The 72089-nt window shown below is 48.4% G+C and overlaps 3 protein-coding genes across 3 annotated transcripts; 2 read left to right on the top strand and 1 right to left on the bottom strand.

The window, feature by feature from the left end:
* Positions 1-26154: 26154 nt before the first annotated feature.
* AMT (aminomethyltransferase) lies at positions 26155-46758 on the bottom strand. Its single transcript, XM_082265758.1, has 9 exons — positions 46666-46758; positions 43713-43883; positions 43109-43189; positions 40510-40641; positions 40361-40439; positions 38144-38289; positions 32788-32968; positions 28519-28674; positions 26155-26825 (listed from the first exon to the last, which is right to left on the bottom strand). The coding sequence occupies exons 1-9, from the start codon at positions 46738-46740 to the stop codon at positions 26647-26649; spliced, it is 1200 nt and encodes a 399-aa protein (XP_082121884.1). The 5' UTR covers positions 46741-46758; the 3' UTR covers positions 26155-26646.
* Positions 46759-63034: 16276 nt separating this feature from the next.
* Positions 63035-64306, top strand: LOC309562124 (uncharacterized protein; the record flags this gene model as incomplete). Its single annotated transcript, XM_082266254.1, has 1 exon — positions 63035-64306. The coding sequence occupies one exon, from the start codon at positions 63035-63037 to the stop codon at positions 64304-64306; it is 1272 nt and encodes a 423-aa protein (XP_082122380.1).
* Positions 64307-65503: 1197 nt separating this feature from the next.
* LOC309562123 (uncharacterized protein) lies at positions 65504-67418 on the top strand (the record flags this gene model as incomplete). The annotated part of the gene is made up of 2 exons (XM_082266253.1): positions 65504-65867; positions 66826-67418. The coding sequence occupies 2 exons, from the start codon at positions 65504-65506 to the stop codon at positions 67416-67418; spliced, it is 957 nt and encodes a 318-aa protein (XP_082122379.1).
* Between the last annotated feature and the right edge of the window lie 4671 nt (positions 67419-72089).

Raw genomic sequence — 72089 nt, 5'->3', positions numbered from 1 at the left:
TCCTCCTCTGTGTAGTTGGTTTTGCACAGAGCAGCCCGGATCCTCCTCTTCTCGGGTCCCTCTTCAGTGCTCCTGGCCCCGCCCTCCTGTTGAGTGCTCCCACAGCAAGCAGCTTGCTATGGGGGCACCAGAGCCGAGCTGCAGCTCCGTGTGTCCATTCAGACATGGAGCTGCTGTTCGGCCCCGCCCCCTCTCTCTCCCGATTGGCTAACTGACTTTGACAGCCATGGGAGCCAATGGTATCACGGCTGTGTCCCAGCCAATCAGGAGGGAGAGTCCTGGATGGCTGAGGGACTCCTGGCCATCGCTGGAGAGAGATGGGGCTCAGGTAAGTTTTTTTTTTTTTTTTTTTTTTGGGGGGGGGGGCTTGTAGAAAAGGGGCGTTGCTGTCCAGGAATGCCTTGGCAGTGTGCAGATGTGACCATGTATACCTCCCGTACCCCAAAATACCATAATCTACCTTCCTGTACCAAAATTAACCTAATGTATATCCCTGTACCCTGATATACCCTCTGTACCCCAAAATATATCTTCTACATAGGTGTCTAGGCAGTGTGCAAACACCAATATAACCCCCCGTACCCCGATATACACTCACTGTACCCCGATATATATCTTCTACATAAGTGTCTAGGCAGTGTGTTGTGAAGACACCAATATAACCCCCTGTACCCCGATATACGGTCCCTATACTCCAGGTGACCCTACACACAATAAGGCTGTACAGCTCAGGACGTTTAGAGGCGGAGCTTGTAGAAAAGGGGCGTCCCTGTGAAAGGGGTGCCTAGGCAGCATTATTTGTAGACTGGACCCGAGTTATACCCAGCCATCCCCACCACAATGGGGCAGGTAGGCCAAAAAAAACCACTCCCCCCCCCCCCCCCCCCCGAAATCCAAAACTTCACTCCAGGAGCTGCCCCATTTCAGTAAGGTACCTTGATAGCCTAGAAGACTGACCCCCCCCCCCCCCCCCACACACACCATCATCAATCTATCGCTGCACCAGATAGGCCAGGAGACCCCCCCTCATAATCCAACACTGCACCCTAATAGGCTGGGAAACAACCCCACACCACTGCACCCAGATAGGCCAGAAGACCCTCAAAGTCTCCCCATACCCCCCCCCCAATCTAATAATGCACCCCAGTAGAACAAGGGGACCCTGCACCCTGATAGGTTGAGTTAGTCACCTCCCCAATCCAACACCACGCCTCCATCTAGAGGACCCCCTCACAATCTAACACTGCACCCCATCTGGAAGGCTCCCCCACAATCCAACAGTGCACCCCCACTATCCAACACTGCACCCTGATAGGCCAGGAGACCCGCCCCCCTTTCACAATCTAACACTGCACCCTAATAGGCTGGGAAAGGGCCTCACACCACTGCACCCAGATAGGCCAGAAGAACCTCAAAGTCTCCCCATACCCCCCCCCCCCCCAATCTAACAATGCACCCCAGTAGAACAAGGGGACCCTGCACCCTGATAGGTTGAGTTAGTCACCTCCCCAATCCAACACCACGCCTCCATCTAGATGACCCCCTCACAATCCAACAGTGCACCCCCACAATCCAACACTGCACCCTGATATGTTGGGATACCCACCTTCCCAATCCAACACCCCCCCCCCCCCCAATCCAACACTGCACCCTGATAGGTTGGGATACCCACCTTCCCAATCCAACACCGCACCCCGTCTGAAAGGCTTCCACCCCCCCCCAATCCTACAGTGCACCCTGATAGGTTGAGTTAGTCACCTCCCCAATCCAACACCGCACCTCCATCTAGAGGACCCTCTCACAATCCAGCACTGCACCCCCACAATCCAACACTGCACCCTGATAGGTTGAGATATCCAACCCCGCACCTCATCTGGAGCACCCCCCCCCCCCCCCCCAATCCATCAGTGCATCCTAATAGGTTGGGATACCCACCTTCCCAATCCAACACCGCACCCCGTCTGAAAGGCTCCCCCACAATCCAACACTGCACCCTGATAGGCCAGGAGACCCCCCCCACAATCTAACACTGCACCCTAATAGGCTGGGAAAGGGCCTCACACCACTGCACCCAGATAGACCAGAAGACCCTCAAAGTCTCCCTCGCACCGCCCCCCAATCTAATAATGCACCCCAGTAGAACAAGGGGACCCTGCACCCTGATAGGTTGAGTTAGTCACCTCCCCAATCCAACACCGCACCTCCATCTAGAGGACCCCCTCACAATCCAACAGTGCACCCCATCTGGAAGGCTCCCCCACAATCCAACACTGCACCCTGATAGGTTGGGATACCCACTTTCCCAATCCAACACCGCACCCCGTCTGAAAGGCTTCCACCCCCCATCCAACAGTGCACCCTGATAGGTTGAGTTAGTCACCTCCTTAATCCAACACCCCGCACCTCCATCTAGAGGACCCCCTCACAATCCAGCACTGCACCCCCACAATCCAACACTGCACCCTGATAGGTTGGGATATCCACCTTACCAATCCAACCCCGCACCCTGTCTGAAAGGCTCCCCCCACAATCCACACTGCACCCTGATAGGCCAGGAGACCCCCCCCCTACCCCTCACAATCAAACACTGCACCCTAAAAGGCTGGGAAAGGGTCTCGCACCACTGCACCCAGATAGACCAAAAGACCCTCAAAGTCTTCCTCGCACCCCAGTAGAACAAGGGGACCCTGCACCCTGATAGGTTGTTAGTCAACTTCCCAATCCAACACCGCACCTCCATCTAGAGGACCCCCTCACAATCCAACAGTGCACCTCCACAATCCAACACTGCACTCTGATAGGTTGGTATATCCACCTTCCCAATCCAACACCGCACCCCGTCTGAAAGGCCCCCCCCCCCCCAATCCAACAGTGCCCCCTGATAGGTGTTAATACCCACCTTCCCCAATCCAAAACCCCACCCTGTCTGGGAGACCCCCCCCCCCCCCCCCCCCCACCACCACCACCATACAACACTGCACTACCCCGGAGACCTCCCCAAGCCTCCTATCTAATACTGCTCCCTGCTAGGCCAGGAGACCCCCCAACACCCCTCCCCAGTTATCAGACATATTATCTACTCTTCTCTGGTTTCAGGTCCGGGTGGGCAAAATGGCGGCACTCCGGAATACCCCTCCCACGTCAATATCTGGTGAGTAGATTTACATGATAGGAAAGCTCCCGACACAACCTCCTGCCCACAGCTCTTCTCATTCATGGGGGAGGGGTTATAGGAGTGGCTTTGAGGGTGGGGGTCATGAACACCTGGGATGGAGGGGGTCCGGCCCTGGCAGAAAGACCCCTCACACTCTTCCATGGCAGCCTGTGCCCATTTGGGGCTATTACTGGGGGTACAGCTCTCTACCTGCCTTCCAGACCGTCAGCGTGTTGAGGAGGTTCCTCTGGGGATGGGATATCCAGACTGAAGCTGGGCTCCTCCCATCGTGGAGCCCAGCAGAGAAGACCCCAGAGGGGTATCCCCCCTGCCCCACTCCACCCTGGACTAGTCCAATATGGATGGAGTGGGCCATAAGGTTGCCCTTGGCATGAAAACTTTACCAACATCTGTGGTTTCTTGAGCATGTGCTCACAGCAGCCAATCAGCTTCATGTGAATAGAAGAGGGGAGGGGCTTGCTAAAAATTGGACATGCGCGTTGGTTTTCAAGTGCCAACCAATCACAAAATAACAGCAAGTTTTTTTTCTTCCGCAGGGAAAGCTCCAGTACAGAATCCCTGAAGAGCCACCAGGAGTGACATGAGGCCGAGTGTTGGGTACTCCCTGTGCTGGGTGTGACCCGCAGCAATGGATACGACTTCCCCGACTCTCTTCCATGATCCCTGCACGGGAAGACTGGACTGAACACGGCACCATAATGGCTTCCAGGCTGCGTCCTGTGAGACATACCGCCTTACCTAAAGATGGGGCTCAATACTGACATTGCTTTATGGACCGCCATCTTCATCCTGCAGAATGTATACCATGATAGGAGGAACTCTTAGGTGGGGGTGTGACCACGTGCATTCCCCCATAGATGGTGGCCCTGGTGTGATTAGTCTGAGATCTGTGTGTTGGCTGCTTATACCGTGGTTGGTGTGTGTGCTTCAAGGGGGCAATATGACTAACGAAGTTGCGGGGGGCCACCAGGACTCCTGCTTCAAGAGGGCGGGTGGTCACCACGGCTCCTGCCTTTAAGGGGTGAAGGGAGGCCTTCCAGGGCTCTCGCCTTCAAGGGGGTGAAGGGAGGACCACCAGGGCTTCGGCCTTCGAGGGGTGGAGGGAGGACCACCAGGGCTTTCCGCCTCCAGGGGGTGAAGGGAGGACCACCAGGGCTTTCCGCCTCCAGGGGGTGAAGGGAGGACCACCAGGGCTTTCCGCCTCCAGGGGGTGAAGGGAGGACCACCAGGGCTCTCGCCTTCAGGGGGGGTGAAGGGAGGACCACCAGGGCTCTCGCCTTCAGGGGGGTGAAGGGAGGACCACCAGGGCTCTCGCCTTCAAGGGGGTGAAGGGAGGACTACCAGGGCTCCCGCCTCCAAGGGGTGAAGGGAGGACCACCACGCCTTCCGGGGGTGAAGGGAGGACCACCAGGGCTCTCGCCTTCAAGGGGGTGAAGGGAGGTCCACCACGGCTTCCCGCCTTCAAGGGGGTGAAGGGAGGACCACCACGGCTTCCCGCCATTTAAGATGATGGTGCCACCATAACTCCTTACTGATGCTACACTGGGAGAAGCTCAGCCTCATTTCTCATCTCTCGATGGACTCTGCCGCAGCAGAATGATTGCTACACAGACATGGAATGTATATCACCGACTGACCACATTTGACCGTCATCTCCTCTTTGCCTTATTAGCACCTGGCTCCTCCAGGTACCCAATGGCCTGTATGAGGTCGGTGACCACACCAAGCTCTGCAAACGGTCTGTGACCACAGCCTAGAAGAAGAGAACCTGTCCGAGTAAAGATATAGGAGCTGCATACTTGGTGCATATTTTAAGGTTGTCATCTTCATCCTTTAGTATTAGGCTGATAGTAATCATCCTGGGATCAATATAGACCCATAGGGTGTCTAAGTAGAAAAGCAGGATCATACAGGTTAACCCTTTCCTGCTGAAAAAAAAAAAAAATATCCCCTGCACGGTACAGGAAGATTGGTCTCCTATTGGACGGATAGCAGCCAATGCTGTGCACAGCCGCTGTCAGACCAGGCCCATTGCTGAGGTTCAGGAACCAATTACTGTGTCAGCTGTGATATATTGGTCACATTCAGGCTGAAGCTTCATTCTCTAAAATAAGCCAATGATAAAATCTATAACCTCTTTCCTATACAAGGGCTTTGGTTTACTGAAGGTAAATAGATTTATTTTCCTTAGTAAATGCAGTAAAGCTTCACCCAGTCAGGCGCAAGGGGGTAATAAAAAAAAAAAAAAGCATTTTTGCTTGCGCATGATTGGATGATGGAAATCAGCAGAGCTTTACCATATTTACCAATGAGTGCAACTGCATTTGCAAAATGCACAATCTATTTGCCTTTAGAAAATCAACGCCAAGGTATACAGGGCAGGGTGTCTACAGGCTTGAAGCAGGTAATAAGTCTATTATTTTTATATATATATATATATATTACAACAATATATAACTGCGCTAATACACAGACTGGATCAATAAGCTGCAGCTTATAGTGAGATAACACAAATAAAGAAGCTGTGCTAAAAAATTGAAAAACAATAAATTAATATCAAACATAATCATCAATTCTAATTAATTGTGCGCAGAAAAAAAACCTCAAGTGATAGAAAAAATAAAGGCGAAAAACTCAATATTAAATGATAAATTAATAAAGTGCGCACAATCTCAGAACCATATTATGAAAGAAAAAAAAAAAAAAAAATATATATATATATATATATATATATATATTAGTATTTAGAAGCCTGAAGGAGGTGATGAGGTTGTAACATCATACACAAATATATATATATAATTTCCCTGGGTGTCTACAGGCCTGAAGCAGGTAATAGACACCCAGGGAAATATATATATATATATATATATATATGTGTATGATGTTACAACCTCATCACCTGCTTCAGGTTTCTAAATACTAATAAAGAAATAAAATAAAAAAATTATATATATATATATATATATATTTACAGACTTATTACCTGCTTCAGACCTGCAAAAAGTCTGTATTATCCTTTTTTTTTTTTTTTATATATATATATATATATATATATAATTTAGAACCCTGAAGTAGGTGATGAGGTTGATACAGCCTATATAATATAAATAAAAATATATATATATAAAATATAGTTCCCTGGGTGTCTACAGGCCTGAAGCAGGTAATAAGTCTGTATCATCCTTCCTATAATTTTACAAGGTATCTCCAGGCTTGAAGCAGGTGATATTCTTTGTGGTCCTACCTATACATTGCTCTGACCTGGAGGAGATTGTAGGATTTTGCTGACATGATGTGATTTACTGCTGAAAAATAAAAGAATGTACAAGATGGAGTTTGTTTCATTTGTAAATAATATGTACTTTATGAAAGGGAAACATGGAAATGCCAGTGCCCTGGCTCTCACGCCCCTATTATAGTCCCTGAGCCAGAACAAGAATGCAGATGGGAACATACTCGTTTCCTGGCGCCTCCATGGCAGCACACAGGTGGTAGTACACTTCCATGGATTGGTGCCTGGAATGCAAATCTAATAAGTATTTGATACAATTTTCCATTTTTGGGTGAGTGATTGAAGTAAGAGGATGAGCATGAGAGCCGGGAATCTCCCCCGCTGTCAGCTGAAAGTAAACAAAGGGGCGGGGATTCTGGTGATATCATTGTGTGAGTTTGGCTATTACCATATTTGGACAATGATGTCAGCCAGCGACCCCCACTGCTGTCAGTCACAAGGAAGACGGACGGGAAGACGGACAGATCGTCTGGGAAGACGGACAGATCTTCTGTTTGGCAGGAGGCTGACAACCAATGAAGTCAATTCAAAACAAAGTTAACCCCTTCCTGCCCTCTGCAGCCCTTTTGACAGGGCCTTAAATCCAGGTCAGGATGGAAATCATGATCATGTGATTGGCGGGTAGCACTCATCTGTCAAGGCCAACCCTCCGTGCCAATTCTAGACTCTGAAGCAGTTATGCATAGCAACCAATCAACCTCTGCCTTTCATTTTCAAAGCTTAACTGAACCAAGCTGGAAGCTGATTGGAGCAGGTGTGTATGGCAACCAGTTTTGCTCAATTCTTGTTGTGCCAATTGCTTTTCTGAATTTGGTGCAGGATACTTTAAAGGGACCATACCAATAGAACATGCATGTACGTTCGCTCTGTACAAATGGGGCAAAAGAAAAAACTGGATTGGTGTCTTACTGTAAAATTATTTTCTTTATCGTTCATTGACAGACGCAGCTCCATATAATTCTGGACCATTGGGTTATGCTGCCCCCTACAGGAGTAGAACACTAGGCAGGAAAAAGCTTTACCACGGCTATGGGGCCATCCCTGCAGGCATAAACCCCACACACTCTGCTATAGGCTTAAATTTGTTTCTGCCTAGTTTAGGAGTAGGACTTAGACCTCGGTCTTAGCGGTTTGTTTTTTTTTTGGGGGGAACTTTTTTGTAAGACTTTTACTTTTTTTGTTGTTCCTGAGCTCTATATTCTCTGGTTGGCTAAAGTTTTAGCCTTGTTGGGAATTACGTTCTTTCTCTGCATTGTCCTCGCACCCCTCATGCAAATACTGCTTTGGGACATCCCAATGGTCTAAGAAGAATATGGAGCTGCGTCTGTCAATGAACGATAGAGAAAACCGGATTTTTGTCTTACCGTAAAATCCTTTTCTCTAAAGTTCATTGACAGACGCAGCACCCACCCCTCTAATTATGAGTGGGTTGGGGGTTTTTCCTCTAAAACACTGCTTGCAATGAAACTGAATCCTATAGCAGTGTGTGCGGGGTTACGCCTGCAGGGACGGCCCCATAGGCATGGTAAAGATTTTTCCTGCCTAGTTTTCTACTCCTGTAGGGGGCAGCATAACCCAATTGTCAACAATTATGTGGAGCTGCGTCTGTCAATGAACGATACTGCAAAATCCTTTTCTCTAAGACAAAAAATTATTATTTCTCTTACGTCCTCCGACAGTCGCCGCCTCTTCATATTCGTCACATATGGGGTATTAGACTTTGCTCCGAAGGAGTAGCTAGGCAACAGAATATGTTAACAATAAAGCTTTAACATATCCCACCCTCAAGGGGTGGTCCCCTCAGTCAATACCCTCCTACTTCCTGCAACCATATCTCAGTTTTAATGTCTAGCTTGTCAGGAGTGGCGGCTCTCTCTGTGCTGGGACTTTCTGTCCCAGACTCTTTCTTCTTTTTAATATTTTGTTTGAGTTTTTCTCTCTACCTTTATTTAGCTGTTATTTTGTCAGCGTTAGTTAGTTCTTCGGACGAAGAGGATCATGCGGACTGGGTCTCGGGCTGATCCCCCTGGTCGCAGGTCGTGGGTCAGTGGCTTCCCAGTCTGCCATCGAGCGTTCAGCCAGGTAACGCTCCTGGCACAGTGAACGACCCATCCCTGTTCGGTGCAGGGATGATTGGTGAGGTGGCTACCTCACTGGACGCCGTGCGGTTTCTTAACCCCCATTTTGTGCGTCTTGAATTGCGACTCTCCCTGCCTCATGTGCAGCGGCTTGTTCGCCTGTGCGGGTCCCCCACGCCATGTGAGGTAAGTGTATCTATGTGGGGACCTGTCTGTCTGGGGGGGTGTCAGTCTGGGACTGTGTAACCTGCCTCTATTCACACTGCTTGTCTCCCTATCTCTCGGCTGCATGCTGTGGGCTGCAAGGGGGGGGGAGCTGTATGACACTGTGTGTGTCAGACTGGTCAGTGTGTGAAGCTGTGTGCTGTGGGGCATGTTTTTTTGGCATGTTTGGGCACTATACGGCGATCGCTGCGGCGATCTGACATGTATTCTGATATTGGAATGTAATGTGTGTTTTAATGCACTGTGGAGCGGCGGTTTCGGCGCCAAACGACGCCATTTTGCCTACACCCGCTCCGGCCGCATGGTTTACATGCATGGCGGCCATTTTCTTGTAGCCTCCATAGGCTTACATAGAAGCGCCCTGGCAGCATCACTTCCTCTTTCCTGGAACACCGATCGAGGCAGCAGCAGCGGCGAGGGTCTCCTCAGGTTCTATCCTTCTGTTCTTGCTATCCATTGCCTGTGTTCAGTTTGCATATTCCCTGTGGGGGTCTCATTGTGCTTGAGTGTGGTGCGGTGGGCTGCGCTTGCCGCGCTTGCTTGAAAGGGGCAGTTAACCCTTGGTTGTCTGGCATTACAGGGGCAATGGATTCTCAGGAGGGCAAATTTCCTACAGTATTGGTGGAAAGCCAGGGGACCGCTGTTTCCCCCCCAGGGGGGGATTTAGCCACTATTGTGGCTGGCCTTGCTGCTCAGGTGCAAATGCTGGTGGCTGCTCAATCTACTAAAAGGCCCAGAGTTGCTCTTTCCTCTGATTCTGAGGGTGAAGGTGATGGGGCTGTTCTGGCAGGGGCCTCCTTATCGGGGTCCCGCTCCTCTCTTGATCTAGTGGGGTCTGAGGTGGAGGCTGAAGTTGAGGGGGTTGATAATTCTCCCCCTGGCTCGCCTGAAGAGCTTGCAATCATGGATGAGTTGATTGCTTCCATTAAGCAAACGCTGCGTTTGCAGGACGAAGTGTGTCCCCCCGCTGCCTTGGTGGCTTATGGGACGCAGAGGAAACGCAGGACGCCGCAGGTTTTTCCCTGCAATGCTGATTTTCAGCGCGCTGTTAAGGATCAATGGCGCGATCTGCGCAAGCCTTTTGCGGTACCGAGTAAATTCAAGCTGCGTTATCCTTTTTCGCCTGCCACTGATGAAAGGTGGTGTGTGCCTCCACCAGTGGATCATGCAATTGCGGTTTTGAACAAAGCCACTGCGATTCCTGCAGAGGGTTCACCTGTTTTCCGTGATGCCACGGATAGGAGATTGGAGTCTCTTGCCCGTCATACTTATTCTGTTACGGGTTCTATGCTTAAGGCTCTGTTTGCTTCTCTCATGGCGGCCCAGGCGATCGCAAGTTGGACGCAGATGCTTAGGCGCGTCCTTGTGGCCGACTCGGCCTCGCCGGCGACCCTGGATATGGTGGATCAGATCCACCAGGGTGTCATGTATCTGTGTGATGCGGACCTGGACCTGATTCCGTTGGCTGCACGTGTGCACAGCGTGGCGGTGTTGTCTCGCCGCCTGGTTTGGTTGAAATGTTGGTCGGTGGACCAATCTTCACGTAAGACCTTAGCCAATCTGCCTTATGATGGGTCTCGCCTTTTTGGGGAGTCCTTGGATGTGTTGATTAAGGGGATCACCGGGGGTAAGAGCACTCTCTTGCCCCATTTCCCCAAGGCTAAGGGGGCTTCTGGGAAGAAGCATGCTAATTTTCGGCCCCCTCAGGGGTCCTTTCGTGCCTTTCGGCCGCACTACAAGGGCAAACCGTTCAAAGGTCAAGGCTCTCAGAAGAAGCCCTGGTCTGGTAAACAGAAGTCCGGCCAATCCGGACCTGCAGCCCATAACAGTTCGGCCTGAAGGGGCGCCCTCACCCAGTTTTGGGGTGGGGGGACGCTTGCTCGGTTTTCTTCAGCCCTGGTTGGCCCGTGTGCGGGACAGATGGGTTCTGGAAATCGTTCGATCTGGTTACAAGATCGAGTTTCTCTCTCGGCCGGAGAGCAGATTTTTTCCCTCAAGTCTTCAACTGGCTCCAGAGCGCTTGCGGGACCTGCACCTGGCGGTGCGGGACCTGAGGGCTCAGGGAGTGGTGGTTCCGGTGCCTCATCGGGACAGGTTTCGGGGGTTTTATTCCAATCTGTTCACCGTGCCCAGAAAGGAGGGCAAGGTTCGTCCGATTCTGGACTTGAAGGCTCTGAACCGCTCTGTGCGGGTTCGCAAGTTCCGCATGGAATCCCTGCGGTCGGTGGTGGCTGCCCTGGCTCCGGGGGAATTCATGGCCTCCATCGATTTGAAGGATGCGTACCTTCACATCCCCATATTCGAGGGTCATCAGCGGTACCTTCGATTTTCCATTGCGGAGGATCACTACCAGTTCGTGGCGTTGCCCTTTGGTCTCGCCTCGGCTCCGCGGGTCTTCACCAAGGTGCTTGCACCGGTTCTGGCATTATTGAGGGCCCAGGGCGTTTCTGTCCTGGGGTATCTGGACGACATTCTGGTTCGGTCTGCGACCGGCCAGGGTCTGGAGGAGGACCTGTCTGTCACGATGCAAACTCTACAGGAGTTTGGTTGGACGATAAATTTTCCAAAGTCGACACTGAGTCCGTCGGTTCGTCTCCCCTATCTGGGAATGATACTGGACTCGGTGCAGGCGAAGGTCTTCCTGCCGGAAGACAAACTCAGGACTCTCCGGGAGGAAGTCAGGTCCCTCAGGGACGTTCCGAACTCGTCTCTGCGGACGTGTATGAGATGTCTGGGATTGATGGTCTCGGCCTTCGAGGCGATTCCTTTCGCACAGTTTCACACGCGGGGTCTCCAAGCGGAGATCCTGTCCAGGTGGGACGGGCGACCTCAATCTCTGGATCTTCAGATCTCGTTGAGTCTTCGCACCAGGGAAAACCTTCTGTGGTGGCTCCAGTCCCCGTTGGTGTCCGGGGGCAAGTCGTTTCGTCCGATCTCATGGACGGTAATCACCACGGATGCCAGCCTGTCGGGCTGGGGTGGAGTTCTGGGCGTTCTGTCCGCTCAGGGGACTTGGTCGGAGGGGGAGTCTTCCCTTCCGATCAACATTCTGGAATTGCGTGCGATAAGTCTCTGTCTTCATCGCTGGACGGACCGGCTGCAGGGTTGCACGGTTCGGGTGCAGACGGACAATGCCACGGCAGTGGCCTACATCAACCACCAAGGGGGCACCAAGAGTGCCCGAGCGGCTCGAGAAGTGGCCGACATTCTGTCTTGGGCCGAGACTCATGTCCCGGCGATAACGGCGGTTCACATTCCGGGAGTGGAGAACTGGCAGGCGGACTATCTGAGTCGCCAGACCCTGGATCAGGGGGAATGGTCTCTCCATCCGGCTGTCTTCCAGACGTTGTGCGCGAAGTGGGGTCTTCCAGATGTGGACCTGTTCGCGTCTCGCCTCAACAACAAGGTGAAGAGGTTCGTGGCAAGGACGCGCGACCCTCGGGCAGATGCGTCGGACGCGTTAGTGGCCCCGTGGCATCAGTACAGGCTGATGTACGCGTTTCCACCGATTCAGTTGCTGTCCAGGTTCCTTCGCAGGTTACACTCGGAACGCAGCACGGTGATTCTGGTGGCACCGGACTGGCCTCGCCGGTCCTGGTACGCAGACCTCGTGAATCTGGCAGTCGACGCCCCGTGGCGTCTGCCTCTTCGAGACGATCTACTGTCTCAAGGACCGATATACCATCCTGCTTTACAGTCGCTGGCTTTGACGGCCTGGCTGTTGAGACCGAGGTCCTGAAGGAGAGGGGTCTCTCTCCGGAGGTCGTCCATACTTTAATCAATGCGAGAAAATCTTCCTCGGGGAAGGTTTATTACCGTACTTGGAAGGCCTATTTTGCCTGGTGTGAGTCCAGGGGGTTTTCACCCCGCACGTACTCGGTGTCCCGTGTGCTGTCTTTCCTTCAAACGGGTGTTGATCAGCGTTTGGCGCTGGCTACGATAAAGGGTCAGGTGTCTGCTCTGGCCGTTCTGTTTCAACGTCCCGTGGCTTCCAACCCATTGGTTGGCACCTTTATTCAGGGTGTGCGGCATCTGGTTCCCCCGAGGCGGGATCCTCTGCCCCCTTGGGACTTGAATCTCGTTCTATCTGTGTTACAACGTGCTCCTTTTGAACAGATCAGGGAGATCTCGTTGTCTATGTTGTCCAAAAAGGTCGCATTTTTGGTGGCGATCACTTCGGCTCGCAGAGTGTCGGAGCTGGCGGCTTTGTCCTGCAAGTCTCCGTACCTGGTTATTCATTTGGATAAGGTGGTCTTGCGACCTAATCCTTCTTTTCTTCCGAAACGAGTTTCGGACTTCCATCTTAATGAGGATATTGTCTTGCCTTCGTTGTGCACGAAGCCTAAACATCCGAAGGAGGTGAGATTGCACTCTCTGGATGTTGTTCGGGCGATAAGGGTTTACCTTAAGTCGACTGAGTCTTTTCGAAAGACGGACTCCTTGTTTGTTCTTCCAGAGGGTCCTCGGAAGGGCATGGCGGCTTCGGCCTCTACCATCGCCAAATGGATCAGGCAGACCATTGAACAGGCCTATGCCTTGCAGGGGAAGGTTCCCCCTGTGCCTGTGAAGGCGCACTCGACTAGATCTCTGAGTACGTTTTGGGCCTGTCGTCATGGGGCTTCTGTAGCCCAGGTGTGTAAGGCGGCGACTTGGTCGACCGTGCACACTTTCACTAAATTCTACAAAGTAGATGTTCAGGCATCAGGGGATGCTTCCTTTGGCCGCAAGGTTCTTAGTGCGGCTGTTCCCTAGGGTCCCTTGTTGGGGACTCCTGGCTGTTGGGATAAGTTTTGTATCCCCTGGTTTTTTGTCTTTTCCTGGGTTGTTGCTCCTGTTGAGCACTTGTTTTTTGCTGTTGCCCAGCTGGTTCCTTCCTTTGGTAAGGTTCCTTCTTTGATGCGGAGACTGCGTTGCCTTTCGGCGCGAATGCGTTTCCCACCCCTCATGTTTGCACTGCTTTGGGACGTCCCCATATGTGACGAATATGAAGAGGCGGCGACTGTCGGAGGACGTAAGAGAAAACGGAATTTTTGTAAAATCTTACCTGTAAAATTCCTTTCTCTGAGTCCTCCGACAGTCGCCGCCCCCGCCCCTCTTTTGGGGTTAGATTGTGTACTCTACTGCTATTCCACTAAAACTGAGATATGGTTGCAGGAAGTAGGAGGGTATTGACTGAGGGGACCACCCCTTGAGGGTGGGATATGTTAAAGCTTTATTGTTAACATATTCTGTTGCCTAGCTACTCCTTCGGAGAAAAGTCTAATACCCCATATGTGACGAATATGAAGAGGCGGCGACTGTCGGAGGACTCAGAGAAAGGAATTTTACAGGTAAGATTTTACAAAAATTCCGTTTTTTTTTGCCCCATTTGTACAGAGCGAACGTACATGTATTTACTACTAGTATGGTCCCTTTAAACTATACAATAGAGAAAAAAAATGTTATAAGGTTATTTTCTGTGCTGTTGCCTTTTCTTTGTTTAAAATACTGCATTTGGCCACTAGATGGTGCCAAATTTTGTAAGACCTTCCTATGATACTTTTGGCCAAATGCTGTATTTTATTTTTGTAAATCCAAGAAAAACAGTCTCATAGGAAGATCTTACGATACTTGGCGCCATCTGGTGGCCAAATGTAGTATTTTTACCTTTCAATCAATGACAAATACTGCATTTTGCAACTATGCTTGTTGCAATGTTTATCCAAACCAGGATTTGGCTTACTCCACATATGCAGACCGGACTCCAATGTTCCAGATTAGTCCGATATCAATCAGCAATTGCCACGCCTCCCTTTATGGCTATGTTATGTTCACTTGAGCAACATACTGATATGTTATACATCACTGCAGCCACCACAGTGCTCTCTGACACATCTTAGGAGTCCTCATCCGTATTCCGACTTATATACAGAAAGGGGGTGTATTTATAAAAATAATTTGCATAGCAGTTAACCCAGTAAAAAGGCATGTGCATTCAATATGTGCAAATGGGGCAAAAAAATCGTTTGGCTATTTCCTGTACTGCTTTAAAACTGAAAATACCACATTTGGCCACTAGATGGCTCTAAGTACCATTAAAAACATCCTATGATACTTAGCAACATCTAGTAGCCAAATGCGGTATTTTACTTTGTTTCTGCTTGATTTACAAAGTAAAATACCGCATTTGGCTACTAGATGGTGCTAAGTGTCATAGGAAGTTTCTAATGATACTTAGCGCCATCTAGTGGCTAAATGTTTTTTTTAGTTTTAAAGGGTAACTCCACTTTTGTGGGGAAAAAAAAATCAGCAAATAAAGAAAAAAAACATAGCGTATACAACTGCGACACAAATCATAATGTTATTAAAATGACCTTTCCTTTTCAATCTGCAGCTGTTGTAATTTTCTGAAAATACAATATGGCCGCCTGGAGCTGTTCTGTACACAGAATGTATACTGACCACACCCCCAGAAACTTAATTTCCTGCTTGTGTGATTGGCTCACCAATTTTCCCAGAAGTCTGCACTAAGATACAAGTCAGATTTCTGGCATCCCCTGCAACAAAAATGTAATTTTTTATTGGTGAGATCCTCCCAATAGGAACACGTCTAAAGGGATGCAGGCTCAGTAGAGCCCTGCAGCTGCCACAGCTAATAGATAATTATGAAACCACTCCAATTTGACCCACTCAGCACAGAGCAGCAAGCAATAATTTTCCTCAGAATAACAAACAGTAGGAATCTGCAACAACGTTTGTTAAAATCCTTGTAATGTACAGAGATCACCCAGAGGGGAATGTTTTTTTTTTCTCAACAAATGTGGAGTTACGCTTTAAATCAATGAAAAACAAATACCAAATTTGGCCACTAGATGATGCTAAGTATTATAGGACGTTTCTATTATATATGGCACCATCTAGTGGCCAGATTTGGTATGTGCGGTTTCGAAACAATGAAAAACAAATACCACATTTGACCATTAGGTGGCACCAAGTATCATAGGACGTTCCCATGATACTTAGCATCATCTAGGGCAGGGGTCCTCAAACTTTTTAAACAGGGGGGCCAGTTCACGGTCCCTCAGACACTGTTGGGGGCCGGACTATAGTTTGAAAAAAAAATATGAACGAATTCCAATGCGCATATTTTATTTGTAGTGTACAAAAAAACAGGAAAAACAATACAATATTTATTGTTTTATTTATATATACAGTATATGACCACAGCGTGCCCCCTTTCAATTCCAGAGTGACCAGCCAGCAGAGAGACCAGTGCACTTACATGCAGCGGCGGCTTCCCCTCAGTCCCCCGCATCTCCTCGAGTCCTCCCGCCTCCTCCTCAGCCAATGGCATGGGTTCGCTTTTCGGCCAATCAGGAAGCGGGTCTCGGACCCGCTTCCTGATTGGCCAGGAGGAGGATCCATGTGACAATAGCGAATTTTCATTCACTATTGTCACACAAATGGGTGGGCTAGGGCGCAGTGCTCTGCGCCCCGGGTCCACCCTTTTATGAAGCATATTAGAGCTTGAGTGAGTGACAGGCAGTCAGCCCTATGCCGATCCCGGCCGGGTTCAGGACCCTGGCGGGCTGTAGTTTTAGGACCCCTGATCTAGGGGCCAAATTAGGTATTCTATTTTAAATAAATAAAAAACATTCGCCCGGCACACTAATAACGTTTTTTTGTCCCATTCTCATAGAATGAATGAATATGCACGTTCACTGAATGACTTTCAATGCAAACTTTATATAAATACACCCCCTAAGTCTACGGATGCCAGAGAATCAGACAAACCAACTTGCAACGTATGAGTGTGCGCGGCTCATCTGTTATCCTCATACGGGTACAGGCTTGCCTCCATACACAGATTAAACACTCAAGGCTGTCCACAACCACCAAACACTCTCATAGGTGTGTATCCTAATGCAGTCCATCATTGCTGATCCCCAGAAGACTTTGATTTGCTCCACACATATATACAGCCCCATTTACTTCCTCAGGCCGTGTTCCGATTACAGTTAGAATGCGGCAATTTGTACCCATGCCTCAGGAAACCACCAAGGTGTTTCATCAAGTTCATCCTCCTTTCACTTTACATGTACATTTATAGAAAAGTGGCCGGCTCATGCAAGGCTCTGTGCCATCAGGAGAAAATAAAATACTGCAGGAGCGTGCAAATCACTCCCGTGTGATAGCACTGATGCTTGGCCCAGCGCTGTCATGGGGGATGGGGCAAGTTCTGAGCCCTGTGTAAGCTCTAGCAAGACTGTATATAGAGATTTAAATCAATAATAGGGGAGCACAGGGGGAATATGTGTTGCTGGGGAGGGGGGGGTGGGGGTTGTTCACTTTTTCTTTAGGGGAAAAGTTTACGTTAACCCTTTTGCTGCCACATGGCAAGGATTTACACACACTCCTGGCAGCTAAAGCCCCGGTACATTCCGCCCACCACATTTTCAAGTCTCCTTGGTCCCACCTGCAGACCATGGGACCAACATGGCATGCACCACCATGTAGGGGGGGGGACCAGAGAATATCCATTCGCTGATCTCCCCTACCAAATAACCTGGAAGGGACATGTGTTACATCACTTCTGAGTTAAGCTGTAACAATGGGGCCAGGCAAGGAGCTAATAAAGCTCAATCTGCGCCCCATTAACTTTACATGAAGGCAGGTGAGACGTGAGGGGTCTAAAAGTCCCCTCGTGTCCCATTAAAGAGAACCCCGTCACAGCAAATAGCATCACATTGGAGATATTTGCATCCATTGTACTAAAAATGAAAGTTTAGTGGAAAAATAAAAAAAAAAGGTAAGAGAAATAATTCTAGGCACATTAGTCACAGTTAATTCTAAACTGGTGACCTGTAGGGGGCTCACCTTTGGGAACATGTTGCACCCAATTTTAGGGTGGCGCATGTAACATGTTCCCAGTGCTGCAGCCGCTGCCCCCCCCCCCCCCTTCCCTCTCTCCCCCTGGGGCAGCAGTACAGCAGGGGAGGCTTTACCTGTACTAGCTGTAACTTTTTGAAACCAGCACAGCCGTGCGGGGCTCTGCCCACATGGCCATGTCATTTATACACACCGCTGTGTGTGTCTGAATGAACTACAAGCCCTGCCGTTGTTTGTGGCTGCCGGCTTGTAGTTCTCAATGAACTATGCTATGGAGCTCTGTGGCAGTTCACTGAGTCTTCCAATCAGCGAGTATCCGCGTACCCGTACGGGATATAGCCGATACACCGACATAATGCAGGAGACCTGCATGGCATCAGCAATCTGCTGAGCATGGGTGCAATGCCTTACAGGCTTCTACTACAAAAAATAATAAAATGCACTTTTTTTTTTTTTTATCTGCAAAAAAATATGCATTATTATTATTTTTAAATACCTTATCCTTTAAAATATCACCTATAGAAAATATAGGGTACACGGTTTGATGCCATTTTACAGGCGCATGCAATTTTAAGGCTTGACATGTTTGGTATCTATTTATTCGGCACAACCTCACCTTTTCTATTTTACAAAAAAAAAAATTGAGTAATATTTTGCATTTGTTTGCCTTAAAATTAAATAGTTTTTTTTTTTTTACTGAAAATTTACACTAAATAAACACTTAGTGTGACATAAAAAAATTAGAACAACCACTATTTTATGCTCCAGGGTCTTTCAGAAAATATATCATATTTTGGGGATTTAACCGGTTGCCGAACGCCGCACGACTATATACTGCGGCGGTCAGCCCAGGCCAGGCAGAGTGACATACCGGTACGTCACTCGCCTGTCACTTCCTTGTGAGCCAATAGCGGGCGAGCGCGCGCCCGCCCGCCGCGGCTCATTCACAGGGAAGTTCGTAAGTGTGACCGGCGGACCCGATGTACAATCGTTGGTACAGAGGGAGAAAGTCAGGCGGCTGATGTAAACAAGCCGCCTGTCATTCTCCCCTGTGTAGAAACAGTGATCACACGGTTCTACTATGTAGGACCGTTGATCACTGTTCCTACACTAGTAGCCACAGCCAATCACAGTAGAAATCACGCCCCTAGGGGCACACTTAACCCCTCCCTCCCCAATAAAGTTAACCCCTTCCCTGCCAGTGTCATTTTGCAGTAACAGTGCATATGTATAGCACTGATTACTGCAGTAATGTCACTGGTAACCCCAAAAATGTCAGTTAGGGGTCCGATCTGTCCGCCGCAATGTCGCAGTACCGCAAAAAAAAAAAAAAAAAAAAAAAAATCGCAGATCGCCATTACGCGTTAAAAAAAACACCAAAAATGACAAAAATCTTTCCCTTAGTTAGTAAACGCAATAACTTTTGCGCAAACCAATCAAAATACGCTTTTTGCGATTTTATTTTTACCAAACATATGTAGCAGAAAACAAATTGGCCAAAAATGTTAAAAAATTTTGATTTTTACATTTTTTTGGGGGGGGAATTTCATATAAAAAAATGTGAAAAATATTATTTTTTTGCAAAATTTACGCTCTTTTTTTTGTTTATAGCGCAAAAAGTAAAAATCGCACAGGTGATCAAATACCACCAAAAGAAAGCTCTGTTTGTGGGAAAAAAAAGGACGTCAAATTTGTTTAGGTACAGCGTCGCACGACCGCGCAATTGTCCGTTAAAGTCACGCAGTAAAAAAAAAAAAAAAAATCGCAAAAAACCCCCTGGTCAGGAAGGGGGTAAAATCTTCCGGAGCTTAAGTGGTTAAGTAATCTCTTCAGGCCTAAAACTAAATTTTAAAGTGTGCGCAAAAAAAAAAAAAAAGAGGAAATGGCACAGCTCTGGCAGCACCTGAACCAAAACATTTGGAATGGAGTGGGGGGGTCCTTTGTTGGGTTTCTATTGCAATCTGCAGCATTATGCCCCCCCCCCCCCACTCCTTACAAGGGTGACAGTGATCCAGGACATCTCCCTGACAGGGCCACATACAACGACCCAATCAGAGGATCCGATCCCTCCTATGAAGATTGGTAGGCCAGTAGATCCTCATCCTGTGGTGCGGTTGGGATATAAATGTCAAGAAGAGATCACACAACGTTCTCATCTTTATTAGGCTATAAAATAATGATCTACAAATTAGAAAAGAGCAGCAATTAGTCATTAATCAGTAGGAGATTCCCAGAGCCCAGGACAGAGGATGAAGGAAGCGGGGGCTCCCTGTGAGATCAGGAAATCCATTCCTTTGGGTGAGGATGGAGGCGCGGTGTTCATATTGTGAGGTAGTTGTGACAATTCTCTTCTGCTAGGGTGTTCATCGGGGGGAAGATTATTTTAAAGGGCCAGTAAACAGAAAAGGCATCTGCGTTATGAAAATGATCATTTTGTTGCATGGTTTTACCTCCAGTGGCGGCTCAGACTGCAGAGCTCCACCAATGTCAGACATCTCCCTTCCTGTGCAGATGTAGGTGACCCAACGTCATGATTGGTTCACACTTACTGGCCCTTTAACCTCCAATCGTCCATGCAGCTCTGTGCGAAGTCTGGGAGTCCAGTGTCACAATTGACGATGTTTATCTATCGCAATACAAAAATACTGAAAATCTGACATTTATTAGTAACAAAGTGCTATATTAAGAAGAGTTCATTATTTGGGCCAGCTTTGGGTTGAGGTGAGGTGGGGGGGGGGGGATTGGGAAGTTTTTGGCACATGGACATAATACTTCCTGTGAGGTGGCAATCCCTGAGCTGGGGACACTAGGAAACGTGCTTTCAGGATTTTAGTTCAGCAGGATGGGAGAGGAGAAGGCACAAATGGGTTCAGGGACATGGCTGAGTACAGGACGCACAGTTGGGCATGAGGCCCATGGAGGGTTACTGAAAGCATGGCTGAGTACGGAGGGGGCATGATTGGGTATGGGAAGCATGGATGGGTACTGACATCACAGCTAGGTATGGGGGACATGGCTGGGTACAGAAGGTACAGCTGGATATGGGGGGACATGGCTGGGTACAGAAGGTACAGCTGTATAGGGGGGGGACATGGCTGGGTACAGAAGGTACAGCTGGATATGGGGGGACATGGCTGGGTACAAAAGGTACAGCTGGATATGGGGGGGACATGGCTGGGTACAGAAGGTGCAGATGGGTACAAGAGGCAAAGCTGGATATGGGAAGCATTGATGGGTACAGACGTCACAGCTAGGTATGGGGGACATGGCTGGGTACAGAAGGTACAGCTGGATATGGGGGGACATGGCTGGGTACAAAAGGTACAGCTGGATATGGGGGGACATGGCTGGGTACAGAAGGTACAGCTGTATAGGGGGGGGACATGGCTGGGTACAGAAGGTGCAGATGGGTACGAGAGGCAAAGCTGGATATGGGAAGCATTGCTGGGTACAGACGTCACAGCTAGGTATGGGGGACATGGCTGGGTACAGAAGGTACAGCTGGATATGGGGAGACATGGCTGGGTACAAAAGGTACAGCTGGATATGGGGGGACATGGCTGGGTACAAAAGGTACAGCTGGATATGGGGGGACATGGCTGGGTACAGAAGGTACAGCTGTATATGGGACATATAGTGTGCTCATGTGAGATCAATCCCAAGTGTGCCACATCCCGTAATGGAAAGCTAAAGGATAATTCCCCTTGGGGTGGGACTTTATAGGCACATATTGTAATAACTTGAAAAAACTTTATTCAAAATATTAAATTTATTGAAATTAACATATACAAAAAGGATAAAAACATATGGCAAGCTGATAACAGATCATATGGTTATGTGGCAAAGAAATACCGCTGTATTTGAAGAAGAGTGCCCGACGCGTTTCAGAGTTCCTTCTTCAGGGGCAAACTTTTAAATAGCGGTCTGTAAGTGATTAATCACAAAGTAATCAATCATTCAGTGTGTATTGAACAAAAGATACAATTTTAACAAAATATATAAACAGTAAATGAAATACACAGCATCAAAAAATCACTAAAAATATTCATGTTATGTATTTGAACAGAAAATTGAAAAGATATAACACTTACAGGGTCTGCCGTATAACACTTTGAGGTGTATGCCTGCCAAGGTAAAAACAAGTAGCTGGATTGCTCTCAATGCTGTCTAGAATGTCTTAGTGTAGGAGACGATTGATATGAAGGTGGAGTCATATCATGTAAGCACTTTCCAAAAATGTATGCCCGTCAGCACAAAGCTGAATGGGGACAGCTGGAACCCATAAAAATGGGAGATCTGTCAGGTGGGGAAAAAAGGAATGATTACCACAACAATTGTGACAATGATTGCTTTAGTGGTAAAAATAAAAATAAACTGGTTGTGCTATATTGGTGTGTAACTGCTCAGAAAATGCTGCATAGGCTCACCAAAGCAACCATAGGCAAAATATCTCTATAATTAAGTTGCTGATCATAGCAAAATAGATTAAACACTCGGTTAAATCACCTAAGCGGATGTGAGAGCAAGAGATTTTTTCATATAGAGCGGTATTAGAGTGGAACTTATAAGCAATACAGATAGATAAGGACTGGTTGGCATTAACTGAGCAGATGCAGCATTGATGGCAGGTAGGGCAACACCATAAGCAGGACCAGTATAGGATTAGAGGAAAAAATCGATTACCTTAATAGTTGTCTGGGCTGGTTTGAAAGTAGTGCTTCAACCATCAGTCTTCCGGCAAGCGAGCAATGCTGATCACTGCCCGAAGAGGGGGTGTTTATATATGATAGTTTGATTGAAATTAGCTGTGTATGATTACTCACCTTACACCTGAACGGCAGTCTCCTAGTGGGTTCCCTGGTGCGCAGCCGCCGGACAGACTCCCTACCACGCATGCGTGCGCATAGAGCGGCGGAAGTCCGTGCGGCCGATGCGCTCCACCGGCACGATCACTTCCGCCGACGTGGTACGCAAGCGGAGGTGAAATGGACGAAACCAAAGAAACTCGAGAGCCAATGGTAATCGTTCAAAAGGCGGACATCACATAGGGTGCCCGCCTACCGTGCCGGGCATGTCACCAAGGCATACTGGATGATTGGAAAGAAAAGTGGACAATTCTGGGTACGTTTAAAAAGGTGAATGGTAAAGAATTGATGGGAATGGGATATATTGACTATGTGCATGAATGTTAATGTATTAATTAAAGAGATTATATATATAAAATAAAAGGAAGCCACAGTAGGGCTGTCATTCTAAACTGCAATTGGAGAGCAGGGCAGCTAAATGCTAAGTGAACCAAACAAAGTCATTTCCCACATTGCTGAATGGAATAAATAGTGACCTAGAGAGAAAGACATAGGAAACACATATGATATAACAGAATGATGTGAAAATTCAAAATGACAGATTGGCATGAATGCCCAATAATCAAGAAATAAGGGACAAAAAGGAGAGAGGAAGGGTAACTCAATATTCATCAGTAGGAAATCAAAATTCAATATGTTAGTATATAGGGGAGGTGTATGATTATTGTTCCATGCCTCCTGATGTAAACCCTTCAAGGAAAGGTTTGAAGGAGACCATTTCATTCAGACCTGGCGGATCTGTCGCCTTCAAGGTATAAATCCATCGGAGTTCTAGCTGTAAGAGAGTTTTATTCCAGTCCCCTCCACGGGGACTGGGATGAACTCTGTCTAGGATCAAGAATTTTAGTTTCGGAAATTTTCCTGCATGTACCAATCTAGTATGTCGTCCCAAAGGTAAATCTGGATTACAAGTTTGCATGCTTTTGACATGTCTATTGGCCCTTTTGAAAAATGGCAGTTTAGTTTTGCCAACATAAAAACAGCCGCACCCACAGAGGAGTAAATAAACGACTCCGTGGGTGCGGCAGTTGGCAAAGTGTCTAGGAAAAAAGGTCTGACCATTGGGTAATGTAGGGTTTTTGGTGGTTAGCATGTATCTGCAATAATTGCAATTGCCGCAAATAAATGTGCCCTTGAGTTTACAGGGATCTTTATTTTTAAAAGTTTTAAATTCACTTTGAGTGAGCTTGTCCCTCAATGCTGGTACTTTTTTGAGGGTAAATTGAGGACGGTCTGGTACATGTTTGCCCACCGTGGGATCAAGGGTCAAGACATGCCAATATTTAGAGATAATATGTCTGATGTTTTCATGTTGTTCAGAATATTTAGTGATAATTCTTAAGGTGTTGTCAGGTTCTTTTGGAGCCTTGGGGGCTAGTAAAGTCTTTCTATCACATGCAAGCGCTTTTTTGTATGCTTTTTTAAGAGTGGTTTTAGTATAGCCTCTCAAACGGAGTCTATCTCTAAGATCGTTTGCTGCAAGCTGAAAAGTTTGTAGGTCATTGCAATTACGCCTAATCCTGAGGTATTGACCAAAGGGGATCGAGCGAACAAGGGTGTCAGGGTGGAAGCTCGAGGCATGTAGGATGGTGTTCCCCGCAGTGGGCTTACGATGGAGACCACTGCGGAGAGCACCATCCGTGTCCCTGCGTACCTCCACATCCAAAAAGGTAATGTGATTTTCATGGAAGTTCATTGTAAACGTAAGGTTAAAGTCATTTTTGTTCATTCTAGATAAACAGTTCTGTAGTAAGTCAATTGAGCCTTGCCATAGCATGAAAACATCGTCAATATAGCGGACCCACATAATAATGTGGTCCGTATAGATGGATGTTGATTCATCATGCAAGAAGGCTTGTTCCCATTCCCCCAGGTACAAGTTGGCGTAGGATGGGGCACAGCATGTCTCACAAATCTCTTGCTCTCACATCCGCTTAGGTGATTTAACCGAGTGTTTAATCTATTTTGCTATGATCAGCAACTTAATTATAGAGATATTTTGCCTATGGTTGCTTTGGTGAGCCTATGCAGCATTTTCTGAGCAGTTACACACCAATATAGCACAACCAGTTTATTTTTATTTTTACCACTAAAGCAATCATTGTCACAATTGTTGTGGTAATCATTCCTTTTTTCCCCACCTGACAGATCTCCCATTTTTATGGGTTCCAGCTGTCCCCATTCAGCTTTGTGCTGACGGGCATACATTTTTGGAAAGTGCTTACATGATATGACTCCACCTTCATATCAATCGTCTCCTACACTAAGACATTCTAGACAGCATTGAGAGCAATCCAGCTACTTGTTTTTACCTTGGCAGGCATACACCTCAAAGTGTTATACGGCAGACCCTGTAAGTGTTATATCTTTTCAATTTTCTGTTCAAATACATAACATGAATATTTTTAGTGATTTTTTGATGCTGTGTATTTCATTTACTGTTTATATATTTTGTTAAAATTGTATCTTTTGTTCAATACACACTGAATGATTGATTACTTTGTGATTAATCACTTACAGACCGCTATTTAAAAGTTTGCCCCTGAAGAAGGAACTCTGAAACGCGTCGGGCACTCTTCTTCAAATACAGCGGTATTTCTTTGCCACATAACCATATGATCTGTTATCAGCTTGCCATATGTTTTTATCCTTTTTGTATATGTTAATTTCAATAAATTTAATATTTTGAATAAAGTTTTTTCAAGTTATTACAATATGTGCCTATAAAGTCCCACCCCAAGGGGAATTATCCTTCAGCTGTATATGGGGGACATGGCTGGGTACAGAAGTCACAGCTGGGTATAGGAGAAATAGCTGGGCACAGAAGGTACACCTGGGTATGGGGGACATGGTTGGGTAAAGACATCACAGCTGGGTATAGGGGACATAGTTGGGTACAGAAGACACAGCTAGGTATGGGGGGAGATGGCTGGATACTGAAAGCATGGCTGGGCATAGGGGACATGGCTGGGGACAGAAGTCAAAGCTGGGCATGGGGGACACATAGTTGGGTACAGAAGGCACAGCTAGGTATGCAGGAAATGGCTGGATAGTGAAAGCATAGTTGGGTGTTGCAGACATCGCTGGGAACAGAAGTCACAGCTGGGCATGGGAGACATGGTGGGGTACAGAAGGCACAGCTGGGTATGAGGGGGGCAAGGCTGGATTTTTAAAGCATGGCCGGGTATGGAACACATGGATGGGTACAGAAGGCAAAACAGGGTATTGGGGGGGGGGGGGGGCAAAGCTGGAAATTGAAAGCATGGCTAGGTATGAGAAACATGGCTGGAGACAGAAGTCACAGCTAGGTATGGGAGACATGATTGGGTACAGAAGGCACAGCTAGGTATGGGGGAAATGGCATGCGAGACATGGCTGGGGACAGAAGTCACAGCTGGACATGGTTGGGAAAAGACGTCACAGTTAGGTATGGTGGGCATGGTTGGGTACAGAAGCCACAGCTGGGTATGGGGGACATGGTTGGGTAAAGACATCACAGCTGGGTATAGGGGACATGGTGGGGTACAGAAGGCACAGCTAGGTATGGGGGAAATGGCTGGGTATGCGAGACATGGCTGGGGACAGAAGTCACATCCGGACATGGTTGGGAAAAGATGTCACAGTTGGGTATGGTGGGCATGGTTGGGTACAGAAGCCACAGCTGTGTATGGGAAGCATGGTTGGGTACAGAAGCCACAGCTGAATATGGAAGACCAGGCTGGGTATCGGGAGCAAGGTTGGATATTGAAAGCATGGCTGGGTATGGGAGAAATGGCTGGGGGCAGGGGGGTACAGCTGGGTATGGGAAACATGGCCTGCACAAACAGTTCCAAAACGCATAGCCAAGTACAGGAGGTGTAACTGGGTACAGGTTGCACAGCCAGTAATAGTAAGCATAACTTGCTACAGGAGGCATGGCTGGGTATGGGAGGCACGGATGGGTACAGAAAGAATGTCTGGGTCTGGGAGACAGGAAATGACAGAAAGGCTCATGTAGAGCAGCTGCTTTTCATCATTCACCAATGTACAGCAGGAAGATCAGTAAAAGATGAGTTCTGATTGGCTGCTCTTTGACATAAGCCCAACAAATGGGCAGCACCAGGTTCAGATGGCAGTGACATTTTGTGGGTTGCTTTGCTTTCACTTCACATTGTAGTATTTGGTCGGCACGAAGGGCATTTTGCTGGTCACGCCATCAACAAGTTTCTTCCGAACTTCCAAGCGCAGCGCCGTGCCCGCCTTGGCGTATTCTGGCTCCACGTAGCCCATCGCCACATTCAGCTTCAAGGAGGGGGAAGGGCAGCCGCTGGTCACCTCTCCTGTGGGCGGGATTGTGACAAATCAGCACTCTAGTGGCTGATAGAACGTCTCATTTTCTGACACAAAACACCACCCCATGTTACATCCTGGAAAGCCCAACACCTTAAAGGGGTCCTGTTACTTTAACCACTTGCCGTCTGCTCACTAGAGCTGTACTGCGGCAAAGTGGCTCTTGTAGGTCTGGCGACGTAGACCTACGTCGGCAGACACTCCCCCTTCTCTGCGGTGCGCGCGGCGCCGGAGGCTCGCTCCCTCGGTGTTCAGTCACAGCGGGAGTCGGGCAAGGGGAGGCGCGGCGGTGATCACCGCTGCTCTTCCCCGATCGTCGGAAGATCGAGTCTGGTGATCCGCCCACTTGTGTAAACAGAGCGGGCGGATCTCCTAAGTGACAAACAGTGACAGATTGCAGGGTTCAGCATAGATGAACCTGTGATCTGTCCTTGTGTCACTCAGTCACCTCCCCCCACACACGTCAGTAAGCACCAGGCATACATTAACCCCTCCCTCTCCAATAAAATGAACCCCTTCCCTGCCAGTGTCATTTTTACAGTAACACTGCATATGTATAGCACTGATTACTACAGTAATGTCACTGGTACCCCCAAAAGTGTCAAAAATGTCAGTCAAGGGTCCGATCTGTCCGCCGCAATGTCGCAGTCCCGCAAAAAAAATTGCCGCCATTACTCGTTAAAAAAAAAACACCAAAAAGGACATAAATCTTTCCCTTAGGTAGTAAATGCAATAACTTTTGCGCAAACCAATCAAAATACGCTTATTGCAATTTTTTTTACCAAAAATATGTAGCAGAAAACAAATTGGCCTAAAATGATAAAATATTTTGATTTTTACATTTTTCGGGGGGAATTTCATATAAAAAAAATTTGAAAAATATTGTTATTTTTTCAAAATTTTCGCAAAAAGTAAAAATCGCACAGGTGATCAAATACCGCCAAAAGAAAGCTCTGTTTGTGGGAAAAAAAGGACGTAAATTTCGCTTGGGTAGGGCGTTGCATGACCGCACAATTGTCAGTTAAAGTCGCACAGTGCCGAATCGCAAAAAGTGGCCTGGACGTAAGACAGCAAAATCCTCCGGTGGTAAAGTGGTTAAATACCATATATGAAGCTGGGGGGGAAGATTTGTTACATGGAGAAGGTGGACTTTACTGGGACAGGTGATGTCCCACCATGGACACCATGCATTATAATCTCAGCCGCTATTTGGGACAAAATGTTTCTACCGATAACGCCAGATCCAGAAAAAAGGCTCAACGTTTCAGGACCATACAGGAACCCTTTATCAAGTATGTGCCTGATGAAGGGTCCCTAAGTGGTACTGAAACATTGTCTATGTGATCATGCAATAAAGAAAAGATCTGCCCAGGGTTCTCAGTCCGCCCCTGATTATAGCGCAAAAAAAAAAAAAAATCGCACAGGTGATCAAATACCACCAAAAGAAATCTCTATTTGTGGGAAAAAAAGGACATCAATTTTATTTGGGTACAGCGTCGCACGACCGCGCAATTGTCCGTTAAAATAACGCAGTGCCGAATCGCAAAAAATGGCCTGGTCATTAAGGGGGAAAATCCTTCTGGTCCAGAAGTGGTTAAAATGCCTAAGCTGCATGTAAATGAATGCGGTATTTAGGTATTTCAGAGGGGGCGGTACCCCTGAGACATAGATGGCGATACTCACCGATGACCCGCCCCTCCGCGTTCAGTATTGGCGTGTGTTGGCGGACGGGAGGCCCCGTGGAGGTCAGCCCTACGCGTTTCCGATTTACCTTCCCTTTAATCTGAGGCACGATGACCGAGGCTCCGGGGAAATCCATGGCGGCTCTGCGTCGTTTACCTGCAGAAATCAGAGAGCTGCAAGTTACTGCGGCGTATGCAAGCCAATTCCCCGCTCTCCTCCTCCACCCATAGAATTATCTGTACACAGATTGCATCTCTGTAATAAAGTAACACAAGTGCTCAGAGATGTGGAGCTTAGAGGACCAGAGATAGAAAAATAAACTTTTATAATCCCAAAATGGAAACAAATGATTAAAGCGTGACTCCACTTTTGTTGAGAAAAAAATCATTCCCCTCTGGGTGATCTCTGTACATTGCAGGGAATATAACAAACTTTGTTGCAGATTCCTACCTTTTATTATTCTGAAGAAATCATTGTTTGTTCCTCTGTGCTGAGTGGGTCTAATGGGAGTGGTTTCATACCTATCTAACAGCTGTGGCAGCTGCAGGGCTCTAATGAGGAAATCTGCTGGGCCTGCATCCCTTTAGACGTGTTCCTATTGGGAGTATCTCACCAAAAATGACATTAGTGTTGCAGGGGATGCCAGAAATCTGACTTGTATCTTAGTGCAGACTTCTGGGAAAATTGGTGAGCCAATCACACAAGCAGGAAATGATGTTTCTGGGGGTGTGGTCAGTATACATTCTGTGTACAGAACACCTCCAGGCGGCCATATTGTATTGCATTTTCAGAAAATGACAACAGCTGCAGATTGAAAAGGAAAGGTCATTTTCAATAACATTCAATTACAATATGATTTGTGTCGCAATTGTATACGCTGTATTGTTTTTTCTTTATTTGCTGATTTTTTTTTTTTTTTTTTTCCCCCACGAAAGTGGAGTTACCCTTTTTAAAGTAGAGCTAAAGGCAAAACTTGTTTTCATTTGGATAGAGTTAGGGAGGGTGCATAACTAGGGGTGCACCGATACAGTTTTTTTTTTTATTGGCGAGTACAAGTACCGATACTTTCAGTCAGGTACTCGCTGATACAGATTCTTTGCGGTGCGATTTGGGTCAATACAAAAAAATTGCCGCAAATCGCATTGCAAACAATTGCATGTGATTTCCCCCACTGATGGTGTTTGTGTATATAGAAGGGAAAAGCGCCATCTAGTGGATAGTTTATTCAAAATTTTAGAACTCACATTAAAACGGAGCTCCATCCAAAAGGGGAAGCTCCGCTTGTTCACACCTTCCACTACCACTTTTTGGGGAGGGGGGGGGGGGGGGGGAGCAGGTGAGCCGATCACATGGGTAAAGAGCCATGTCATTTCCTATCAGCGGGACCGGGACACCTATGCAGATTTTGCATGTGGCCAGATATGTACTGTGAGTTCTAACATTTTTAACCACTTGCTGACCGCCGCATGACTATTTACGTCGGCGGTCAGCCCCTCACAGGCAGAGCGACGTAGGGCTAGCCTGTGAGGGTCTAGGGAGCGAGTGCGCGCCCCCAGAGGCGCGCTCCCGCGCGGTCACGGACCCCCCCCCACGCGTGTGACCGGCGGACCCGATGTCGCCGGTCACTCGGCGATCGTCTGTGCAGAGGGAGAAAGGCAGGCGGCTAATGTAAACAAGCCGCCTGTCATTCTCCCCTGTGTATGAATGGTGATCATACGGTTCTACTATGTAGGACCGTTGATCATTGTTCCTACACCTCAAGCCACAGCCAATCACAGTTAGAATCACGCCCCTAGGGACACACACATAACCCCTCCCTCTCAAAAAAAGTTAATCCCTTCACTGCCAGTGTAATTTTACAGTAACAGTGCATATGTACAGCAATGATTACTGTAGAAATGTCACTGGTAACCCCAAAAGTGTCAAAAATGTCAGTCAAGGGTCCGATCTGTCTGTCGCAATGTCGCAGTACCGCAAAAAAAAAAAAAAAAAAACAACAAAAATGACAAAGATCTTTCCCTTTGTTAGTAAACGCAATAACTTTTGCGCAAACCAATCAAAATACGCTTTTTGCGATTTTTTTTTTACCAAACAAAATGTTAAAAAATTTAGATTTTTACTTTTTTTTGGGGGGGGGGGGGGATTTCACATAAAAAATGTGAAAAATATTGTTATTTTTGCAAAATGGACGCTGTTTTTTTGTTTATAGCGCAAAAAGTAAAAATCGCATAGGTGATCAAATACCACCAAAAGAAAGCTCTGTTTGTGGGAAAAAAAGGACGTCAAATTCGTTTAGGTACAGCGTCGCACGACCGCGCAATTGTCCGTTAAAGTCACGCAGTGCCGAATCGCAAAATAGGCCCTGGTCAGGAAGGGGGTAAAATCTTCCAGTGCTTAAGTGGTTAATTAAGAATCACACCGCATTCCTGTTCAAATCCCATTTGATTCTTTGCAGTGTGATTTGCGCCCGTTCATTTTGTATTGACGCAAATCGCATCACAAAGTATTGGTTTCGGTTCCAGAAGCATTTGCTCGAGTACCAATACTCACGCAAATACTTGGTATCGATACCGGCGCATCCCTAGTTATAACCCCTGTCAGGATTTTGTTTTCCATCAGTGTCCCCTTAGAGAGATTTCCCTTTACTTCCTATCACATAGCCAAACAGGAAGTGAGGGGAAATCCATCCAAACTGAGGGAATCCCAGAGTATCACCCGAACAAGTGTCCCCATTGGAAGATTTCTCCTCTATTCCTGCTCTGGTGACAACCCAAAATTTGGGATTTTGTTTCACTTTCCGTGAGAACAGTAAACATGACAAATAGGGTGACTCTCCCTAATAGGGGGGAGGGGTCACAGGCAGCAATAAAAACCCGACAGGGGGTCTAACCCCTCTCCACTCTATCCAAAATGAAGTCAGCTTTGTACTTTAGGAGAATTTTGAGCTCATCAGTGTGATATAGATGTGTCCAAAGAATGAAACAATGTTTCAATAAGAAATCTAGAAATAAGTGTTGCACTCTGGGTATAAAGTTCCTAAAAGTATAACTAAAAGCAACGCTGTGACGAACGCCCATTTGCTGGGACGTTCGTCACGGGTTACTGGAGGAGTGTGGAGGCCAGCCTCCTGCCCACGGACTACAGCCCTGGCTTGTAGGGGAGCGCGGCTCTGGTTGGGGGTGTATGCTGGGGGACCCTTGGAGTACTGTTACTTTGAATTCAAGTCCCTGTCACCCCAAGAGACACAGACTTTGGGCCTAAGCTGCATATTACAACAAAGGACTCCACACCATGAGAGACTAAACAGATGCTAATGACATAAGACTCAGCTATGGAATACTGGGGGGATGTGAATTGACACTTATAATAAGGTGTGTTGAAAATGGAGACGGGCAGTCTGAGAGCCGATGTCTTCTGCTTTCATCTGTTTAGAGGTGGAGTGTGTTCACACTTCTAGGAATGCGTATTCGGCTATGTTTTGGGCTTGTTGTTTGTTGAATTAATTATGATAATGTTGCAGTCTCATTCACCTGTGTCTGTCCAGATGGCCAGGTATGTTAATTACTGGATATATATTGGAAGTGAGTTGTTGAATAAAGTGTCATTTGTTTTACCCTTCATCGAGCTTAGGCTGATGTTTGGGAGGAATTGAGGGGCCAGGTCACTGCATCATGTGAGATTCTGGGGACTTAAGACAGAAATACTTGGTCCAAGTATTGGGGATCTGTTACAAACACTTTTTTTTTTTTTGGATAGAGTGGAGAGGGATTAGACCCCCTGTCAGGTTTTTATTGCTGTCTGTGTCCCCGTTAGGGAGATTCACCCTCTTTATTTGCCCTGGTGCCCATTATCACCAAAAATGAAAAAAATAAAAAAAACCCCCCCAAAAAAAAAAACAAATGGAAAGGTATCGATCTCGCCAATGCATTGTCCAATGAATGTATGCACCACTGTATATTGACTCTATCTGCTATGAATTTTAGGTTATTAATAAAGCTTTTTAAGATTTGTGTAGATATTCTTTGATGAATGGGGTAGCCAACACTGGAAAAGCCCCGCCTTTTATTTTTTTCTGTTACCAATAAAAAATAAAAAAATTATGGGTTGTCACCAGAACAGGAATGGAGGGGAAATCTTCCAATGGGGACATTAGTTCTGGTGATTATCAGGGACTCCCTCCCCCTGGAACACAAAATTTTACTTCCGGGTCGACACAAAACTAAACATCAATTGTCTTTCAAGGACTACGATACACAACCCCTCCCCCACCTAGTGTCCACACCAGACTGGCCTCCACAGGGGTGGTGGTCTCGTCAATGTCATTTCCGTACAGACAGAGGCCGGCCTCCAGACGCAGACTGTCCCGAGCCGCCAGACCGGCCAGCTTCACCTCCGGGCTCTGCAGCAGCTTCTCTGCCAGCTCCACCGCTCTGTCACCGGGCGCCGAGATCTGGAGGGACACAGAAACAGGACAGCCGAGATTCGGGGTCAGCAGAGACCAATCAGAAAGGATAAAAAAAAAAAAAAAACTACAGACAGATATAAAAAAGTCCATTTAATCTTCGTTCTGCTTAACCACTTGCTGACCGCCCGCCGCAGCTGGCTCGGTTGCGCGTGTTGCTGGGGGGCGAGCGCGCACATCGGCTCGCCGTACCTGTACAGCGTTCCGCGGGAGCACTCCTGGGGACAATCGCACGCCGCCGCCGCCAGCGCGCCCCCGCCCCCACTAGGCAGCGGGGATGCCGATCCATGGGACCGGCGGCTTCCGATTACCGCCTGACACCCGCGATCGTTCCCCGCTGAGAGAGAAGGACGGTCAGCTGTTGTAAAAACAGCAGACCGTTCTTCTCTCTGGGATGATCACAGAGCCCCTGTGATCCTTCTATATAGGAACACAGATCTCTATGATCATTTCACAAGCCCTGCCCCCATACAGTTAGAAAACACGCCCTAGGCTCACACTTAACCCTTTGATCATCGCTAGGTTAACCCCTTCCCTGCCAGTGCCATTAATACAGTGACAGTGCATATTTTTAGCACTGATTACTGTAGTAATGTCACTGGTCCATCAAAACTGTCAAAAATGTCACTTAGGGGTCCGATCTGTCCGCCACAATGTCGCAGTCCCACAAGAAAAAAAAAAAAAAAAAAAAAAAAAAAAAAAAATCGCTGATTGCCGCCATTACTAGTAAAAATAAAAATAAAAAATGACATAAATCTTTCCCTTAGTTAGAAGACACGATAACTTTTGCGCAAACCAATCAAAATACGCTTATTGGGATTTTTTTTTTTTTTTACCAAAAATATGTAGCAGAAAACAAATTGGCCTAAAATGATGAAAAATTTGGATTTTTAAATTTTTTTATTGGGAATGTCATATAGCAGAATGTGAAAAATATTGTTTTTTTTTTTCAGAATTGTCGCTCTTTTTTGTTTATAGCAAAAAAAAAAAGAAAAACAAAAAAAAAAAAAAAAAAAATCACACAGGTGATCAAATACCACCAAAAGAAATCTCTGTTTGTGGGAAAAGAAGGACATCAATTGTATTTGGGTACAGCGTCGCACGACCGCGCAATTGTCTGTTAAAATAACGCAGTGCCGAATCGCAAAAAAATGACCTGGTCATTAAGGGGGAAAATCCTTCTGGTTAAAATATCTCATTAGACCCAGTCTGCCTGACCAGTATAATCACTTGCTGACTTGGCACTAACCACAGGCGGCTTAACTCTTAAACCCTGTCTTTGTGAAGCTCTAACACTAACCGAGGGAATATAGAAACAACAGTGAGGGCCGGCCTAGGACTGAACTAACTAGCACTAAAAACAGGAGGGGAGGACAGACAGAGAAACAAGTTGTAATGACCCTAAGCCACCACCAGATGTCAGCATATAACAAAACTACAGCTACCTGATGCAGTTCAATACAACACGGAAAAAAATACATACAAGTGGGACGGGGCAAGTACATTAAAAATTCTTAAGGGCATATTTATACTGCAGTACATGTGATATTCACCAAACATTCACAGCAGGTGAATCTTCCTGGTGAATGTGGTTTAATTTATCTTCTTACTGAATATGCTCCTATGTGTATTTGTACATACACCCAGCATAAAAGAAAAGGCGGTGTGAAACACCAGGAGCCAATCCGTGAAATATTTCTCTGTACACTGCTGTCAGTCTAACACAGTGAACATGCATACAGTAAGGGAAGGCACAGAAATGACCTCATCTATATGCTGCTCCTCCACTGTCCAATCACATTGTGAGACGGGTAGGTGACCAAATCATTATCTGTAATTGCAATGAAATAAGTGAGGTCACCTAACAGCTTTGCTCTCTGGATTCTGTTAAATAATTTCTGTTTTCTAAGATTTGAATCCCAGAATATGAGAGCTACGTCTGCTATAAACGAATAGCCCATTATAAGATAAAATAACAAAACCAGCTTTTTGCTGCAATGTTCACCTTCAATTCAGAGACTTCCCCCACTAGATGTCGTCAGTCTAATGGCCATCATCACTTCCTCTGCGCTCAGGTCATCCTGGACCTGCCCCCAGCCTCTGATTAAACAATTAAAGGAGAAGCGGCATAGAGATGAACTCATCTCCCTATCACTCTGCTCTCTCCTCCTATCAGCATGCTTCTTGCACTGCAGTCCACCTGATTGGCTCTTTGTGCTGCTTCTCCCTCCCATATCCTGAATCCCAGAATATGAGAGCAACGTCCGCTATAACTGAATAGCCCATTATAAGAGGAAATAACAAAACCAGCTTTTTTGCTGCAATGTTCACCTTCAATTCAGAGATTTCCCCCAGCAGTACTTTTTTCCGCCACTAGATGTCCTCAGTCTGATGGCCATCATCACTTCCTCTGCGCTCAGGTCATCCTGGACCTGCCCCCAGCCTGTGATTGGACAATTAAAGGAGAAGCGGCATAGAGATTAACGCATCTCTCTATCACTCTGCTCTCTCCTCCTATCAGCATGCTTCTTGCACTGCAATCCACCTGATTGGCTCTTTGTGCTTCTTCTCCCTCTCACAGCCTGAGCTCAGATTTCATAGAAGTGTGCGAGCAGTGTTTTACTTTACTGTTTTGGGCAGTGGGGAAAATAATTATTTGATCCCCTGCAGATTGTGTAAGTTTGCCCACTTACAAAGAAATGAAGGGTCTATAATTGTTATCATAGGTGGATTTTAAATGATAGAGACAGAATATCAACCAAAAATCCAGAAAAAAAAACCAATATACAAATGTTATAAATTAAGTTGCAGTTCAGGGAGTAAAATAAGTATTTGATCCCCTACAAGTATTTGGTACACAGATTAGTCCTGCCAATGTGAGGAGGTTCTCCTAACGACAACTCGTTATGTGTATAAAAGACACCTGTCCACAGAATCTTTTTCTTCCATTCAACCTCACCAACATGGGCAAGACCAAAGAGCTGTCAAATGACATCAGGGAGAAGATTGAAGACCTGCACAAGGCTGGAATGGGCTACAAGACCATCAGCAAGAAGCTTGGTGAGAAGGAAACAACTGTTGCAGCGATTATTCGCAAATGGAAGAAATACAAAATAACCATCAATTGCCCTCAGTCTGGAGCTCCATGTGAGATTTCACCTCATTGGGTATGGAGGATCGTGAGAGATCAGCCCAAAATTACACAGGAGGAGCTTGTGAATGATCTCAAGGCAGTTGGAACCACAGTCACCAAACAAACCATTGGTAACACACAACGCCGCCATAGATTAAAATTCTGCAGCGCCCGAAAGGTTCCCCTACTCAAGAAGGCCCATGTACAGGCCTGTCTGAAGTTTGCCATTGAACATCTAAATGATTCAGAGAAGGATTGGGAGAAAGTGCTGTGATCAGATGACACCAACATTGAGCTCTTTGGCAATAACTCGACTTTGCCGTGTTTGGAGGAAGAAAAATGCTGACTTTGACCCTAAGAACACCATCCCTACAGTCGGCGTCCCCTACAGTCGCCATCCCCTACAGTCGCCATCCCCTACAGTCACCCATCCCCTACAGTCACCCATCCCCTACAGCCGCCATCCCCTACAGTCACCCATCCCCTACAGTCACCCATCCCCTACAGTCACCCATCCCCTACAGTCACCCATCCTCTACAGTCACCCATCCTCTACAGTCACCATCCCCTACAGTCACCATCCCCTACAGTCACCATCCCCTACAGTCACCCATCCCCTACAGTCACCCATCCCCTACAGTCACCCATCCCCTACAGTCACCGTCCCCTACAGTCACCGTCCCTACAGTCGCCGTCCCCTACAGTCGCCGTCCCCTACAGTCGCTGTCCCCTACAGTCACCGTCCCCTACAGTCACCCATCCCTACAGTCACCATCCCCTACAGTCACCATCCCCTACAGTCACCATCCCCTACAATCACCATCCCCTACAGTCACCATCCCCTACAGTCACCATCCCTACAGTCACCCATCCCTACAGTCACCCATCCCTACAGCCACCATCCCTACAGTCACCATCCCTACAGTCACCATCCCTACAGTGAAGCACAGAGGTGGAAACATGATGCTTTGGGGCTGTTTCTCTGCTAAAAGTACAGGCCAACTGCCGCATTGAGGGACCAATGGACGGGGCCATGTATTGTAAAATTTTGGATGAGAACCTTCTTCCCTCAGCCTCATGGGTCATGGATGGGTCTTCTAGCATGACAATGAAACAAAACATACCGCCAAGGCAACAAAGGAGTGGCTCAAGAAGAAGGACATAAGGCTCCATGTACACGGGACGCTGGAAATGGCCGTTTAGGAGCAGTTGGGCGTTTTTTTCAGAAGCCCCTGAACCCACCTCCATGTTATCTTATCTGTCCATGTACACTGGGTTGTTTACAGTCATTTGCAGGCAGTTGAGTTCAGGGACGTTTTTTGGAACGCAATTATTTGCTTTCGAACGTGTGTTTCCCGGCGTTTCAAACGCAAAAACGCAGCCGAACGTGATGACCCGCGTTTGACGCTCGCATTTTTCCATTTTAAAGGGGAATGGTTTTTTTGACCTCTAGCAACGGTTTTAAACGCAAAAGCCCGCTAAACGTGGGTGCAAACGCGACACAACGGACGTTTTAAACGTCCTAAAAAAAAAAATTCCAGCATTCAAGGGACTTTTAATAACGTCCCGTGTACATGGAGCCTTAAAGTCATGGAGTGGCCTAGCCAGACTCCAGACCTTAAGCCCATAGAAAATCTATGCAGGGAGCTGAAACTTCGAGTTGCCAAGAGATAACCAAGAAACCTTAAGATTTTAAAGAAGATCCGTAAAGAAGAGTGGCCCAAAATCCCTCCTGAGTTTTGTGCAAACCTGGTCACCAACTACAAGAAACGTCTGACTTCTGTGCTTCCAACAAGGGTTTCTCCACCAACTACTAAGTCATGTTTGGCTTGGGGATCAAATACTTATTTTACTCACTGAAATTTTTGGGGGATTTTTGGTTGATATTCTGTCCCTATGATAAAAAAACAATTATAGACCCTTCATTTCTTTGTAAGTGGGCAAGCTTACAAAATCTGCAGGGGATCGAATAATTATTTTCCCCACTGTACAGCACTTCCATGTTATTTTATACTCCGCCCCATCCCTACCTCCACGCCGTCCTCTCCGGTGTAACCGCACCGTGTCACTCTACAGCCGGGGATGCCAAACACGCTGGTAGTCACCCCCTTCATGAACGTCAGCTTGGCGAGATCGTCGGTGAGTCCAGCCTGGAGAACTTGAGCCGTGGATGGACCTAAAATGTAACACGGGAGATCAATCATCGGCAGCCCCCAGAACCTGTCCAGACTACCTGGGGCCACGATCAGAAATCAAAGGGCCCCATACAGACTACATGACAGCCCCCCCAGCAATCAAACACAGAGAGAGAAGACCCCCAACCTTCAGACAGTACTACCTACCTGAAAGACGTGATACCCTTCTTTTCCTTGCTCTGGGATCTGCACATCCTGGGAGCCCCCCATATTACACCATCAACAAGCAGTGACCCCCCCTAGTCGGATCTTCCTGGATCTGGTGACAGTGCACTGCAACGGCAGCTTCTTATGTGGCACACAGGGGAATGCTGGGAGCACCGCCACCCACTCCAATCACAACAATATTTGCTGGGCACCAGAAGAAAAGTGAGTCAGCTCAGGGAGAACTCCATTCAGAACCACCTCCTGGTTCTCCCGATTTCCAGGAACTGTTCTAGCACAGCGGTCTCCAAACTGTGGCCCTTTGTTTGCCTTTGTCCAGCCTGTGGGGCACCGTTAGCAATGGGACAGAATTCTCCCCACTGACACCAATAGTGGGGCGCTATTCCTCTCACTGACGGCCAACATTGGGCACTATTCCTCCCACCGACACCCAATGATGGGACACTTATCCTTCCGCTAACACCAACGATAGGACACTATTCCTCCCACTGACACCAATGATGTGGCACTATTCCTCCCACTGATACCAACAATGGGGCACTATTCCTCCCACTGATACCAACAACGGGACACTATTCCTCCCACTGGCACCAATGATGGGGCACTATTACTCCCGCTGACACCAATGATATGACACTATTCCTCCCACTGACACCAATGATGGGGCACTATTCCTCCCACTGGCACCAATGATGGGGCACTATTCCTCCCACTGGCACCAATGATGGGGCACTATTCCCCCCACTGACACCAATGATGGGATACTATTCCTCCCACTGACACCAATGATGGGGCACTATTCCTCCCACTGACACCAATGATGGGGCACTATTCCTCCCACTGACACCAATGATGGGACACTATTCCTCCCTCTGATACCAATGATGGGACACTATTCCTCCCTCTGATACCAATGATGGGGCACTATTCCTCCCACTGACACCAATGATGGGGCACTATTCCTCTCACTGACACCAATGATGGGGCATTATTCCTTCCACTGACACCAATGATGGAGCACTATTCCTTCCACTGACACCAATAATGCGGCAATATTCCTCCCACTGACACCAATGGTATGACACTATTCCCCCCACTGATACCAATGATGGGGCGCTATTCCTCCCACTGACACCAATAATGGGGCACTATTCCTCTCACTATCACCAATGATAGGACACTATTCCTCCCACTGACACCAATGATGGGGCATTATTCCTCCCACTGACACCAACAATGGGACACTATTCCTCTGACTGATACCAATGATGAGGCACTATTCCTCCCACTGACACCAATCATGGAGTACTACTTCTCCCACTGACACCAATGATGGGGCACTATTCCTCCCACTGACACCAATCATGGGGTACTATTCCTTCCATTGATACCAATGATGGGGCACTATTCCTCCCACCAATACCAACAATGGGATACTATTTCTCTAATACCAAAAATAGGGCTATGTTCGCTCTCACTGATACAGGACATTTCTCCTTCCACTGGCCACAGCCCGGCCCCTCTAAAGTCCGAAGGACAGTAGAGTGCCCCCTTGTTTGAATGTTTGGAGACCCCTGCTGTAGCATATGACTGTGCGAGTTAATGAAGACAGGCCTCTGTTTCCTGGGTCCCCTTACTGACCAGATGGGGCCTAGTACCTGTACTTCCTGGGAATACCCAGAAGGGCGGCAACGGAGATCCTTTACAAGCCATAAAGAACTACGGAGGACTGTGGATCCTGTAACACGGATATATCCCAGTCTCACTCCTGTCTGATAACTGAGAATTCTGCCTGAGCCCATTTATTATCATGGCGGAGTTTTGCCATAATATACACAGACGGGGATCACCCATTAGACTTTACATTCTTCCCTGCAGTGACGTCACCTTGCAGAGCCAAGAGAGCGAAGTCCACATTTTCCAGATCCACGTCCCGGCCAGCCGCTCTGAACTCCAGTAGGCGGTTCTAAGGGGACAAATGGGGGTCAGTCACTGTATAATAAGGTGGTCAGAAATAAAAGGGGGCGGGGCAGTACCTTCATGTGGGCAGAGTCTTTCTCCGCACAGCCGGCATTGGAAACCACATAGAGGTGACCCTCGGAAGTGTTGGTGACGATGAGGTCATCGATGATCCCTCCGCTCTCATTGGTGAAGAGAGTTAGCGTACCCTGCATAGGAAGAAGATTGGTCAGATGAGATGTCGGACGTGGGGAGGAGTCATGGTGGGATGGTGGAGGGAGGGAGGAGTCATGGTGGGATGTACCATGTCACAAGCAGGAAAGGGTTGTACAGTTGGGATAAGCACATGGCGGTGTTTCTTTTGTGTCTCACTGGCAGCAGAGTTTGCCCTGTGCCCTCCCCTGCTTTTTATCTTCCTCCTCCCTAATCCCAGCGCAGTCACTCCCTTCCTGAAAACTCTCTGCCTCTCCTTGCTTTCAAAAACTTTATGTCACTTTCTATATATAAAATATTACATTTTCAGCCTTGATTCTATGTTTTGGCTCAGCTAGAGAGGAAGGATGACATAAGCTTCAGGTCATGTTTGGAAAGGGAACCCAGCAGTGAAGCCTTGTGACTCACGGGCGGGTCCCTACTGCGCATGCGTGAAGTGCGCTGCGCATTCGGATTGGCTCAGCGGCGGGGGAAGGAGGAGGGGCCCAAACTTCCGAGGGACGGCGCCATATCCCGGAAGTGGGGAAGGGTACCTGTCAAAAACCGGTACCCGTTGCCCCCTCTTTCCTGAAAGGTGCCAAATGTGGCACCGGAGGGGGGAAGGAAGCAAATGAGCGGAAGTTCCACTTTTGGGTAGAACTCCGCTTTGACCTTCTGGTTTACTCGGAAACCATTGGCACCATTTAAAAAAAAAAAAAAAAAAAAAAAATCAAAAAACACAGATTTTGGTGCGATCAAATGCTTTTAAGTGCAGAGGAGGGATTTTGGGGCTTATAGACCCCAGATCCCTCCATAAAGAGTACCCGTCACTGCCTATTACTGTCACATTCCCCCCGATCCCTCCATAAAGAGTACCTGTCACTGCCTATTACTGTCACATTCCCCCCGATCCCTCCATAAAGAGTACCCGTCACTGCCTATTACTGTCACATTCCCTCCGATCCCTCCATAAAGAGTACCTGTCACTGCCTATTACTGTCACATTCCCCCCGATCCCTCCATAAAGAGTACCTGTCACTGCCTATTACTGTCACATTCCCCCCGATCCCTCCATAAAGAGTACCCGTCACTGCCTATTACTGTCACATTCCCTCCGATCCCTCCATAAAGAGTACCTGTCACTGCCTATTACTGTCACATTCCCCCCGATCCCTCCATAAAGAGTACCTGTCACTGCCTATTACTGTCACATTGCCTCCGATCCCTCCATAAAGAGGACCTGTCACTCCTATTACTGTCACATTCCCCCCGATCCCTCCATAAAGAGTACCTGTCACTGCCTATTACTGTCACATTCCCCCCGATCCCTCCATAAAGAGTACCTGTCACTGCCTATTACTGTCTCATTCCCCCCGATCCCTCCATAAAGAGTACCTGTCACTGCCTATTACTGTCTCATTCCCCCCGATCCCTCCATAAAGAGTACCTGTCACTCCTATTGCTGTCACATTCCCCCCGATCCCTCCATAAAGAGTACCTGTCACTCCTATTACTGTCACATTCCCCCCGATCCCTCCATAAAGAGTACCTGTCACTGCCTATTACTGTCACATTCCCCCCCATCCCTCCATAAAGAGTACCTGTCACTCCTATTACTGTCACATTCTCCCCCCCCCCCCCCGATCCCTCCATAAAGAGTACCTGTCACTGCCTATTACTGTCACAAAGTCACAAAAACAAGATAAAAAAAAAAAAAAAAGAAAATCAAAGCAACAATGTAAATAAAAATAAAAAATAATAATTAACTGCTTCCTGACTGCCCGCCGCAGTTTTACTGCTGCAGGCTGGCTCTCCTGCGAGAACCGATGTAGGTCTACGCAGGTCACGCACAGGGTGCTGGGGGGCAAGTGGGGATGCCGATCCACAGGGCCGGCGGCCGCGATTGCCGCCTGACACCAGCGATCGCTCCCCGCTGAGAGAGAATGACGGTCGGCTGTTGTGAACACAGCTGACCGTTCTTCTCTCTGAAATGATCACAGAGCTCCTGTGATCCTTCCATATAGGAACACAGGTCTCTATGATCATTTCACAAGCCCACCCACCATACAGTTAGAAAACACTCCCTTTGCCTAGGAGCAGCTGCCTGCTGCAGTACATTTGCGGCGAGTGGTCGTAAACCAGTTATAAAATATATAATGTTTGGGGTTCTAACTTATTTTTTATAGCAGAAAATACGGATTGTTACATGTGAACAAAAAGTGTCAGAAAAGGCCCAGGCTGGAGGTGGTTAAACAGCATAGGAAATGTTTCTGGGCGTTGCTACATGCGACGCACACGCGCTCCATCGTCATATTTGGTGAAGTTTAATAATTGCCATCGGGGTTGATGTGGTTGTGATGAGCCTCAGTGGGTTGGACTGTGCGGTTTATCAGTAGGAGGATCACATTCAGGAATCGCATGTCTATCTAGATCTGCCGGGTGGGCGATACCACATGTTGTATAGAGGGGGGTGTTATACCTCACCTGGTTCTCCTTCAGTTCTGCAATGTCCCCCACCACCAGGCTCTCCATGAAGGGGATCCGCTCCTTCCCGTGTACCCGAGTCTTAAAGAAAACAAACCAATTAAAAAATAAAATCAATAATAGAAATGAATTCATCTTTCTGCACAGCATTTCTTCGGGAATCAATTCAGCCAACTACTAGTGATATCTTTCTGTTCTTATTGGCTCCAAGAAAGGAGAAATATGTTCCCCGTTCCAGCACCGCCCACACTAACTGACACATAAGAGGGAGAAGCAATGCACTCTCTATTAAGCCCCACCCACACAGACTGACACATGAAAGGGAGAAGCAACGCCCTCTCTATTAAGCCCCACCCACACCAACTGACACATGAAAGGGAGAAGCAACGCATTCTCTATTAAGCCCCACCCACACAGACTGACACATGAGAGGGAGAAGCAAAGAATCATGTGACCAGAGGCTCCAGCGGCACTTTTTTTTGTGTCTCCAGCACGAAGTCACCCCACCGGATCTGTGTTGGGCTCATCCTCTACATCCACCATCAATACATTTACAGTCCGGCCATACCGGTAATAATAGAAAGCCAAGCCTCGCCCACTTTACCTGCAGCATATGAGACACGTCAAACAGAGAGCAGTGCTGGCGGGTGTGCAGGTGCGAGGCGATGTGACTGTCCTTATACTGCACCGGCAGGCTCCATCCCGCGAACTCCACCATCTTACCGCCATGATGGCGGTGGAAGTCGTAGAGCGCTGTCTGACGAGGCGCATCTACCTGAGGGGGGAGAGATGGGAATATGATTAATGAGAACTCCGAGCTCCTGGAATGTTGGAGCAGTGATGGGGGGGGGGGGGGGAGGTGTAATGTCTAAGGTTGGAGCTCAGCAGAGATACAAAGTACACGGAGTTCACAGCGCTGACTCAGCAGAGCGAACACCGCTAATTGCATTAATTACACTTCACGGGCGGGAACAGGATCCGACCGGATTGTGTCCGAGAGAAACCGCAATCTGCACAAAAATTAAACTGTCTGCCAATGTGAGACGGAATCAGTCCGAGACCCCCCCAATACCTCGCTCTAATAGTCTCTGCCCATCTCCTCACCCCGGGGTGCCAGTCTCTGCCCTTTCCCCCCTCCGAAATGCCAGTCTCTGCCCTCACCCCGGGGTTCCAGTCTCTGCCCTCACCGCCAAGGGCCAGTCTTTGCCCTATTCTCACTCTAGGGTGCCCGTCTCTGCCCTCTCTTTTCTCCAGGGGTGCCAGTCTCAGCCCTCTCCTCCCTCCGGGATGCCAGTCTTTGCCTTCTCCTCCCTCCCCCAGTGTGCCAGTCTTTGCCCTATTTTCACTCTAGGGTGCCAGTCTCTGCCCTTTCCTCCTCCTAGGGTGCCAGTCTCTGCCCTCTCCCCCCCTCCCCCAGAGGGTCCGTTTTTGCCCTATTCTAACTCTAGAGTGCCCTCTCTTTCCTCCAGGGTGCAAGTCTGTGCCCTCTTTTCTCTCCAGGGGTGCCAGTCTCTGCCCTTTCCTCCCTCTGGGGTGCCAGTCTCTGCCCTTTCCTCCCTCCCCCAGAGTGCCAGTCTTTTCCCTATTTTCACTCTAGGGTGCCAGTTTCTGCCCTGTCTTTCCTCCAGGGTGCAAGTCTGTGCCCCTTCCTCCTCCTGGGTCGCCAGTCTCTGCCCTCCCCCCAGCCCCTTCAGGATGCCAGTCTCTGCCCTCTCCCCCCCCTTCAGGATGCCAGTCTCTGCCCTCTACCCCCCTCCGGGGTGCCAGTCTCTGCCCTCTACCCCCCTCCGGGGTGCCAGTCTCTGCCCTCTCCCCCCCTCCGGGGTGCCAATCTCTGCCCTCCCCCCCCCCTCTGGGGGGCCAGTCTCTGCCCTCTCCCCCCCCCCTCTGGGGTGGCAGTCTCTGCCCTCTCCCCTACTCTGGGGTGCCAGTCTCTGCTCTATTCTCCCTCCAAAATGTGAATTTCTGCCCTCTTTCCCCTCCAGGGTGCCAGTCTCTGCCCTCTCCCTTCTCTGGGGTGCCAGCCTCTGCTCTATCCTCATACCAGAGGGCCAGTCTCTGCCTTCTCCCTCCTCTTAGGTGCCAGCCTCTGCCCTCTCCCCCCTCCGGGGTGCCAGTCTCTACCCTCTCCCCCCCCCCCGGGGTGTCTATCTCTGCCCTTTCTCTGGGGTGCCAGTTTTTGCCTCCCCCTGGTGTATAATGCTTTGCCCTCTCCTCCATCCAGAGTATAAGTCTCTGCCCCTTGTATAAGAACATGGCAGATAGTCATGTGTATGGTGCAGTATGTTGGCGTCTCCCAGCCAATTGGAAATACATTTCAGTTCAGATTTGGCTGTGGGACGAGCACCTGTCATCACTCCCATGGGGGCAGAGTCCATGTCCCCTCCCCCCCAAACACTGATAAAGTTATAGTAAATGGGAGAGAACTCAGCGACACTACTATAATATATAATAATATTATGCTGATGATAATAAATATATTGATAAAAATAACAATATGATGATAATAATAATAATAAATTAAAATCTAAGATAATAAAAAGGTAGTGATGAATATATCATCATAATAAATAGGATGGTGATAATTGTAAATACAATAGTGATAATAAAAAAAATGAATATATATCAATAATAATATATGTAAATATATTATTTATAATAATAATAATAATAATAATAATCACACCATATTAATAAATGAATAATAAAATAAAAAATGTAATGATGATATTAATAAAAATAAATAAAAAAATACAATAATAAAAATATAACAATGATAACAAATAATAGAAAATATTATAGTGATGAATATATCATCATAATAAATAGGATGGTGATAATAGTAAATACAATAATGATAATAAAAAAATGAATATATAATAATAATATATCTCATATATATATATATATATATATATATATATATATATATATATATATATATATATATATATATATATAAAAATAATAATAATGATCATACCATATTAATAAATTAATGATAATCTCGCTCTCTCTCTCTCATATATATATATATATAAAATAATAATAATACCATATTAATAAATGAATGATAATAAAATAAAAAATGTAATGATAAAGATAATAAATATTAATAAATAAAAAAATACAATAATAAAAATAGAGCAATGATAACAAATTATAATAAAAATATATGAAGCAAGTATTATAATTCTAATAATAAATATATTAATGATGATAATTCAGCTGTAATCCTCAGAAGTAACACAGAATGGGGGAGGAGTGGACCGCCCTCCGGATGATGTTGGTGACATTCTGATATACAATGTAACAATAACATCTAATCACACATAGAGGAGGAGGAGTACCCCACTCCTGCCTATGTCAGCGCTATGTGTGACGTCACACAGGAGAGGATATAGGTATATATAATACAGTTGGACCTCCAGTCTTGCAGGGAGAAGTCATAGACTTAGAACACAGCTCCGCTCCTGCAGATGTCAGCGCTATAGTCACCCATATAACACAATGATGATAAAGCAGAGATGATGAGGATGAAGGTATTCGGTCATTACCTGCTGCTCCCCGCTGTACCCCCTCCTCTGCACCCGGAACACCCCCCGGACACCCGCGCACACCGTCCGCAGCATCTTCACCACCTGACAGCACTGCGCATGCGCGGGAACACACCTCCAGAAGAGAACGCGCATGCGCTGTGATTCTTCCCTACTTAGCTCTACTGCTGTAAATCATCCTCCATGGAGGGCTTCATAGCAGATCCCAGTGACCCCAACTGTGTGCAGTGCAAGAGGGGAGAGGAATGTATTTGTCCACCTATATATTTCTACATGTAGATAGAAAGTATTTATAGATATTCTACATTTATTTTACGTTATAATAATATTTAGTTATAATTAACAACAGTAATAATTATAATATATTATTATAATTGAACATATATTTTACGTTATAAAAATATTTAGTTATAATTAACAATAATAATTATAATATATTGTTATAATTGAACATATATTTTACGTTATAATAATATTTAGTTATAATTAACAACAATAATAATAATTATAATATATTTTTATAATTGAACATATATTTTACGTTATAAAAATATTTAGTTATAATTAACAATAATAATTATAATATATTGTTATAATTGAACATATATTTTACGTTATAATAATATTTAGTTATAATTAACAATAATAATTATAATATATTATTATAATTGAACATATATTTTACATTATAATAATATTTAGTTATAATTAACAATAATAATTATAATATATTGTTATAATTGAACATATATTTTACATTATAATAATATTTAGTTATAATTAACAATAATAATTATAATATATTATTATAATTGAACATATATTTTACATTATAATAATATTTGGTTATAATTAAAAACAATAATAATTATAATATATTATTATAATTTTATATAAATATATATTCTGGGGGAGCCATGGGGGATGACACTGTTATTTACTGTTAAAGTGGACTTTTTTTTTTAATTTTGGTAGGAGTGGGAAAGGATAAGAAACCCTTTTTGAGGATCTGAGTCTCCATTGTAGAGATTTCCCTTTACTTCCTGTCCAAGAGGCAAAACAGGAAGTCACCCGACCAGGTGTCCCCATTGCAAGATCCTCTATTTATCTTCTGGTGACAACTGTAACATTTTGGATTTCCTGACACTTCCTGTACTGGAGGACCAATGGAGGGTGGATCGGTTCCCTGCTCCTGCTCCACCCAAAACTAAAAAAATAAATAAAATAAATTGGGTTTGAGATGAAATTTAAGAAATACAGGTGTGTCACCTCCCCACCCCCAGCCTGTGATTATACAATGAGGGAGCAGAACAGTACAGATGTCTCCTCCTGTAAGCTTGCTCCCTGTGTTAGGCTGGCAGCACTATGGAATGGAGAGCTGATTGGCGGTGTCGTGCCCTCTCCCAGTCTGATTGGTTCCTTATGCTGCCCCCACCCCCTGTGCAAGGAATGGCAGGAAGCTAAAATAAAGACAGGTTCTTGTACTTATCCTAGGTGTATTTAAAATGACATTAAATGCTTTTTCATGAACACAGAACTGCGTTACCAGGGGTCATCTGTTCAGCTTTGATTATTTATTACGTCTATGGTGAGGGAGAGGATACCCCATGGTGGACACAGACACCCCAAAGAGGGTGAGTAAATTCCATGATGCATGGGGATACCCCAAAGAATATGGGGATACCCCATGGTTTGTAGAGACACTCCAAAGAGGGTGGGGATACCCCATGGTTTGTAGAGACACCCCCAAGGACGATAGGGTGCCCCATGGATGGTAGGGATACTCCATGATAGGAAGAGACACCCCAAGATTGGAGGGGATACTCCATGGTGGGTAGGGACACCCCAAGGAGGGATGGATACCCTATGATGGGCAGAGACACCCCAAAGATGGAGGGGATACCTCATGATGAGAAGGGAAACACCTCAAGAAGGATAGGGATGTCCCATGGTGGACAGGGACACCACAAGGAGAGTTGGATACCCCATGATAGGGAGAGACACCCCAAAGATGGAGGAGATACCCCATGATCAGAAGGAAAACACCCCAAGAAGGACAAGGATGTCCCATGGTGGACAGGGACACTCAGAGGAAGTTGGAGATACCCCACAGATGGCAAGGACAACCCAAGGAGGGATCGGGTACCCCACGGTTGGCAAGGATACCCCAAGGAGGGTAGCAATAAATCACAGTGAGCCAGGACACCCCAAGAAGGGATGGGATACCCCATGATGGACAGAGACACCCAAAGGTGGTAGGGGATACCCCTTTATGGGCAGAGACACCCCAAGGAGGAGTGGATGCATCACAGTGGACATCCCAAGAAGGGAGCAGGTTCCCCCATGGTGGGCAGGGACACCCCAAGGAAGGTTGGATACCCTATGATGGACAGAGATACCCCAAAATGGAGGGGATACCCCATGATGAGAAGGGAAACACCTCAAGAAGGATAGATAAGGATGTCCCATGGTGGACAGGGACACTCCAAGGAGGGTTGGATACCCCATGATGGGCAGAGACAACCCAAAGATGGAGGGGATACCCCATGATGAGAAGGAAAATACCCCAAGAAGGACAAGGATGTCCCATGGTGGACAGGGACACTCAGAGGAAGTTGGAGATACCCCACAGATGGCAAGGACAACCTAAGGAGGGATCGGGTACCCCACGGTTGGCAAGGATACCCCAAGGAGGGTAGCAATAAATCACAGTGAGCAAGGACACCCCAAGAAGGGATGGGATACCCCATGATGGACAGAGACACCCAAAGGTGGTAGGGGATACCCCTTTATGGGCAGAGACACCCCAAGGAGGAGTGGATGCATCACAGTGGACATCCCAAGAAGGGAGCAGGTTCCCCCATGGTGGGCAGGGACACCCCAAGGAAGGTTGGATACCCTATGATGGGCAGAGACACCCCAAAGATGGAGGGGATACCCCATGATGAGAAGGGAAACACCTCAAGAAGGATAGATAAGGATGTCCCATGGTGGACAGGGACACTCCAAGGAGGGTTGGATACCCCATGATGGGCAGAGACACCCCAAAGATGGAGGGGATACCCCATGATGAGAAGAAAAACACCCCAAGGACAAGGATGTCCCATGGTGGACAGGGACACTCAGAGGAAGTTGGAGATACCCCACAGTTGGCAAGGACAACCCAATGAGGGATGGGATACCCAACGGTTGGCAAGGATACCCAAAGGAAGGAAGAGATAAATCACAGTGAGCAAGGACACCCCAATAAGGGATGGGATACCACATGATGGGCAGAGACACCCCAAGGAGGAGTGGATGCATCACAGTGGACTTCCCAAGAAGGGAGCAGGTTCCCCTATGGTGGGCAGTTACACCCAAAAGAGGGTGGGGTACTCCATGGTTGGTAGGGATACCCCATGATGGGCAGAGACACCCCTAGGAGGATGGGGATACCCCATGGTTAGCAAGGACACAGAGAAAGGGAGGGGATACTCCCTAGTGGGCAGGGATAGTCAAGATGATGGGAATATTCCAAGGGGGGAGAGGAGGCAAAAAAAAAAAAACTCCCAGGTATGCAGGAGCAGAGATGGGAATAATGTCAGGGAGCTCCCAACGTTGAAATATCCAAAACATATAAGAAGCCAGGGGCTGACTCCACACATTAGGCTCCACTTTTAGCTAGAATATGGCTTCAAGGTGGATTGACCCTTGAAGACAGAAGCTCTTACCATTGTAGGTCCAGTTTAATCAGCAATGATCCCTATTTGACACCTGCACTGGAAACCAACCTATGGGTACACCACCCCATGTAGGTGTGTGCCTGGCGCTGCCAGTTTTATTGTCTATAAAAAGTGCACATTTTTATTAAAGGGCAGAGCAATGGACCATCACAGATAGATTTATAACTCAATGCACCAGCCATATGCAGCATGTTCCCAGTGAAGGCCAAAAGCAGAGGGTTGCTCTACTAAATTACCTCCAGGGGTGACACAATGTATAGGGATACTTCGGAATGGCCCGCTCTCTGCTTTATTTCATTATCATAACAAACATCCAGACCCACCAAGAACGAGATCAGCGGAGTATTCCTCTAATAACATGGCACATCGTGTGACAGCCAGGCTGTCCATAAAGTAGCAGCTGTAGGGGTATCAGTATGAGGTAAAGCGCCCCCTGCTGTCCTCCACCTCACACCTTGTGACATGTAAGGCATTCATGACGTGTCTCCACCCTGTCTGTCTGTCAGTAATGAGGATCTGTGTTTGTAACAGAAATAATACAAGAGGACAGAAAGAGGAATTTTACTCCATTATTGTAGAAATGCAATGGGGGGATGAGAAGAGCTAACGTCAGTGAGAATCATTGCACAGGTGGAGGGCTCATTGTGAATCTGTGTCCCATACTCAGTGTGTCATAGCTCTGAGGAAGGTACAGTAGAGGGCAGAGCCATGTCAAAACTCTGATGAAGGTAGTATAGAGGGCGGAGCCATCTCACAGCTCTGATGAAGGTACTATGGAGGGCGGAGCTATGTCACAGCTCTGATGAAGGTACTATAGAGGGCAGGGCCATGTTACAGCTCTGATGAAGGTACAATAGAGGGCGAAGTCATGCCACAGCTCTGATGAAGGTACAATAGAGGGTGGAGCCATTACACAGCTCTGATGAAGGTACAATAGAGGGCGGAGACATGTAATTTCTCCGATGAAGGTACTATGGAGGGCGGAGCTATGTCACAACTCTGATGAAGTTACAATAGCAGGCGAAGTCATGTCACAGTTCTGATGAAGGTACTATAGAGGGTGGAGCCATATCACAGCTCTGATGAAGGTAGTATAGAGGGTGGAGCCATATCACAGCTCTGATGAAGGTACTATGTAGGGCGGAGCCATGTCACAGCTCTGATGAAGGTACTTTAGAGGGTGGAGCCATGTCACAGCTCTGATGAAGGTACTATAGAGGGTGGAGCCATGTCACAGCTCTGATGAAGGTACTATAAATGGTGGGGCCATGTCACAGCTCTGATGAAGGTACTATAGAGGGTGGAGCCATGTCACAGCTCTGATGAAGGTACTATGGAGGACGGAGCCATGTCACAGCTCTGATGAAGGTAGTATAGAGGGTGGAGCCATATCACAGCTCTGATGAAGGTAGTATAGAGGGTGGAGCCATATCACAGCTCTGATGAAGGTAGTATAGAGGGTGGAGCCATATCACAGCTCTGATGAAGGTACTATGTAGGGCGGAGCCATGTCACAGCTCTGATGAAGGTACTTTAGAGGGTGGAGCCATGTCACAGCTCTGATGAAGGTACTATAGAGGGTGGAGCCATGTCACAGCTCTGATGAAGGTACTATGGAGGGCAGAGCCATGTCACAGCTCTGATGAAGGTACTATAGAGGGTGGAGCCATGTCACAGCTCTGATGAAGGTACTATGGAGGACGGAGCCATGTCACCACTCTGATGAAGGTGCTAAAGAGGGTGGAGCCATGTCACAGCTCTGATGAAGGTACTATAGAGGGTGGAGCCATGTCACAGCTCTGATGAAGGTACTATAGAGGGTGGAGCCATGTCACAGCTCTGATAAAGGTACTATGGAGTCCAGAGCCATGTCACAGCTCTGATGAAGGTACTATGGAGGGCAGAGGCATGTCACAGCTCTGATGAAGGTACTAAAGAGGGTGGAGCCATGTCACAGCTCTGATGAAGGTACTATGGAGGGCAGAGGCATGTCACAGCTCTGATGAAGGTACTATAGAGGGTGGAGCCATGTCACAGCTCTGATGAAGGTACTATGGAGGGCGGAGCTATGTCACAGCTCTGATAAAGGTACTATGGAGTCCAGAGCCATGTCACAGCTCTGATGAAGGTACTATAGAGGGTGGAGCCATGTCACAGCTCTGATGAAGGTACTATGGAGGACGGAGCCATGTCACAGCTCTGATGAAGGTACTATGGAGGACGGAGCCATGTCACCACTCTGATGAAGGTACTAAAGAGGGTGGAGCCATGTCACAGCTCTGATGAAGGTACTATAGAGGGTGGAGCCATGTCACAACTCTGATGAAGGTACTATAGAGGGTGGAGCCATGTCACAGCTCTGATGAAGGCATTGGAGAGGATGAAGCCACGTTAAAGCTCTGATGAAAATGCTATAGAGGGCGGAGCTGTGTCACACACAGTCTGATCTAGGAACAACAAGTCGTCTCCTTTTTATGTGGAATGGCGGATATGATGACTTATAACAAGGAATGACAGGCAGGTGACATTGCTATGGTATTAGGTCCCTTTATTAATAGTAAATAATCCCAGTCTGAATCTTATGACCCACTGGGGATCAGATCTGTCAATCCGACATCCAATTCCCGCACTGAGGCTTCTCCCATTTCTGACACCATGCGGCACTCATGTGTAGGACAGAAGATTGATGTCATAGCAGCCGTTCACCTGTAGAGAGAACAGTACGAGGCATAAGATGCATATCACTATGGAGAGTCATGATACTGCACACCTTACCCACTGTGTATACAACCGATGACCATCACAGTCACATGACTTCTGCTACTGGGTCCTGGGGAGCCCCCACTACAGTTCTGCTATGGGACTGTTTATTCAGCAATAACAATACCATTACATTAAATATGAAAACAAAGTAATACATATATATATATTTTTCAAAAAAGGCTTTATTTTGGAGAAATACATGCCCAATGTACTTCTATTAGTTTTTTTGGGGTGTGTGTAGCCCATCCGGTGTCCTCAATCCACAACTTCTCAACTATTGCTTAAGGATGGAGGAAGGATATGGAGTTCCCCAAAAAGGCAACCCAGCCAACCGTTCCCGCAAATGAGGTTGGTTGTCAAAGACACACCCCCTGGTGACAGGCCCCCCCCCACTGAATGACAAGACTCAAGGACAGAAGCAAACTGCACGTGTGCCTGCTGGCTAGTTTGATTTACTGTCCAGAGGCTCCGACATCTGTCATTATCTTCGCTGGCTGGGCTCACTTTACCACTGACATCACAGGGCAGTGGGGCCCCTGTAGGGAAGATATAGGGTCCCCTCTGGCTGGTCACACTCCCATCTATAGAAAGGCTTTCATTGTGTGTGAAGCTAATGCAGTGCTTCCTACAGTATGAGCTAAAGGGGACCTCAAATCCGGCTCCTGACATCACCAAAGGGACGCACACAATGCTCAATACATGTAATGCTTGAGAGGAGTGTCAGAGACTGAAGACCTTAAAGAGGAAATGAGGGTCAGAGAGTGTGCACAGCATACATTGTTGGCTGGGGATATGCAGCAGAAGACAATACGAAACTGGGAACATGTTACATGAGATTAGTAGGGATCAATGCTATTACCCTAATCAATTTTCCCAATACAGACTGCTGAGGTGCGAGGGCCGCACACTACATACCAAACTGCCGCATGTGGCCCTCCATCCGCCGGTTGGGCACCAGGAAGCTAATGACTTCCAGTATAATAGTCTGGCCTCCACCTTCTTATTGTGTCCAGGTCAGTGCTGTATTTTGGCCTAGGCCAACAAGGCCCAGGCCTAGGGCGGCACTTTGCAGGGGGGCAGCAAAAGATCCGCCCCCCTTCCACCTGAGACTCTATTGGCCACTGTTTGCTAGAGCCGCCGCTCTCATTTCCACCTCTCTCTCGCTCTCATCCCCCCTCTCTCTCTCTCTCACTCTCTCTCTCTTTCTCTCACCCCTCCCCTCTCACCCCCCCTCTCTCTCACCCCCTCTCTTTCTCTCACCCCTCCTCTCTCACTTCTTCTCTCTCTCTCTTTCTCTCACCCCTCCCCTCTCACCCCCCCTCTCTCTAAAAGACCCCAAACCCCTCCTCTGCACTTAAAAGTATTAAAAACGCCAAGTTTGGCTGTTTTGAATGCTGTCATTCTTTTAATCTGGTGCCGAGTACCCGGAAGTGATGTCATGACATCACTTCCGGGTTTTACATGGAGACCCGATCAGAGCCGAATGTGGCTTTGATCGGGTCTTCAGCGGCCGTGCAGGCTGGTTGCCCGGGTCTCCTGGTGGGACAGGAGACCCGGACGAGCCGCGGAAGGCGGCGGGGGCATCCCCTCCCACTCCTTGTAATGACAGCCATTTCTCAGCCGCATTGGTTGTCATTACAAGACAGCCGACCGTCGGCTATGGACGCCGATACCGTGGGTGATGCCTCTAGTTGCAGGCATCACTCGGGTACAGCACTTTCCCGAAATATCGGCAATATTGGTAACCTCAGGGGCCGATTCCGATATATCAGGGAAAGTGCATATCGGCCCCCGATATATCGACTTTGCCAATAATCGGTCTATCCCTAATTTATACAGTGTGGTATGCCTAGATATACTAGAGGGGCTGGCAGTAACGATTGGTAACCTTTTATTCTCTACTAATAGCAGCAGGAGGGGGGGGCAGGGACAGAGCACAGACACGGAGCTGCTAGGCAGGGAGGGAGGGGATGAAGAGGACAGAGGAGAGCTGCGGATGACGGAGACACACAGGCTGACCACGGTGATCAGGGCTCAGCAGCCATGATTATCGTGGTCAGGACACAGGGGAGGACACAGGAACTGACAGGATCAGCCAGGTTTTTTATAGTTTAGAGAGAGGCAGATTATACAACACAAGCACTGTGCTGTTTAATCTGTTATAAGGAAACAGATCTCTGTTCCAAAAAAGAAAAACACTTTAAGGTGAGAGATGTGTCTAATGAGGGGCCAGATGGGTGTGGCTGTTACTCAGCTCTGCCAGCACAGAGCACTGGAAAAAGAAGGGCAGGAAGCAGCATTTTCCCTGTGAAAAAAAAGTTTATATTCTGGACACTCACATCGAACCTGCCGACACTAGCTGAGCTCTGATTGGACCGCATCACTTCCGTTAGCATCCACATCTGCTGCAGCTCGCTGGACACACGGTTGGGATCAGGAAGGCCCTGGCATATGAAAGACATGGAGGTCAGGTATAGCCGATATCCACTACTGGGTGGATAGACAACCAACATACAGAGAATCATTCATCCTTCCACCCACAACTGGTATTTCAGTGATTGATAGCTGCTGGAAAATGAAAAAAAATAAAATAAAAAGTATCTCAATCAAAGACATATTCTTCAGTTTTCTTCCACCCTCTCAATTGATCATAATCTTCAGCTTCAACTTTCTTTAATTTAAGGGGTTCAGAACCCAAATCTGCTTCCTTGTGCCAAAGTTTCCCAGCCTGAACATAAGATCAGACAAAGTACACCAGAGTCCAGAGAAATCTCCTCCATCAATGATCTTTCCCCATAGAAAGGGAACTTCGCTAAGTAATTAACATCTTCCCAACACTGATTGCGGTATCATCAGCTGTCCACTCAACCCCCCAAACCTTCCCATAAGGTGGGGAAAGCAGTCTCTTGTGTTGCTGTCATATGAAGAAGGAGGGAGAAATTTACATTTGTTGACAGGAAGTGAAGGGAAATCTCCCCAATGGGACACAGATGTCAAACAAAAAAAAAAACAGACAGGGGTTCTAACAATTGTTCACCCAATCTAATACATGTGCTGTGCCCAATATGAAGGGCTCAACCTATCCCTAATCAAGGGCAATCAGAGCACACAAAGTTGGGGAAATAAACCCCCCCCCCCCACCATGGAGGGCGGGACACAGCCAGGAACTATGGAGGGCACTACTGGAAGCCATATTTGAAGCCAGAAAGTGGCACCACCATCGCTCCTAATATAACTAAAATCCCACTTTTGTCTATACTGACTGTTGGGGGTGTATTTGTAAAACAGGTTTCACAGCTATACGTCCTATGAAACTGCATTAACAGTTGTTCTGTGCGAAGGGGACAAAATCAAATGTTACTGGGCAATTTTATGTAATTGTTGTTGTAAATACCACGCCGTACGAAGCCTTCCACAACATCGTCCCCGGCTACATCACCAGCCCCATCTGCAGATATCCCCCAAATCATCCTCTCCGCTCCTCCCAAGACATCTTGCTCTCTAGCTCCCTTGTTACCTCCTCCCAGGACTTCTCCAGAACCTCTTCCATCCTCTGGAACTCTCTGCCCCAGTACGTCCGGTCAGCCTTTAGGCAATCCTTGAAAACTCATTTATTCAGGGAAGCCTACCCCATCTCCACTTAAAGAGGAGCTCTAGGCTCCTTCCGAAAAAAAAATACTTTAGCTGCTGACTTTTAATAAAAGGACACTTACCTGTCCAGGGAACCGACAATGTCCTCACCTGAGCCGATTTTTCAATCAGTTTTGGGTCCAGCTCTAGTAAGAGAAACAGGAAGGAAGTGAAGCCTTGCAGCTTCACCGCCTGTTTCCTACTGCGAATGTGCGAGTCATGCTGCGCCTTGTGAATGGTCCGTAGTCTTCTGGGACTCATGATGTGTCCCAGAAGACTGCAGAGGAAGGGGGGGGGGGGGCAAACTTCCAGCTCACTTTGCTGCGGCGATCTGAGCTGAACACATTGGTCTTGACAGGTACCCGCCCCCCCATCCCAAAAAAAAGTGCCAAATGTGGCAGTAGGGGGTGTAGGGTGCAAACAAGCAAAGCTTCCCCCTTCGAGTGGAGCTCCATTTTAAAGCGGAGTTCCGGCCTCAAAATTAACAAAATCGACTTTGGGCCATCCGCTTGCTGAGTGTCACCTGAAAAACAAATGGATAATCACGATTTTTTTTGTTTACTTACCTTGTTATTGAAGAAAATATACTCACCTTTCTTACTCTTCCTCCCTCTGCGGCCGCTGCCCGCGCCGTCACTTCCTCCTTGCATTGATTCCTGGGAGCTGAACTTCATCGCTTCCAGGAATCAATGCGCCTGCACCGGCCCCCGCTCGTCACTTCCGGTGTGGGTGCCTCATTTCCTGCTAAACAGCTTCTGGGCATGCCCAGAAGCTGTGCAGGGATGATGCGCCCGCACTGGAAGTGACGAGCGGGGCCGGTGCAGGCGCATTCTGGGAGAAGAGGACACGGAAGAGGACACAGAAGAGGATGCACTGGCTTCAGCTGCCCACATCCAAGATGGCAGCGCTGGAGAAGAAAATCTCAAGGTAAGTATTTCTTCTAAAAGGTAAGTGCGACCCGGGACAGTTCAGAGGCTATCCATTGTGGAATGTACTAGCCCTGACTGTCCCGGGGGTATTTTTATCTAAATTTCACCCCCGAGGCCGGAACTCCGCTTTAAGATCTGTACTTGAGTCACTTCCATCAACTCATCCCGTTCAGCTATTACCTTTTGTATCACCTTCCCCTCCCTTTAGATTGTAAGCTCCAAGAGCAGGGTCCTCCTATTTCTTCTGTGTTGAATTGTAATCGTACTGTCCCCCCCTTACATTGTAAAGCGCTGCGTAAACTGTTGGCGCTATATAAATCCTGAATAATAACAATAATAATAAATGCGCCCCTGGAAGTGCAGATCCCACCATTAATGCACTTAATTATAAATGTACCCCTTGATGTGCAGATCCCACTGTGATGGTACTCACCATCACTGGGAGTGAAAGACAGATACTTAATGGTTTGGATTGCTTCAAATGGGATCTATGTTTACACTTATGCTAATGTGTATTGAACTTCAATGTCAGAGACAGGCTCTCCCTATTGTTTGTGTATTGTATTTCAGGAGCTCGAGGACGGCCATCTGCTAGTTAATTGGCTCAGGTTGATTGAATCATTGTCATCTGTTAGTTGCTGAGTAGAAATAGTATACTGTTTGTGTTGGTTGTTCTTTAGATATGTTAATTCTATTTCTGTATACAATCTCATCTGCATATGTAATGTAATCAGGCAACCCCTGACCTGATGGGATAATTTGATCAGGAGGGGGGGTGTGCTCATGTGTGTATAAATTGAGTGTGAAACTGTTCAATAGAGGAGAAGATTCCAGTACAAGCTAAGTTGTTGGCTAGCTTTGTATGGGGTGGCTGGAAAATCTGATATCTATGTTCACGACTGGGAGGAAGCCATATACTGACGGAAATCCACAAGTACAGTGTGGGTTGCGGTTCCATTACACCCACCATTAATGCACTGCTGGTGCTCACCTTGTTCAGGCTCCGGAGTTGCTCCTTCGGGGGGAGATGATTCAGCCACCAGGAAAACCCTTTCTGGTGACTCTGCAGGACAAAAAAGAAAAGTGGAAACAGATCAGGTGTGTCATCATCTTACCGCCTTCTGTCATGATACAACCAAAGAAAGGCATCAGTTTTTAGTGACTATAATTTTGCTTTTGCAGATATGTTTGAAGGCGGGCCATTGTTGGCCAGCCTGTATTTGTAGGAGGAGTCTGGGGGGTATATATTCCTCCTCCTCTGGCAGGCACATGTTTGGGTGTTTCCTTCTGCTTCTCTCCCACCCGTATCCCACCCTTTTTTTCTATTTCAGACACCTGTATACCTAGAGTATGCCCTCTTATAGGTATACTGACCAGCACGACTTTGGCACACCTCAGGTCGTGGTAGTTATCGCATTAATCATTGAAGACTCAGACTACAAACACCTTCCAGACACCGACACTAACCTGTATGCAATCCAATTGCCCATCCTGTTGGCAGACAGTTGCTGCGAATAAATGAGCTGGAGGGCACAACCGCCGTGGGGACTCCTTGCAGAGAGAGGCGAGTGACATTTGGGACCAGTAGGTAATAATAGTGAGGAGTCACTAGACGGACAAACCCCTTTTGTATAGGAGAGACTCTGATCCACTCATCCACATAATATTCTTTTAACAAGTGGTATTAGCTTCTATCTGACACCAGAGAATTTGGAGACCCAAGGTTGAGATCCATGGTGTGTGCTCTCCTCGCCCTCCTGACTGCTAGGAGGGGTGCGCTGGGGTGCCCTTCTCCCCATTTTTCCATCTCATGGGTTCTGATACTCCATCTCTGTCTCCTTCTATTTGGAAGTTGGTACTGACAGGACCCCTGAAGAAGCTACAAGCGAAACGCGTAGCGATCCTGCTAGTGGAGATACCCGTGGAATCTAGAGAATATATCCCATCTACCTCCAATTATACGACCAGTGTTTACTATACGGGTATCCCCATAGGCTGCTTCCTTTTGATATAAGGGACAGGGCAGCCATCAGGGGGGGCAGCCCATACACATGTAAGGGGCCCATGTGTCCTGAGGGCCCGGCTGCCTGGGGCCCAACCAACAAGACCAAGTTGTTTCTTCTGTAGTAATCAGCAATTGCTAAAGCAGGGTGGGCACAGAGTGAGCCGATGTAGCTTACCTAGTGCCGGATGCAATGGGAAGGTGGAGTGATATCATTTGCACTTCGCTTCTCCCTGCAGACCGGATGCTGGTTTGGGCACCATGCCAGTCGCCATGCCAGTCCCAGCTCAGTCGCGTGTAGCCTGTAGGACTGCTTAGTGCTCACTATGGACTGGTCTGGGGACAATTTGTTAGACATCACAATGGTAAATTCATTGATAATGTTGCTGGATGTGGGCCTGTGCTGTGACTGTCTCTTTTCTGAATATATGGAGGCGTCTCTTTCCTGGATTGGATTTATTTTCATATATTAAGTTGCAAGAGTGTTAAAATAAAAGTGAAGGATTTGGAAGGAGGGCCAGTGTGTGGATTGGATGGGACAGCCAGTGGTTGGGCCCTGGCGAATGTTGTTGTTTAGGCCCGGGGGTGCCCACGCCTAAAGCTGTGTAAGGGGCCCCAAAATTTCTGATGGCTTCCCTGATAAGGGAGAGCCTGCTACTATATGTATCCAGAGTTGTATAAAGTACTCGAAACCCATACTTGAGTAAAAGTACAAGTGCTCGATCAAAAAGTGATTTGAGTAGAAGTACTAAAGTATTCAACTTTTTTGTACTTAAGTATTGCAAGTAGTCTTTTTAAAAATGTTGCTACTCAAGTACTGAAAGTAAAAGTACAAGTACTGTGTTATGTAGTTATTAAGGAAAGAAGTCAAAAGTTTGAACATCATATTGTTTTTTATTATTTCAAATGCAGCTTTTATTTATACATACTGTAGCATTTATTTTGGTATGCGCTGATAATACACATGTTTTGAGCTTCATGAAACCTGCCATCTACTGTTCTGGCAGTGGTAATTTTTATAATTGTAACGAGTAACTATGCAGCACAAAAAAAAAAATATTGGAGTAGAAGTATTGAAATCATCGAAAAAATGTAGTGAAGTAAAAGTGGAAGTAGGAGAAAAAAATTCTACTCTAGGAAAGTACAGATTCCGCCTTTCCGTACTTAAGTACAGTAGTGAAGTAGTTCTACTTAGTTACTATACATCTCTGTTTGTATCACAAGGAGATTTTGTATCTATATCTGTGTATTGATTTTAATCTTTTTACCATGTTTCAATAAAATTTATTTTTTATATAAACACTTTGAGTCTATTTCCCCTGGGGGTTATGAGTGGCTACCTTCAAAGTCCCAATTTTCTTTTCTTTCTCTATTTGTACACAATTTTTGCAGGGATGCGGAGCCACAATTAAGTGAATTTTGTCTCATAAAACTTTTTGATTATGAGGGCACAACCCTCATTCGCATCACTGAAGTGCAAAATCAGGCATCAGGCCAACAATATGTGCATTTTACGCATCTTGTCATGCTTCATGCATAGGGCAACCCATTCATTCCATGGACTGCCCTATACATAACAAACGTGGGAAGAAAGCTCACGCACCCTTTTGAGCTTCGAACATCGTGCGTGAATAAATGGAAATAATGGCACCTCAAACATGACATGTGTTGAGTGAACATGTTATTTTGCGTGCGTTCACACGCTACACTAGTGTACATGCAGGCTATCAGGGAGGCCCGGAGCAGGAGCGGAGAGATAGCATAGGGCCAGCATGACTAAGTGGACAGGGGAGTGTAGGGGTTAAGTCAGTAATAAAAGTTATCAGTGGTAATGGGGGGAGCCTAGGCTGTTTAGCTAGCTCAGGGGGAGGTGGGGCTGGCAGACAGGAAGAGGTGGGATCTGCTGGGGGGCGCCAAAAATCCCCTCACTCGGCAGCTGAAGCGTCCAGGGTGAGGTTGTGTCCCCCTTGCCTCCCTCCCTCCGTGCCTGGGGCCCTCCGGCGGTCTGCCTCTGCAGTGCCTGGCTGTCCGTCCCTTTCACTAGGCTCTCGGGCTGTCTCTCCCCCCCCCCCTCTTAGCATCCCCTCCGGTGTCTGCGCCGCCAGGCCCTCCTCTCCGCTCCTCTCACTCCTTCCCTCCCCCGCCCCCACGTGCGGGCTCCGTCCAGAGCGAGGGCTGCGGTGGACTCGGTCTTCCGCCCCCCCGCCGGCCATCCCGGCGCCCGCCCGTTGTGTCTCTTGGGCAGCTCCTTCCTGCCGGCGGCAGCGGTGCACGCTGACAACGGCCCCCCCCTCCCCCCCGACCTTGCAGGCTTCATCCGCGCCAGCACTCCCGCCACGTGTGTGGGCTCCCGGGCTTCCCGGCGTGCGGCCGTGCACCCGCGCCCCCCCTCCCCCCGCGCTTCCCTCCTGGCCGGCCAGCTTCTCCTCCGGTTGCCTCTGTCCTCTGGGCGGCGGGGCAGGCGGTCCGGCCCCCCCCCCCCCTGCGGGCTCACCAACGGTCCGCACTGCTCCTCTTCCCCCTGCTGGGTCCCTCTGCCATACGGTCGGCCCCCGCAGCTTCTCGCCCCCCCACCTGCTTTTGGCTGGCCTGCTCCCCTGCCTGCCTGCTGTCCCCTGCTTCCCACCTATAGAATGGCCGAGCTGGAGGGATTACTCTCCCACCTCCGCACTGCGGCCGCGGTGCATGGGGCGGCCTGGGTCCAGGCTCAGGTCGCGACGGTCCTGGGCGCACAGAGCCCGGCCGTGGCGGCGGGGGGGCGGGACTCCACTCGCGCTCGGAGAACCAGGCCTCCGGAGCGTTTCTCCCCGGACTCCCCCCCCCGTGCTGTTAAGTCACTTAGGAGCCCCATCAGGGACCCTCCAGGCCCGCCGGCCAAGCGTGCCACTGCTTCGGCCGGCGGCGCGGCTGGGAGGAATCCTCAGCAGCAGCGGAGCTCGAGGGGTGGGAGGGGCAGGCGTGCCTCTGTTTCCCCTCCCCCTCCCCCTGAGCGGCAGACGGGCAGAACTGCGGACTCCTCCCCTGAGGTTATTGGCGTTGGGGAGGAGTCTCGGCGGGGGAGGAGCAGTGATGCGGCTGCCGGGCCCTCCGGTGCCTTGGCCGGCAGCCCCCGAAGGTTCCAGAGACCCTCTAGGCCCAGGGCTTCAGATCGGCGGGGAGGCACGGGGCGTGCCACGGCGGGCGCTCCAGGCTCGGGGCGTGCTGCCGGAACATCAGCTGGAGGCGGGACCGGTGTGCTTGGAGCCGAAGGTCGACAGCACGGTTCGCGGGCATCCGGGGGCAGGCCCCCCGCACGGCCCTCTAATGAGACTTCCCCACCTGCGATGGATCGGTCAGAAGGCGAGCTGTCGGTTTCGGACGAGGAGGCGACTGTGAGCGGCCCAGCTGAGAGGGCTTCCGGAACAGCGGCTGGCGGGACCACCCCTGGGCAGCCCGGTGAGTGTGAGAATTCTGTGTCTGTCTGTGATTCTTTACGCGAACTGTTGGGTTTAGGTGGGGGCGGCGCGTTGGGGTCGCGGTTGCCTGCTGGGGGGGGGGGGTTAGCTGCCCAGTTGGCGGGTGGTACGCCTGCCGCTGTGGGGCCGGAAGGGGCGTTGGTTTCCTTGCTGTCGGGTCTGCGGGAGCTGGTCGGGCGATTCGACACGCAGGGGGGTGCTAGCCCCTCGCCTGCGGCGGCCTGGGTCCCGCCCGCTTCTGGGGGGGTGACGGCGGGGCTTGCGCCAGCGCCTGGGGCTCTGGGGGCGGTTGGTGTGCAGGCCGCGGCGGTTGTGCCGTCACCTGCGGCCGCTTCCCCATCGGTGGGGGACGCCGCTGGGGGGTCAGAAAAGGGGGCTGTAGTTGGGGATGGTGCTAAGAAGGGGGACACGGTCCGATTGGACGACTCGGCGAGGTGCGAAGTCTACGTCTGCTTCGAGGGACCGTTGGGTGCGCATCTGAAGGCGGAGGTCCGGGAGAAGATTGTGAAAGGTGAGTACGTGGAAATCTTTACTCTGTTGCCGCTGGAGAAGTTTAACTTGGATAGGCTCAAGCCGGAGGAGAACAAGAAGGAGGATGAGGAGAAGCGGCGGTATAGGTTAATCCCCCGCACTTTCGCTAACTGGTTGCAGGCGTTCGCGATTCTGGCTAGTGTGATTGGGGAAAAGAACCCCGAACATTGTTCGGCTCTCTTCTGTTACTTGGATGCTATTGGCGAGGCTTACAGGGTGTATGGGGGTACGGCGTGGCTGCGGTATGATGAACAGTTCCGTCAGCGGAAGGCCATTCGGCAGTCGCTGCGTTGGGACCACAAAGACATTAGCCTCTGGATGCGGCTTATGTCGTCGGCACGGCCCCCCCAGCAGTTTTTTCCAGGGGGGGCCGGCGGTCCTTCTTCCCCTGGGCAGTCGGTCACAAAGCGGCGGGGTTGCTGTTGGCAATTCAACGAGGGTTCCTGTAAGTTCGGGGGGTCCTGTCGCTACAAGCACGAATGCTCGGGTTGCGGGGGTGCCCATCCATTGTCCCGCTGTTTCAAACGGGGTAAGGGACGCTCCGGGGAGCCTGGTCACAAAAGGGACGACGCCGGTGATATTGGAAAGGATGCTACCTTTTCTAAGTAGATACCCGGATAGGGCAGCGGCCCTACTTTTGGAGGCCGGTTTTTCGGAGGGTTTTCGTATTCCCTGCTCCATGACTACCATTCCCCCTCATGCGCGGAATTTGCGGTCCGCACTGCAGCATACCGCGGTGGTGTCCGACAAGCTGGCGAAGGAGGTGGCTTTGGGTCGGATGGGTGGCCCCTTTCCCGATCCTCCACTGCCGAATTTGGTGGTTTCTCCGCTGGGGGTGGTGCCCAAAAAGGAGGTCAATAAGTTTCGTCTCATTCACCATCTCTCTTTCCCGAAGGGGGGGTCGGTAAATGATGCGATTGATTCGGCAGCCTGCGCGGTGGCTTATACGCCGTTCGATGCGGCAGTGTTTTGGGTCCGGCGCTACGGGCGGGGGGCGCTCATGGCTAAGGCGGATATTGAAGCCGCCTTTAGGCTGCTTCCGGTTCACCCTGATAGTTTTCATCTGTTGGGTTGCCGGTGGCAGGGGCGTATTACGTAGACCGTTGCCTCCCTATGGGTTGTTCCATTTCTTGCGCGTTGTTTGAGAAGTTCAGCTCTTTTGTGGAGTGGGTGGTTCGGGATGTGTCCGGGACGAATTCCCTCATTCATTATTTGGATGATTTCCTTTGCGTGGGTCCGCCTTCCTCCAACGTGTGTGCCGTGCTTCTTGCTACGTTGCAGCACATTGCGGTGCAGTTTGGGATCCCACTGGCGCCGGATAAAACGGAGGGCCCGACCACAATGCTGAGCTTCTTGGGCATTGTGGTAGATTCCGACGCTATGGAATGTCGCTTGCCGGAGGACAAGCTTTCGGCTCTCAAGTCGGAGATTCGGGCTGTCTTAGGCCTTCACAAGATCCAACTTCGCTGCTTGCAGTCGTTGCTGGGCAAGCTGAACTTTGCGTGCCGGATTTTGCCGATGGGTCGGGTTTTTTGTAGGCGGCTGTCGGCGGCCACGGCGGGAGTAACGTCGCCCGCGCACTTTATCCGCCTCAACAGGGACCATAGGGAGGACCTGAGGCTGTGGCACAGTTTCTTGGTCGACTACAATGGGAGGGCTTTGTGGATGGCTGGGCCGGTCAGCAATTTTGACCTGGAGCTGTACACGGACGCGGCGGGTTCTACTGGGTATGGGGCTTTCTATCGGGGGCGGTGGAGCGCGGCGCCTTGGCCTTCGTCATGGTCGGAGGCTGGTCTCCTTCGGAACATGGTGCTTTTGGAACTGTTTCCGGTGGTGCTCGCCATGGAGATTTGGGGGGACGCATTCCGTGATTTGAGGATTCGTCTGCACTGCGATAACATGGCAGTGGTACAGGTGATTAACCGCTCCTCGGCTTCCTCGCAGCCGGTGGTTCGGCTCCTGCAGCAATTGGTGTTGCGTTGTCTTAAATTGAACATTTTTCTTTATGCTGTACACATTCCGGGGGTGGTCAACACGGTGGCTGACGCCTTGTCTCGCTTTCAGTGGGAACGGTTTCGGGAGCTGGCGCCGGAGGCGGAGCAACAAGGGGTCCCGTGTCCCGATTGGCTGTGGAAGATTGCCTTGGGGTCCTCGCCGGCTGGATTCAACGGTCTGTGAGTGAGGCTACGTGGTCAGCATATTCCAAAGTGTGGCTCGAGTGGTGGGAGGTGCTGCGTTTGGCGGAGCTGGACAGCGGGGATCCGGCGGTTCGGTGGGTGGTTCTTTACTATCTGGCGCGACAGTTTGAGAAGGGTGGGTCGGCGTCTGCCGTGGCTCGCAAGTTGGCCGGCCTGGCCTTCTTGTTTAAGTTGCAGGGTAGTCACGATTTTACAAAGGACTTCGTGGTTCGGCAAGCTCTGAAGGGGTATGGGCGGGCCCATCGCCGTAAGGACGGTAGGCGCCCTGTATCCTTTCCCCTCCTGCTGGATGTTTCCGCCACATTGGGGGCGCTGTGTTTTTCTGATTATGAAGTCCTCCTTTTTCGGGCAGCGTTCTGCCTGGCGTTTTTTGGGGCCTTTCGGATTGGGGAGTTGGTGAGCCCCTCTAAGGGTGTGTCGGGGGGCCTGTTGGCGCAGGATGTATCCTGCCGGGGGGAGGAGGTTCACATTTTGCTCCGTCGGTCAAAAACCGATCAGTTGGGTAGGGGCGTGCGGATCCGTTTGTTTGCAATGCCGGCATCGCCTTTGTGCCCTGTTAGCGCTGCGCGTGCTTTTTTGGCCGTACGGCCTCCGGTGGGGGGCTCGTTGTTGGTGCATGCTGATGGGGCTTCCTTGTCCCGATATCAGTTCATCGGGGTGTTCCGTAAGTGTTTGCGGGTCCTGGGTTTGGATGCGACATGCTATGCCTCACACTCCTTCCGCATTGGGGCAGCCACAGAGGCCGCCCGATGGGGGTTGGATGAGGATGCGGTGAAGCGCATTGGACGGTGGGATTCGAAGAGGTTTTCCTTGTATGTTCGTCCTCATCTGTTGTGATTGTCGTTGGGGATTTGTTATGTGCGTCTGTGTTCGTACGTGGAACCTGCGAGGGGTTTGCTGTTATTTTGCCTTTTGTTTTGTTTCTTTCAGGTGAACCGTGCCTCGTCTGGATATTGGGACACTCCTATGTGTTTTGGGGTGCCAGGCGAGCAGATGTCCGTCCCGGTGGTAGACAGCTGGGTTTTACCAGAGAGGAAGCCTGCGTCCGCTGGCTGGGGGTGCCGGGTATGATATGGAGCAGAGTGGTGCCGGAGGTTTATAAATTTGCTCGGTGGGACAGGCCTCCGGATGTGCTGGTGCTTCATGTGGGGGGTAATGATCTGGCGGTTAGGTCCATGCGGGAACTTATACGGGACATAAAAGTGGATTTCCTGCGTCTCCGTGTGTCCTTCCCGGACCTGATCATCGTCTGGTCGGACATAGTCGCCCGTACTTCCTGGCGTTTGGCCAGGTCGGTGGAGCGTGTCAACAGGGCCCGCATTAAGGTTAACAAGGCGGTGGGAAAATTCGTATGTCGCAATGGGGGCGTGGTCGTTCGGCACCTGGAGTTGGAGGTTGAGACCTGGAGGTACTTGCGGGGCGATGGGGTGCACCTAAATGCCGTGGGGACTGACTTGTGGGCTCTGGGGTTGCAGGACGGTATTCAGAGGGCATTGGGGGTGTGGAGGGGCACTCAAGGGTAAGGCTTCACCCTTGGCGTGCGGTGGCGTCTTTTTGTTGGTCTTTGCTGGCAGGTGCAAGAACCTTTAAGGCAAGATAATGGTTCGGGACCCACTGGTGGTAGGTTCCCTCTGGTGCGTTCCAGTTGAGGTCAGTTGACTGGAAGGAAACATGGGTACACTGCGGGTAGAGTGTTGTCTCAGAGCTGGAGTTTTGCGGCTGGAGGCCTATTATGTTTAAGTGGGCCCGCAGTGTAGTATTTTATCTGAACATTAAAATGGGGGGCCTCAAAGACCAACAAAAGCTTTAACTGTTTTTGACGTTTCTGTTTTAAGGAATGGTTTTTTCCTTTATGTTAATTTATGTTAATTTAATTTGAAATTGGTTAATAAAAGGGCTGCTATGGCCAATTTTATTCCACTTACGGTGTCGTCTCGATTATTGGGATAAGGTAAAGGGAAAAGGATGCAAGCGGGTGGTGGGTTGGCCGTTTCAGCCAGGTTTTATAAGGACATCTGTTCTACGCTAGTCAAGGGAGGCCCGGAGCAGGAGCGGAGAGATAGCATAGGGCCAGCATGACTAAGTGGACAGGGGAGTGTAGGGGTTAAGTCAGTAATAAAAGTTATCAGTGGTAATGGGGGGAGCCTAGGCTGTTTAGCTAGCTCAGGGGGAGGTGGGGCTGGCAGACAGGAAGAGGTGGGATCTGCTGGGGGGCGCCAAAAATCCCCTCACTCGGCAGCTGAAGCGTCCCTCCCTCCCGCCCTACTGTTTAACCTCTATTTGTTGGATCCTGGGTGTGGGGTTTTGTTACTTTATTGTTTTTTTTTACAGGTTTGCCTGGGATGTCGTGGCAGCTGTGGCGTCTTTTTGTTGGTCTTTGCTGGCAGGTGCAAGAACCTTTAAGGCAAGATAATGGTTCGGGACCCACTGGTGGTAGGTTCCCTCTGGTGCCTTCCAGTTGAGGTCAGTTGACTGGAAGGAAACATGGGTACACTGCGGGTAGAGTGTTGTCTCAGAGCTGGAGTTTTGCGGCTGGAGGCCTATTATGTTTAAGTGGGCCCACAGTGTAGTATTTTATCTGAACATTAAAATGGGGGGCCTCAAAGACCAACAAAAGCTTTAACTGTTTTTGACGTTTCTGTTTTAAGGAATGGTTTTTTCCTTTATGTTAATTTAATTTGAAATTGGTTAATAAAAGGGCTGCTATGGCCAATTTTATTCCACTTACGGTGTCGTCTCGATTATTGGGATAAGGTAAAGGGAAAAGGATGCAAGCGGGTGGTGGGTTGGCCGTTTCAGCCAGGTTTTATAAGGACATCTGTTCTACGCTAGTCAAGTGAATTAATGACCAAACACACAGGCGCTGGTAACACAATGCAACAATCTCTCTCTAGGACTATGTGAATTCTTTGTTTATTTTTTGTTTTTGGCCCTATTTTTTTAAAGTTAAGTGGAACTTTGCCTTAAATTTGAAGTTAGTTTGTGAATGAACAGGAAGCCTCTCAGCACAGAGCACTTCCCATTCATTCACTGTGCAGTGCAGCTGAGGCTGCAGAGAAAGGCACTGGGGGATCTTTGTCCTCAGTCCCTTTCTCTGTTTCAAAACTGAGACATCAGGTCTGTTTAGACCCCTGATATTTCACCAAAGCCCCCCAATAGGGCTGCTTTAAAAATTGTGAAAAAAAGAATATAAAAATAAAATTGTAAAAAATATAAGAAATATAAATAAAAAGTTACAGTACTGACACCATCCACTGCCCTAATGACAAAGTCCACTGCCCTATTAACACCTTCCTCTGGCCTGCTCACACCATCCACTGCTGTACTGACACCAATCTCTGCTCATCTTACACAGTCCACTGCTCTACTGACACCGTCCTCTGCCCTACTGACACCGTCCACTGCCCTACTGACACCATCCACTGCCCTACTGACACCATCTTCTGCCCTACTGACACCATCCACTGCTCTACTAACACTGTCCTCTGCCCTACCGACACTGTCCTCTGCCCTACTGACACCATCCACTGCTCTACTGACACTGTCCCCTGCTCTGCTGACTCTGTCCACTGCCTTGCTGACGCATCCACTGCCCTACTAACACCTTCCTCTGGCCTGCTCACACCATCCACTGCTGTACTGACACCAATCTCTGCTCTACTGACACTGTCCACTGCTCTACTGACACCGTCCTCTGCCCTACTGACACCGTCCTCTGCCCTACTGACACCACTACTGACACCCTCCTCTGCCCTACTGACACCGTCCACTTTTAAGGTATACTAGGTTTATATTTATGAAGTAACATTCCTTTTATTATATTTTTCTAAGTTTTTCCTTACTATTTAGTTAGGTCTTGCTAGTTAATTTCTTTTTTAAAAAAAAGGCCGTTGAACCCTTGTGATCTTTTATCTCCTCCATGTTGTCCAGGTCAATCTCTACCTTTCAAAGGTTGCCTACCCCTGCTCTAGTCTAAGAAAAGGACAAACGTTTTTCAGACAGTGTGGAGCCTTCAGTAAGGGGGATGATCTTGGCCCCCTGCTAATTCTGCAGCCGACAGGGCTAACGAAGTGACAATTGTCCACCTTTATCTGCACACAAACCTAATAGCCAATATAGACTTATTTTTAATTGAGTGGGGAAGACTTATAATTCTTGTCTGTGACCCTCATTGGAGCAATCTTTCCCAAATTTTTGCCCCTGTGACACCTATACAAGAAATGGAGACAGGAAGAACCTAACTCACCCACTCCATTTAACCACTTGCCGACCGCCGCAAGTACATATACTGCGGCGGTCAGCCCCTCCTGGGCAAAGTGACGTATCGGTACGTCACTCACCCACGAGCCAATAGGGGGCGAGTGCGCGCCGCCGGAGGTGCGCTCCCGCCCCCGCTCGTTCACTGCCATCACCGCGCGAGTGACCGGCGGCTCCGATATCCACCGGTCACTCGCAATCTCCCGCTGGAGAGGGAGAAAGGCAGCCGGCTGATGTAAACAAAGCCGCCTGTCATTCTCCCTGGTGCAACTGCAGAGATCATACGATCCTGCTATGTAGGATCGTATGTCTCTGTGGTTACATCAAAAGCCACGCCCCTTTACAGTTAGAAGCACGCCCCTAGGGACACACTTAACCCCTTGATCACTAATAAAATTAACCCCTTCCCTGCCAGTGTCATTTTTACAGTAACAGTGCATATGTATAGCACTGATTACTGCAGTAATGTCACTGGTACCCCCAAAAGTGACAAAAATGTCACTCAAGGGTCCGATCTGTCCGCCGCAATGTCGCAGTCCCGCAAAAGAAATCGCAGATCGCCGCCGTTACTAGTTAAAAAAAAAAACAATAAAAATGACAAAAATCTTTCCCATAGTTAGTAAACGCAGAAGAGGATTGCGCTGGCTTCAAGCTGCCCACACCTGAGATGGCAGCGCTGGACAATACTTTTTCAAGGTAAGTATTTCTCCTAAAAGATAAGTGCAACCCGGGACAGATCAGAGGCTATCCATTGTGGAATGTAAAAAAAAGCATTCCCAGGGTGGAACTCCGCTTTAAGAGATTGGTTTGACAAGAACGCCCATTTGTAAACCTGTGCTGATTACTGCTGATGATGCTGTTGTCTTTAGCAAACTCTACGAAATAGTCCCTTATCATCCTTGGGGTCGGATTCTTCCTCTGCTGGATCCTCACCGTCAGGAAGGCAGTGTAGAAATTATTAACCACTTGCCGACCGCCGCACGACTATTTACGTCGGCGGTCAGCCCCTCACAGGCAGAGTGACGTAGTACCACGTCACTAGCCTGTGAGGGTCTAGGGAGCGAGCGCGCGCCGCTGGAGGCGCGCTCCCGCTCCCGCGTGGTCACGGACCCCCACGTGTGTGCCCGGCAGAACCGATGTCCACCGGTCACTCGGCGATCATCGGGTGGAGAGGGAGAAAGGCAGGCGGCTAATGTAAACAAGCCGCCTGTCATTCTCCCCTGTGTAGAAACAGTGATCATACGGTTCTACTATGTAGGACCGTTGATCACTTTTCTTACAGCTCAAGCCACAGCCAATTACAGTTAGAATCACGCCCCTAGGGACACACATAACCCCTCCCTCTCAAAAAAAGTTAACCCCTTCCCTGCCAGTGTAATTATACAGTCAGTGGTGTATTTTGGTTTTGTGCTGCCCTAGGCAAGACTAAAATTGGGCGCCCTGCCCCCCCCCATGTAAATTTGCCCCACTCCTTTTTTAACGGATGTGACTCCCTCCAAGATTGAAGGACTACAGGTCCCATGAACCCCTGAGATCTCACGAGAGGAGGGGGGGAGAGGGGGTGGGAGAGAGAGAAGGGTGAGGGAGAGAAAGAGGGGGCTGGGTGAGGGAGAAGGAGAGAGAGGGGGGGATGAGAGAGAGAGGGGGAGAGAGAGGAGGGGATGAAAGAGAGGGGGGTGAGAGAGAGAGGGGGGGATCAAAGAGTGAGAGAGAAAGAGAGGGGATGAGAGACGGGGGGGATGATAGAGAGAGGGGGGATGAGAGAGCGAGGGGTGATGAGAGACAGAGGGGGTGAGAGAGAGAGTGGGTTGAGAGAGGGGGATGAGAGAGAGAGGGGGGATGAGAGAGAGAGGGGGGTCAGAGGGGGGTGAGAGAGGGTGGGTGAGAGAGAGAGAGGGGTGAGAGAGAGAGAGGGTGGTGAGAGAGAGGAGGGGTGA

This window comes from Pelophylax lessonae (genome assembly GCF_965119305.1).
Source record: "Pelophylax lessonae genome assembly, chromosome: 8".
Taxonomy (NCBI): domain Eukaryota; kingdom Metazoa; phylum Chordata; class Amphibia; order Anura; family Ranidae; genus Pelophylax; species Pelophylax lessonae.
Note: the sequence above shows the minus strand (reverse complement) of the source record. Positions and strands in the feature narration are given on the sequence as shown.

Bases quoted from the DNA above. Each gene is read 5' to 3' on its own strand.
- AMT (XM_082265758.1), bottom strand. From the start codon at position 46,740: ATGCTGCGGACGGTGTGCGCGGGTGTCCGGGGGGTGTTCCGGGTGCAG. The intron at 43,884-46,665 runs GTAATGACCGAA...CTCCCCCCTCAG, and splicing joins GGTACAGCGGGGAGCAGCAG to GTAGATGCGCCTCGTCAGAC. The intron at 28,675-32,787 runs GTGGGGGAGGGG...TGATTTCTGCAG, and splicing joins CAGTCTGGTGTGGACACTAG to GTAAACGACGCAGAGCCGCC.